General features: G+C 37.8%; 2 protein-coding genes and 2 long non-coding RNA genes across 4 annotated transcripts in view; 2 read left to right on the forward strand and 2 right to left on the reverse strand.

Annotated features, from left to right (window-relative positions):
* LOC143908888 (uncharacterized) overlaps positions 1 to 33 on the reverse strand; it is a 190-nt gene extending 157 nt beyond the window's left edge. Inside the window, exon 1 of the long non-coding RNA XR_013260292.1 lies at positions 1 to 33. This exon is cut by the window's left edge and continues 43 nt beyond it. This is a non-coding gene — a long non-coding RNA (uncharacterized LOC143908888).
* A 23,989-nt stretch (positions 34 to 24,022) lies between these two features.
* On the forward strand, positions 24,023 to 24,761 carry LOC143908877 (uncharacterized). The gene is made up of 3 exons (XM_077426708.1): positions 24,023 to 24,339; positions 24,394 to 24,631; positions 24,756 to 24,761. The coding sequence occupies exons 1-3, from the start codon at positions 24,023 to 24,025 to the stop codon at positions 24,759 to 24,761; spliced, it is 561 nt and encodes a 186-aa protein (XP_077282834.1).
* Positions 24,762 to 44,948: 20,187 nt separating this feature from the next.
* On the forward strand, positions 44,949 to 49,798 carry LOC143908887 (uncharacterized). Its single transcript, XR_013260291.1, has 3 exons — positions 44,949 to 45,409; positions 45,614 to 45,685; positions 49,061 to 49,798. It is a non-coding gene; the product is annotated as an uncharacterized LOC143908887 (long non-coding RNA).
* Positions 49,799 to 52,846: 3,048 nt separating this feature from the next.
* Positions 52,847 to 60,735, reverse strand: LOC143908869 (uncharacterized). The gene is made up of 5 exons (XM_077426697.1): positions 60,549 to 60,735; positions 60,270 to 60,469; positions 59,808 to 60,026; positions 53,902 to 54,061; positions 52,847 to 53,794 (listed from the first exon to the last, which is right to left on the reverse strand). The coding sequence occupies exons 1-4, from the start codon at positions 60,733 to 60,735 to the stop codon at positions 53,921 to 53,923; spliced, it is 747 nt and encodes a 248-aa protein (XP_077282823.1). The 3' UTR covers positions 52,847 to 53,794; positions 53,902 to 53,920.
* Positions 60,736 to 60,948: the final 213 nt, after the last annotated feature.

The raw sequence follows: 60,948 nt of genomic DNA on the forward strand, positions 1-60,948 counted from the left end.
ATCTTGCGCTACCGAGCGCTCTCGAACACTTTGGATACTATTGTGTATAATGCGCTACATGAAAAATAAATGTATATAATATGGTTAAAAATAATTTCCTTTTTATTTACCCTTCCCTTTTGTTAAGCTGTCTTCGTTTATTGTTTACTTAAATGTATAATTATAAATTAAATATTAAGATCTGAACGATTAAATACTGTTGGCGACGAAAAGATACTCAATCGTGAGAGATAACGCGAACGGGAGCGAGAGAGACCGCGCAAACGAGAAGACGCGCGCGACCGGGGACGGGGGAAACATCTACGATGGAGAGACAACGCGAGCGGGAGCGTGTGACGTCACGCGGACTCCGCGGTGCGGCGAAACGCTGACCCCCTCGCCCCGCTTCGCGGCGAAAACGCGGTCGCCCCGCGGCGCCGGAAAACGCGGACCCCTCGCCCCGCGGCGCCGAAAAACGCGGACCCCCTCGCCCCGCGGCGCCGGAAAACACGGCGCCCGAAAAACGCAGTCCCCCCCCCTCTCTTTCCCTGCGGCGCCCGAAAAACGCGGTTCCCCCTTCCCCCTCCCCCGCGGCGCCCAAGAACGCGGTTCCCTCTCCCCCATCCCGCGGCGCATGAAAAAACGCGGTTCCCTCTCTCCCCGCGGTTCCCCCCCGCCCCTCACCCCCCCCCCTCGCCCTCGGTATGTGGTCCAGCTACTCCCGTAGCTTACCTACTGTTACATTTATCAGTGATACAATTTTGACGTAAAATTGTTACAAACTGTTTGAATTTTTCACTTACGCCGTGAACATTTTGACATAGTTGAAAATACACATTCTCGACACAATGTTCTAGTTCGAACAGGAAGAGTACAGTTGACGGTTTCATGTACAAGCTGGTGCCGCACGACGTCAATTTTACAATATCTGCGTCATGTATTTTAACAAGCTCCAGATCTCGAAACGTTAGCGATGATGGTGCCGATGACTGCACGATGCGCTGTATATCTGCACGTTTTTCGATGAATGTCATCCACGTTGCATGTAGCAGAATTATCCGATTGCCTCGGTTATCGCCAATAAGTATATCCACAGAGGACATAGGTCCCGCGTTGATTCCAACATCCAAAAATTATACGCTGTTGATGTCAAGGCAAATCTTCTTCCCAAAATACGCGGCGTGTAGCGGGGTTTATCAAAACTAAAAAAAATACAATTATATGTTTATAAAAGTTTTTTTTTGCACAAGTATATATGAAAATTAGCGGTACTTACTCATTGTGCTGTTTCTCGCACGTTTCGTCCTGAATCGGAACGTAGTAGTTCGCACCGTGAGTGTTCATCGTATCTGGAGGCTGTTTATTGCAAACTTACTCGAACCGTACTGCAAATTTTGCAAAAATAGCGCCAATGTACGGCTGCTGCATGGTGACCACCACCACAATTCACATATACGTTAAATGTGATATCTTTGTCAAGAACATTCGTGATGAGATCACCTCATCGGGCATCAAATATGATTTTTTTTCAAGAGCATACGTGTCTCACGATGATTTCATCGAACACATGCGAAACTGCAAATATTGCAATTTCGGATAAGTTAGTGGAACGTTATTGTTTTGAAGAACATGTCGCGACGTGTCTCGCGATGATGATTTCATCGAACACGTGCAAAACTGCAAATAGCGCCGATGTACGGCCGCTGCATTGATACAGATCAAATCACCAAAAGTCAATGGCGCGTTTTCGTGAACGTACGTGTCTCGCAATGATTTCATCGAACACGTGCAAAACTGCAAATTTTGCAAATAGCGCCGATGTACGGCTGCTGAGATGAAATTAGATATCCTGGCCATCTTAATGCTACTGTAAACAGACTAGCTGTGTGCCAACGAAAACTTTTAACAAAAGTAAGAGATATAATAATTTATTTTATGTTTACACATATTAAAAAATAGTATATTTTATAGAAAATATGAAACCACCGGTAAAAGAACCGGCAGTAGATTCGTTGGAGGCCGACGGGGTTCTTCCTCAGAATTATAACGAAGATTACAGCGCATATATCAAACACTGAATACGTATTATTGCGTCATAGGGATTCGTCCCTTATATATATATATATATATATATATATATATATATATATATATAAGGGACGAATATATATATATATATATATATATATATATATATATATATATATATATATGGCCGGTACACCCTCGACAACGACTGTGCGAGACGTGTTTTCTCGTATCTCCTCATCGAATGCCGGGGTACGGGTACAAGCCGAACTGGCATGCCATTATGAATCAATTGCATGGATTAAACATGAATGTAAAGACTGAATGTAAGAAGTGAATGTAAATGCGTGTTGTGTGTGATTAAACCAGCCAACCGGTGCCGAGCCTGTATCGGCAAGTGGTTGGATACTGACGTAGTTTTACAAAGATTTAACAACATTCCTAGAAATTATGAATTATCGTTATATGTAGATTGAAAATATAAGCATACAATAATTATAATATTAAAATTCATAGATATTCACTATTAAGATATACATATTTTTAAGTTTATATTAAGATAAATAAAAAAATGTAATATGGTTAAATACAATTGAAAATAATACTGTTATATATATATATATATATATATATATATATATATATCATCTCTCTCTTTCTCTCTCTCTCTCTTTCTCTCTCTCTCTCTCTCTCTCTCTCATCATCATCGTCAAAAAATATATAATAAATATAAATATGATACATATACAGGGTGTCAAAAATAAAAGTAACCACCCGAATAGAGGGGGTAGATTGGGTCAAACTGAAAAGAAAAGTCTCGTACCATTTTGCAAAATTCGCAATAGTTAACGAGTTATTAAATAAAACGTCTGAGCGAATGCGCGCACAAGGAGCGATAGAGGCGGGCCTCGGCGGCTGGCTGGGCTGGCACGGTGCCCGGCGCGCGGCGAGCGGTGGGGGTCGAGAGACGAGCGGCGAGCGGGGCGCGGCGCGGCGCGGCGAACGTCGAGCGACTCGATGTTATACACTGCGACGAAAAAGTATTAGAGCCAGCCCATACTAAACTTACGATAATTCCTTTGCGTAAACGGGATTTTCCTTCGCGTAAACGGGATTTTGTAGTAACTTACAATAATTTACTCCGCGTAAACGTACTAACAGTAGGTAGCACACGTATTGGCTATTGCATAGGCATTGCCGTAACGTCTTACGCCTTAGATAATATTAATTAGTTTAGCTTGAATTATGTGTAATAAAAACATTTAATTTTAGTAAATTTAATTATTTTGCATGTCAAAGTTTACGAGGTTTACCACAAGCCTTACTTTAACTTTTGTTTATGTTATAATAACTTTAATGGTGCGTGTCCACCTGCGAGTAAAACTCTCGAGATGAGTAGCTCTCGAGATTGATTCTCGCAAATAGACATATTCCTAAAGAGTACCTAACGGAGAATGAATCGCAGCTCTCGGCGAGCGAACTTTTCAAGACCTACTCGCAAATCGACACGACGTTATTTTACTCTCGGAGATCAGCTCGCCAAGCTCGAACGCTGTTCGTATTTTGAGAGATACATGATGACACAAAGGAACTTATTGAATAATGCGGAAATCATGAACCATTGTAGAATACTACTGTGACAGAAATAAAAGTTTTTTTAATTTTTATGTTTTGCGAATAAAGTGCGAAAAATTCATAATTTAAAGAATTAAATAATAATATTTTTAATACATTCTCTTATTACTTGGTCAATAATTAGTTACACTTAATTTTACATACTTTGCACGTTTTAGTTACAGCGTTAAAATTAAATACATTTTTACATCGCGAATTAAGTACATAAAAAAAAAAAATTTAATATTTACATGTAAAAATCTAACATCAAGGTATTTCGCAAACAGAAAACTAAATAATAATATCGCACTATGTATTCCATTTCACAATTTGTAAGTCTGTAGAAACTTTTAATTGTTGGGAATCTTCAATCTTAAGCTCTCTAATTTAGAGCAGATCCGACACCTGCGATCAATCCATTGCTTGACCCAGAAGGTCTTTTTGTTGTTATTTAACACCCTTTTTCTTTTTAAAATAGTACAATGTCAGAAAAATTACTCTCAAATGGACAGTGTCAGAATAACTCTCGAGAGCTACTCTGGAGAGTTTTACTCGCAGGTGGACACGCGCCTTAAAACTCTCGAGAATATCTCTCGAGAGTTATTCTGACACTGTCCATTTGAGAATAATTTTTCTGACATTGTATTCTCGCGAGCATCTCGCGGGAATCCGGAGAGTATTCTTTCGGAGAGTTCTCTCAAAACCGTATCCACTTACGTATTTTTTTAGTTGATGTCTGAGAGTGGTGACATCATAATGTCGCGTAAACGAAAAAACTTGCGGTTGCTATAGTGGCTAGCATTATTTTAAAAAGGAAAAGGATGTTAAATAACAACAAAAAGACCTTCTGGGTCAAGCGCAATGGATTGATCGCAGGTGCCGGATGTGCTCTAAATTAGAGAGCTTAAGATTGAAGACTCCCAACAATTAAAAGTTTCTACAGACTTACAAGTTGTGAAGTGGAATACATAGTGCGATATTATTATTTAGTTTTTAGTTTGCGAAATACCTTGATATTAGATTTTTATATGTAAATATTTATTATTTTTTTTTTTTTATGTATTTAATTCGCGATGTAAAAATGTATTTAATTTCAACACTGTAACTAAAACGTGCAAACTATGTAAAACTAAAGTGTAACTAATTATTGACCAAGTAATTCAAAAATGTATTAAAAATATTCCTACCTAATTCTTTAAATTATGAATTTTTTTCGCACTTTATTCGCAGCACATAAAAATTTTAAATTTTTTTTATTTCTGCACAGTAGTTATAAAGTATTGTTTTCCACAATAGTTCATGATTTCCGCATTGTTTAATAAATTTCTTTATGTCATCAAAGGAACAAACTTTTGCCATCTCGATTTTTACTCTCAACATGTAGCTCTGAAAATACGAACAGCGTCCGAGCTTGGCGAGCTGATCTCCGAGAGTAAAATAACGTCGTGTCGATTTGCAAGTAGGTCTTGACAAGTTCGCTCGCCGAGAGCTGCGATTCATTCTCCGTTAGGTACTCTCCAGGAATATGACTATTTGCGAGAATCAATCTCGAGAGCTACTCTCGAAAGTTTTACTCGCAGGTGCACGCACCATAAGACGTTCTATTTGTTAAAAAATAATTGTATTAAAAGAACTCAAAATAATATTTAATTTCTACATGACATACGCATAAAATGTTAAGTTATCAATTATCACGTTGACATAAATGTAACATATGAAAATGTTAAGAAAATAATAACATAGTTGTTGTATGTGTATTTTACATTGAAGTAATAATTAAATTTTGGTAACACAAGGAAATTATACACGATTTTTTGCGCGTAACGCAACATTCTCGTACGTAATTTCTGTACGTAAGGCGTAAGATACTACGGTAATGTACGTGCGCTGACTCTTAGCCTCTCGCCTTTTCGATGGCAGGAAAATGATACGCTACCATTTCCACACCACCTTGCGGTAGATAGCTTGGTGCGTTTTTTTTAATAGTGGTTTCCCCGGTAGGCCTAATCCACTCTCATTATTTAATGCAAAAATTGTTCGAAGTGCCGTCCTCTCTCGTATGCAGAGTTCGGCCCTTCGTACAATATTGCGCGTCGCACGGTGCACCATGTCCGGCGTAATAGTATCGAAGGCCGCAACAATAGCTTCACGTACCTCGTTTTCTCCACCATTACGCCGCTGCTCGATTAGACTTTTTATATGACCCCATACAAAAAAGTCTAATACATTTAAATCTGGCGACCGTGCCGGCCAGGCGATTGGGCCACCACGACCCATCCACCTATCCGGAAAACGCGCGTCTAATATTTCGCGCACTTGACGACTAAAATGAGCCGGAGCTCCGTCGTGTTGAAAAATTAGCTGCGCCCGTACGCAAAGGGGCACATCCGCGAGAAGAACTGGCAATTCATTCTCAATAAAATTGGCATAAATATTGCCAGTTAAACGCGGTGGGAGGAAATATGGACCGATCTGGAAATAATGAATAAAAATGTTTCTTCACTTAAACAACAAGAGAAAATTGCTTTCTTTCTACTTTTACTTACCACTTGATTCCCGATTACTCCCGCCCATACGTTTATGGACCAGCGATATTGAAAATTGCCCTCACGGACGACGTGCGGGTTTTCATCAGACCAATAAACGAAATTCCGGGAATTGAATACGCCGTTTGGTGTAAACGTCGCTTCGTCGGTCCACAGAATGTTATCCGGGAAAGATAAATTCCGTCGGCATTGCGCGAGGAACCCTACGTATGTGTTTTTCCACAGTTTCTAATTATTGTACACTTAAATTACCGCGAATATAAAAAATTGATAATGACAATACCTTCACAAAAGTATATCCGTGGTTCAAGATCTCGCGCTAAAAGCTGTTGCACCCGCTGGTAGTGGTACGGATGCAACCCATTCTCTCGTAAAATGCGATGCACCTCGTACCGAGAGAGATGATACTCGCATGCTGCACGACGCACGCTGTTGTTCGGATTTTCATAAAATGCGTCGAGTATTCTTTCTTCGTCTCGAACACGACGACGCACCGGTATGTCTCTTCTATTATGCACAAGACAACCTGTCTCACGCAATTTTTGCACAACACGATAAATAGTACGACGTGTTGGATGCACACGCCCGGGAAATCGTTCCGCATACATCCGAGTCGAGGCACGCATTTTTCTGCGCTAGTTAGCAAGCAACTATCACATTTTTATATTCTTGAGAAGAAAATCTTATTGTCGCTATCAAATACCGCGCGAACACTTATCGACTGATCCCGAGATTCCCGCGTATATGTTTTTATACATTTGTACTCATTATACATAATATATCATTATGTGTATTATGCATAATATATAATAGATATTTATATACATTATGTACATTACATAATATTTATACAATCCTCTTACATTATTTCTACAAAATTAAACAATGTACAAAATTTCTTTAATGTATTTGTATCTTAATAGGACTTGCCACCACATGTACAAGAATTCGCATGAAAGAACGCAAACCAACAGCTCCTTTTCTTGCCAACCTGAAAAACTTTGCTAGAACTCTTCACTTTCATTCACCAGCTGCATACGAAGTAGTTAGACGTAGTTTTCTTAATTGCTTACCTTGTACTCAAACACTTAACAGTTGGATGTGTGCAAAAGAATACAAACCGGGGATTTCTGAAGAAATTATCAATAATGTATCTAATATTGTTAAGCTAGAATCAAAGAAAGGTAAAAAACTTATTTTTAATATAACTTTTGATGAGATGAATATTAAGCAGCATAAAGAATGGGATAAAAATACACATTCGTGGAAGGGTCTTGTAGATTTCGGTGGACTACATGAATCAAACAAAAATGGAGAGCTTAAAGTTGCCAGTAAAGTATTAGTTTTTATGTTAGTTAATATAAATGGCGGATTTAAAACTCCAGTAGCCCATTACTTGATTAATTTTTTGAAAATGGCGTAGAAAAATCGATTCTTTTAAAAGATTTATTAATAAAACTAAATGAAAAAAGTATTAATGTAGTCAGTGTAATTTTGACGGTGATAAAGCCCATAAAACGGCATGCGAACTATTAGGCGCTAATCTAAATTATAAAGATAAAGATTATTTTAAGCCATATTTTGAACATCCAGGAAATTTACAACCTGTTTATATTTTTTATGATTCTTGTCATTGTCTTAAACTTGTTCAAAATTATTTTGCAACAAAAGGTCCAATTATTTATAATAACAACGAATATATACGCTGGGAATTCATTAAAAAATTGCATAACATACAAGAGAGTGAGAAGTTACATTGTGCTTGCAAAATTCGAAATAAGCACGTAAATTTTTACAAAGAAAAGATAAAGGTATTCTTGGCTGCTCAAGTTTTAAGCAATAGTGTTTCAGCTGCTTTCAGATTTCTTGAATTTGATCTAAAAAATCCGAATTTTGTAAACGCTTCTTCAACAGCGACATTTTGCAAAAACTTCAATGATATATTTGACATATTGAATGCTCGAAATAAATTTTGCAAAACACCAGGCCGAATGAGCATAACTAAAGATTCTTTACCAGAACTAAAGAAAAAGTTGAAGAATACGTTAAGTGTATATTGAACAATTAGAAATTAATGTAAAAATTAAAAAATCAAACAAAGAAAATTCTGTCAGTAATATAGATGCAAAGTCTGGTACTATACGTAAAGCAGTCGTTCATAGTGATTCTGTAAAGACAGGTTTTGTGAGTTTTATTATTTGTTTGAAAAACGTCTACAATCTTTCTAATTATTTAATAGAAAATAACATTATTGAATATATGTTAAGTTATAAACTATCACAGGACCACGTCAAAATGTTTTTTTCATTAATAAGAAGAATGAATGAACATAATAATAATCCGACTATAACTCAGTATTTATCTGCGTATAAAAAATTATTGAATAACAAATTGAATATCATGATTTCTTCTTCTGCAAATTGTTCTCTGTTAGATGAAATATTACTGATTTCTGCAGAAAATTTTACAAATATCAATAATGAAAATTCAAAAATTATTTCAGATAATACAGTATTTGATTTTAGAAAAAAAAGAGAAAAAACTCCTTGTAAAATAAAATTTACTTCCACTGAAATTAATGATTTTCTGCAAAATAATAAATATCATATCTTTGAACATAATTATAACATTGAAAGTGAAGGTTGGTATTCTTCTGAATACACAGAAGAAATCATTAAACATACAGCTGGATCAATTGTTCATATTTTAAAACGTAAAATTCACTGTGAAAAATGCTGTGAACTATTAGATGGAACTAATAGTACTTTTAAATCTAAATTAACAATTTTAAAAAATCGTGGAGGCTTAAATTTTGCATCTGATGATGTGAATTTTACTTGCAAATGTACAGAAAAAATCATACGTCAATGTAAAAATTTATTATCTAAAAACATAAATGCAACACTAATTATTAAAACATTGGAAATTTTGCCAAGTACAATTTTAGATGATAATAAACATTATCTCGAGCAAGAGCCTTTTATGGACCACCGTAATCAATTAATTTTACTTAATTATAATACAAAAATATATAGATATTCGTTTAAAACACGAAAGCAATATTTTACAAGATCAAACACAAAGAATACGAATGCAAAACAATAATCTCACGATTTTCAGTGGACAATAGCAAAACTGTATACTTTTATAAATATTTAATAATGTGCATTTGATATTATATTGTTTGTAGTAAAATTTTTATTTTTTTATTTTTTTGTGTTAAATAATAAGACTGATTTAAAAGAATTTAATTTTTGTGTTGAATAATATAGACTGAATAGAATTCTATTCTATTCTATGATTAACATTGTATGAACAACATGTAATAAATTTTGTTTTATTATTATTGTTCGGGCGTCGCTTTCCGACGGTCTGGATTCCGCTCAGAGTTGAGCGAGAAGCGTGTGTAACGCGAGTCGTAAATTCGCGGGAAAAATGAGGATTAAAGCACTCGGAACACAGATTGCACAAAGAAATATATAGTCTTTATTTCAAGAACGGAAAAGACGTGAGGGGGAATAACGGATCGTGCGCCGCGGATTCGGAAATCTTCTGAGTCGTTCGTACTTTTCTGCCAGGTATCGCGAACGGAAATCTTGTCTCGGCTTCTCGTATTGAAGCCCCTCGCGGAGCGGAGATCTTGTACGCGTCGAACGAAAATCTTGAGCGCGCGGCAGAAGAACGATCGCGAGCGGAGCACGACCGGAAGTTTTCGGACCCCTCGCTAAGTAGTACACTTAATGAAGAAATATAAGTAACTTAGATCCGCACTTTGAGACAAAACAAACGAGTAGCGATTCAAGCAGCGATTTAAGAGGGAGAGAGAGCCGTGCTGTCTTTAGACGAGGATTGATACGCGACGACTTTTGGCTATAAGTTCTGGCCCACGACTTGAGGTTAGGAATCCTCAGCAACGACTGAATGTCCGGCGAGCGAATTCGCCGTTTACTCAAGAGGGTTGTTTTTCAGGAACAAACGCGCGATGAGAGCTGAATCGCTATTCGTCCGTATGGTCATATCACGCGTCACAACAGCCGTTTCCGTGTTTCGACAAATAAGGGAGCACTCTCGTAACGCGTGATCGCGATCGATGGGCTTCGAGGGCGCGGGGATCGCGGGGAACGTATGTTTCGCACAAGTTCGACATAGCTCGAACCACATAAACATTGGTATTTCTCGATGTGAAATATAATAATGTTTTCGAGCCGATGTTTCGCGTAGGAAAGTTCGACGGATCTCGAACAATTATATATATATTGAGTATATTTATATACAATTCCATATTCAATTCCATAAAAAAAAGTAATATTTTATGGTAATACTATGTACTTTGCTGTAATAATTTTGTAATTTTGGGAATTATTCTTTAAGTATATATGTATTTTCAAAGGGGTTCAAAGGGTTAGAACATAAATGCGTTATTATAGGTTATATCTCTACATGCGTTATAGACACTGAGCAGCGCAAAGACGCATGCGTGCATAGACAAAGACAGCAGGGGCCCATATGCAGCGTTCTCTTTCTATTCCTATATCGCAGTCCCTTACGTGCACGGTCGTATACACAGGTCGCGAAACTCCCGTGGTGGGGGTATGCCTCTTGATGTAACGACCTGTGCTTCACAGATAGTCCGCTAGCCGCGGAGCGCTGCGATCGTATGGTAAAACACAGTTGACACTGTGACAGTGACAGTGAGTAGGAATCGGCTCTCGGCAGCTCTCAGCTTTCGAGTTGAAAGTTTCGACGAAATGAATTAGTGAACATCGTTTCTGTCTGTGGCTACATTAACGTAAGTAACATTGTATAATCAGTATTAAGTTTATAAAGTGTTTATTGATATCGAGAAGATTAAATTTGAAAGTATGGGTACAATAACAAGTTAAGTGTAATGTTATTCCACCTATACGTTCGTTTGTATATTGAGATGTAGCATTACATACAACTTCTCAATAAAAAAAATTTTCATACAAAAACATACATAAATATATATATATATATAATTATAAATAAAATAGGCCCATACATGTTTTCTTTCTCTTGTACATTCTCTGTTCGTATATACAGGAAAAATAAAAAAAAGAATCTAAAATAATTAAAGAAATTATTTTTGCATTTTATTTTTTATAAGTAGTTAAGTTTGAGGTAATAAGGAAAATTTCCCTATATGTATATAACAACAGTTACATTTATATATGATTATACAGGCCTATATATAGACAAATTTTTCTCGTTTCCTCAAACTTCTCTTTTTTTTTAAATACAATGCGAAAATGATCTTTTAATTATTTTTAGATTTATCTTTTTATTGTCTTGCCTGTATATGCAAATAGAAATTATATAAGAGAAGGAAAACATGTATAGACATATTTTATTTACAATTATACATATATACTTATATATTTTTTTATATGAAAAATTTTTCTTTTATCAACCATTGAAATGTAAGTTTACTTTTAGTAGAAATCATAGCTTCGAATTTTAAATAAATATTTATAAATTACATGATTATATACTGCTTTTACAGGCTATCTATGTAAGCAAATATTAAAAAATGAAATTTACAGAACTTGTAAATTTTGTCAAGAAGGTTTAACAAGGTCCGACATATATACATCAGTTTCGCAATTGGTTAACATGAAAACAAGAGGAGGCTTAATTCATGCAAATTTACATTTTTTTAATTTAATCAAATATGTTGAAGAATGTTTCTCTAAACACGCGACTAATTCAAATGTCTTTAATTTAACGGTAGATGAAGTATTAGATAATTATGAATTCACATTTCCTTGTAAAGATCACGGTTCAGACATCTTGTCTTATGCAATTTTTTATTATATTCGACTAAAAATGCGCCAATTCACTTACCAAAAAAATCAAAAAGTTAAAAAAAATGTATTATTCAAAGAAAAATGTCAAAACTTAACAACGTTTAATATTTAATATTTTTTATTAATATATTATGAAAAAAAACTTGACAGCGAATTAACTATTGGACTTTCAAAATTTGAATAGTATACGTACAATTCAAATCTAATATAGTTATCCAATAGTTACTTCGCTCTCAATAGTTTTTTATTAACACGTTCATTTGCAACATATCTATATAAATGTAAATGTACCTTATACATATATGAATATATTTATAATATTTCATACAGATATATTGTTATTTCAAATCCTTCAAAAAATACTAAGAATTTATCTACATAATTGTTTCACATATATTGCATGCATAATGTTTTAAGTATAATTACATTTTTTTCAACCATTACGAAACTTTCAATCCTTCAAGAATAATTAATGCTTTTAGTGTTATTAATGCTTGGTGTTATTAAATAAAATTTAAATTATACAAATAATTTCTGTAATTTTTACATTATTTATACAATTTGTGTAAATAATAAAACGTCTTCTTGTCATTTAAAACTTTGTAAGAAACAAAACTTTATAAGCAAGTAATTTGAAGCTATATATATATATATATATATATATATATATATATACCTATTGTTTTCACATTTACCATACGATCGCAGCGCTCCGCGGCTAGCGGACGATCTGTGAAGCACAGGTCGTTACATTAAGAGGCATACCCCCACCACGAGAGTTTCCCACCCCTTGTATACGACCGTGCTTACGTGCGAGCATATGACTCGCGCACTCTATTCTTATATCTCTATGGTTACAATAATAGCTGACAATAACATAACCTATATTTAAAGTTCAACAATCACCGGAGTTCGGCTCGAACCGTCGTACGAGTCGGACGTGTTAGTCTCGGTGCCTTGCTTCGTGGTACTTGGCCTCTTGAAATCCATTAGAGACACGTGCGTTGTACTGCGTAGTCCTGTTACACTCAGTTCGGGTGGGCTCTGTTTAATTAAATTCTTTCTTTCTACTCCCCCCTCGGAGGGGGAGGGCTCTTTTTGATTCAAAGAGATTGATTTTCTTATGGAATCGCGCGAATTGGAAGACACGCGGTCGGTATGCGACGAGACCGTTTCGTGCGAGAATAGCCAGTCAAGTGCCGTTAAGAGGCAAAAAACGTGTATAGACGATTTAAGTGCGAACTCTTTCGAAACGTTTGCCTCTTCCGCGACAATTGAAGGGAGCTGGCAAAAGGTGAAATACCGTGGACACGCCTCTGCCAAGAGGTTAAGAGAAGAAGAAATTCGTAAAAGACGCAATATCGACACGGAGACTAAAACTTCCCGAAACGATATGGAGATAGATAGTATTGATGACGAGGATTCCCAGGACTTGTGTCCGGATCCGTATAAGCACAGTGATATTAGTGATAGCGCCCCCCCCGCCCCGCCCGTCCATAAAAGCTGGGATTCGGAAGCCGAGGTTTCACGTGAGCCCGGCGTGGCTACCAACAACGGACCGGATGCTCAAGCTGCCGAGAAACAAGTAAACACGGATGCCAATATTATTAAAGAGGCATATGTTGTTAGCGGAAATATTCTAAAATTCCGTGACCCTTCGGACAATGTAGCAACGGATACACGAAAATTTAATAGATACGAAGACGACTATAAAGGTAAAGCTTTTATTATTTTGCGACTTCCTCCGGACCAAACTACGACCAGAAGAGGTAAAAACCAAATTAAGATATGGATGATTTTGAACGAGTTACGGATCTGTCCGATATCTGTTACTATGATTAGTCATTTTTCTGCTGAGGCCGAATTCAAGGACTTTAGAGATGCCAATTACGCGTTGGATAAGATCGATGCCCTTGGAGCTCCGGTGAAGCTCAGGGCTAATTTAGAACAACGTTTTTGCATTAGTAAGGGAGTCATCTCGGATTGGCCCTCGTCTATACCGGAATTATGGTCGTGTATTCGGGATAAATCTAAGATTCTGAGTATCGAGCGGATGTATCGTAGGAAATGGGATCCGGAGAATAGTAAAACTACGTTGGTTGCCACGGACAGTATTATCGTGACCTTTAAAGATAAGAATATTCGTGACCTGACTGTTTTTGATAATGGCATCGCCCTTAGAGTTCGACGGTATGTCCCTCAAGTACGTCAATGTTTCAATTGCTTTAGATTTGGTCACACCAAATTAAGTTGTAAAAGTGATACTCGATGTATAATTTGCGGTGACAAAGCACATGGTCGTTGTGAAAGGGAACAGCGATGTTACAACTGTGGAGGTCAACACAAATCGACGTTTAGAGGTTGCCCCCAGTATGACAAAAACAAAAATATTAATATAGTTATGGCCCACAGAAATGTCTCATTTTATAGTGCGAGACAGATTGTAGAAGGAGAGACGACGGATTCTTCACAAGAATTTCAAAATAAATTTACTAATCCGACTTCTTGGCCTGGTCTCCCTTTATCGTCAGGGCCGAATTCGTATTCTGAGGTCCTGCGATCGGTGCCGCGTTCTTCACGTACAAGTGAATTGGCCGCTCCAATACGGAGGGACAACGGGAATTCTCTTCCTCCTTTTTCCACGAGGGATAAACGGAGCACGATATATGAAGCTCCGCGTAAAAATTTTTACAAGTCTTTTGATCTTCGCTCCGGCGAAATTACCAGGGAGAAGAGAGGTATTATGTTCTCAGCGAGCCGCCGCGGAGAGGGTGAGGTCCTCTCCAGGGACAACTTTGTGAACGTGGATCATCAGGAGGATCAACGTATTACGGAAACCATCGAGAGCATTTTGCTGCTTCTTCGGAGGGTACCGGGAGCTCGGATTAAATTGATTCGCGCCCTGGCTATGGCGGGGTCACAAGAGGATCAGGAGAGGGATGCCCCCCAGTATTCAGATAATTTACATTCATATGATGAATCGGAAAATAGAGAAATATCAAGGTACGGTAGAAACAAAGATAAATATCGTTATAACTTTATATAATAAATTCAAACTATTACTTTGGAACTGCAGAGGTTATAAATGTCATAAAAACGAATTGTCAAAATTATCAATGGATTACGACATCATTGTACTCACAGAAACACGATGTACTAGCCATAATTCAATTTATCTCTCTGGATTTAGAACAATCCAGAGCAGGAACATTCTTGGTAGTGGTGGTGTTTCCATTTCTGTCCGGTCCTGTATCGCATTTGACGTGTTACCAATTGTCGGGACACCCCCCACAATGTACGATACGGTGGGTATCAAGACTTCGAATCTTGAAAATAATATCAACATCGTTGCGGTTTATCGTCACCCCAGAGCTGGTATGAATGCACGGGATTTTACTGCAGTCTTCAACACCATCAATGGTAATCCATGTGATAGTATTATTCTCGGTGACTTTAATGCTCATAATACAGCATGGAACTGCGAGTCATCTAACAATAACGGCGATATTTTGCATGATGCCATGGCTAATGCAGGTTTTATATGCATTAATGTGGACACTAAATCCCGTATTGGTTGCAGCGGTCAGAGGGATTCCAATATTGATCTTCTGTTTGCTGCTGGCAGTGTTGCTGGCAGCATTGACTACCAACAATTAGATGAATCTCACGACAGCGACCACGTCCCTATTGGATTTTTCGTGGACATCAATACTCGTATATATAGAAAATTATCGAATAGAACATCCACTAAAAGGACGGATTGGTCAAAGTATCGTTTGATAGTTGAGAGGGAGATCGACAAAACATTGGCATCTGCCGGCCCAAGACTCGAGGACAACTTTGAAAAGTATTATCAGGATTTTATCTCAACGTTGAAGTCGGCTGTTTTCCAAGCTTCAGGCAGACGTGCGGATATGAATCATCCTTGTCAGATTGACCCGCGGAAAGTTAAGAGATCGCATAGATGGTGGAATTTGGATTGTGACGTAGCGATTCGGGACAGAAGACGTGCCTTTTCTGAATTTAAAAGGCTTAAAAATATTCATGCTTGGATTGAGTACAAGCGACAATGTGCAGTCACCAGAAAAGTTTTGAATAAAGCGAAAAAGGATAATTTTGATGATTTTTGTAAGGGTATCAATAGATTTACAAGCCTCTCTTATGTTTGGAGTACCATGCGCATTTTAAAAAACACACGTAAAAATATAGAATGGAACAAGTGGCAAACCAAGGATAGAGAAGTGGAAATTAGAAATACTATTGATGGTTTGGCTCCTCCATTTGTGGGCTTCCGCCCGACGGGCGAACTGGAACATTTGAGTGCTGAAGGGGAGTTCGATGCCCCTTTTATACGTCCAGAATTAGATAGAGCGTTTAAAATGATCAGAAGGGACTCAGCCCCTGGTATGGATGGCGTGGAGTACCAAATGCTTAAATTGCTACCTGAATCGGGTAAGGTTCGCCTTTTGGAAATATTCAATGTTGTGTGGCTGACCGGGGTTTTGCCTGCTGACTGGTCATGTTATCAAGTTATTTTTATCGACAAGGTTGGCAAGGAGAAAGTGCGACCCATATCGTTGTCATCATGTGTGGGTAAACTTATGGAGCGGATGATAAATGAGAGGTTGATCTGGTGGTCGGAAAAAGAGGGCAAATTTAGCATATCTCAGAATGGTTTTAGAAGAGGAAGATCCTGCGCTGACAACCTGGCTAGAATCACATCAGATATTCGTGCGGCACTAAGTGCAAGAGAATACACCTTGGCGGCTTTTCTTGATGTATCAGCTGCGTATGACAGTGTGGAGTTTCACATTTTGCTGGATGGGCTTTTGGCGCTTGGCTGTCCTGCCAGCATAGTCAATTTCGTTCGAAATTGGCTATACAGAAGAAAAGTAAGATTTATTGTTAACTCTGTTGAACATATAGATCGCTTCGTATACAGGGGCCTCCCGCAGGGCGCCGTGCTTAGTCCGGCTTTGTATTCGCTCTTCACTCGAATTTTATACGACACTCTCCCGGAAGGTGTTGAGATGGTCGAATTCGCGGACGACATCGGTATGTACGTCTCAGGACGGGATCGTCAGCGCAACCGCCTCCTTCTGGAACAAGCTGTTAACACTGTTGCTTCAACTCTGAGACGAATCGGTTTGGACCTTGAACCCAAGAAGACTGTTCTGGTGGAATTCAACAGGAATGGTTATGTAGATAAAAATATGACCATCAACATTCAGGGATGTAAGGTATGCAACAATAACGGCGCTAAATTTCTCGGTGTCTGGTTGGATAATAGCCTCAAATTTGATCGTCATGTTCAGGAGGTCAGAGGAAAGGTAAATCGGGCTAACTCTGTTATGAGATACCTGTGTAGAGTGTCCAAGGGCATGGAGGTCAACACGGCTCTCATGCTCTATAAAAGTTTGGTGAGATCCATTACGGATTATGGAATTTTTGTTTATTTTCCTAGGGATACTACCACCCAGATCAAATTAGAAAGAACCCAGTATATGGGCATTCGAACTGCACTTGGATACAGGAACAGTACTCCCAATAATGTTCTAATAGCAGAGGCTAAGGTAATGCTTCTCAGAGACAGAGCTTTCATGTTGGGTTGTAATTTTGTGACCCGAGCTATTACATATAATAGGAATGGTTTGTGTGACAAGTTACAGCAGATGTTGGATCGAGAGAGTTATCGTCGGTTTCTCCAGCCAACATACAAATTCTCCATGTTATCAGAAATCTGGAAGAAATTGAGATTTAGAACCGGTATCGGACGAAGTGAACAATTCGAAGTCTTTCAGGGCTCCTTCATGGCCCATACTTTCGAACCATGTGTGGATTTGGAGGTGGGTGAATCGAGGAAAAGGGAATGTTACTCGGATCAGATACTTGTATGTAAGATCGTTGAGAAACATTGCGTGGATGCAGGTATGGAGATAATCTATACAGATGGCTCGTATGATGAATCGAGTCGATCAACAGGGGCTAGTATTGTTATAGAAGACCAGGATATTGCTTTTAAAATGAGCCTTCCGGGAACTTGCTCATCGTACACAGCGGAAGCATTTGCCATTAAATCAGCGCTCCAACTTATGATACAACAACACTCGTATAGAAACAGGAGTATTATCATTATGTCAGATTGTAAGTCGGCTTTGCAGGCCATTCAGAGTAATCTCATTTACGTGCATAGAAATAGATATATTACGGAAGCTAGAAGGTATATATATGACCTTGAAACCAATCTCAATAAGAGAATCTTATTGGTTTGGATCCCGGCTCACGTGGGCATTGCAGGTAACGAGCAGGCGGATGCCTTAGCAAAGGAGGCTGCATTGGAGGAGGCTGATCGGACGATTGAGATACCGGTGGGTGATTTTAGGAAGCAGGACAAGATTGACACTTGGAACGCTACACAGAGGGCCATTGTCCGAGATGCAGAGCACAAAGGTGCTTTTTATTTTGATCACTTTTATGATGATGTCGCCACCAAACCGTGGTTTCATAAAATCAACGCGGATAGATATTTTGTGACTCTATTTAATCGACTGAGAGCGAACCACTTCAACTTGGGATCATCATTGAAGAGAAAGGGTTATATAGATAATGAAAAATGTGAATGTGGGTATGAGAGTGAGGATCTATACCATGTTCTATTAACATGCCACAAATATGATGAATACAGAATTGAAATGGACAAAGAATTGAGAGACGCAAATTTTTTAGAAAATATTGATTTATTTCGTATCATTAAGGCAAAAAATTGGGACATATTGTACATCGTCTTCAAGTTTCTCAAGAAAATTGGCAAAGTTATTTAGCTATACACGGGCGATTATTGATTAGTTATATCACACGTTCAGGACTATAAGATGGCGGAGATACGCGGTGGTGGGGCTGCCGCGAGATACATATATATATGGATATTGTGGAAGTTATGTAAGCGTCATACTGGGTCTACATCGCTTGTGTCAATTACCTTTGGGTACAAGACACTATAATTCCTCAACCGAGGAATGCACGAAAAAACCCCCCCTTCAACAATCACCTGTGCTTTAAAATAATCTATAAATCATTGCAATATGTACAACTCTGAACATTAATGTCATTCTAGAACGAAGGTGCTCTCACTTAATCACTTTCGACATTTAAGGTTGAAATAAACGTGATACAGTAATGTATGCACGATGAATGACATCGGTTGCGTTAAGCTTTTTCATATTCCTGACTCGAATCTCAATGCTGATTAGTGACATCAATTTTGTTTGTAAACGGGAAAGCTTGGAACATTTGCTGAGCAGGTTTTTCGCAAAACATGAAATGTTAATAAAACGCCATAAGCACTCGTCGTGCACACATTACTGTATCACATTTATTTTAACCTTAAATGTCGAAAGTGATTAACGAGAGCATACGAGAGTTTCGTAAGATCCAAAGAACGTGCTACAAGGATTTAAGTGGAGGGGGGAGAGCGCGTTCCCACCTTATCACGAATATCTGTACGTTTAATACTTAGGTATATATATATATATATGTATATATTTCTACGCAACGCCGACGTGAGAAAATCGAGAAACTCGCCACCGTGGTATTCGAGTTACATACTCATCTAGGTCTGGCTGGTTCTCGTCTGGAATTGATAGAGTACGACAGGGCGTGCCAATTAACAGTACCGGTTAAATGCGCTAACACGTAGGAGAAAGCGGACGTTGTACGACTGTACGACACGCGCCGGCCGATTAACTGTACAGGGGAATTTCTCGTAAAATCATCGGTCGTTACGTCGCGCGTCGTTGCATCGCCGCGCCGGCCGCACACGAAACATTCCTGCGATAGGAATTTTTTTCTTCCACGAACGACGTTTAAATGGGTCGCGGAAACAGCTGCTCGCCAAGCTTTCAGGCGGCGCGATCTTGAAGATCTATTCGGAGTATTCGAACGTTAGTACTCGTTGCGTGCCCTGCTCTGGGTCTCTTCGTGCCCTTGATTCTGAAAATCGTCCTACATCTGAAATTGACAAAATTGTCCACAGACTTTTTGCGCTCTTTTTCTAATTAAATAATTAGCTGTCATTCTAAAATAAAGACGAATAAAATGTCATTTATTTGTAGAGAACTTTGGATATATTAATAATCTTGTTAATAATAATAAGATTCTACAGACAAATGACATTTTTATCAATAATATTATTACAATAATGATATTTATTTATTATTAATAATAATATTAATATATAATAATTTTCTTTCTAAGTATCTTTCAACATTAAATTTAATAAAATATTTCAAATTAAATTATATTTAATTTGAAATTATATTATTATATTTTATTTGAAACATTCCATTGTTGAATGATATTTAATGTTTGAAATGATATATAAAACTGTTTTTAACTTTTTCTTCAATTATTGTGGATAAAAGAAGAGCGTCTGGGGTGGTTCTAGATCATCCACTTATATTGGCAACAGGTGTTTATTACCCTCATGATTACTTTATAGCGTAAATATTTCTTGTTATTGCTCGTCGAAATCAGCTCGTAGATAAAACATGTCAACCATCTGTCGTCATGATTTCGTTTGTTATTAATACGTGGTTCGCTTGATCGATCAAGCATGAAATCATCAACGCGATCAACGCGAAATAATAGAGTCGCGATAACGCTAATTGTTAGATATACATATAATTTCAATAGGTTGTGTTCGATACGCGAAAGTACACTGAAGCGGCACGCGACCGATGCGTGTTCGCATGTTTATCGAAGGAGTTCACGATCGTGAGGAGACAAAGCGCGGAGCTCACTCACGTCGCGGACTCCGGAGCGCGAAGTTCTTTCCGTTCGAGATCTCACACATGTAGCGTTTAGATGTAATAAACTGTTGAATATACCACATTCTCGACCCCGAGCCTAAACTTACTAATCCAACAGGTTATGGGCCCAGAATAGTGGTTCAGTTGGTCAAGGTGCAACAGATGAAAAGAAAACCGATAAGTGAAACGTGTGTGCGGGTCTCGTAAATCCAAAAAAACTAAAGACTTAAAACTGAAACGTAAAATCTAAAAATGGCAAAGGCGTTAACGAATGAAGTAAACCAAATTGAAAAATTAAACGGCGTGGAGAACTTCCAACTGTGGAAATTTGGAGTGACAATCCTACTTAAAGCGAGTGATTTTTACAGCACGGTCGATCGAGCCCCTCCGGCGACTGAAGAAGATGCCTGGAAAAAAAAGGACGCGAACGCGCAGAAAGTAATAGCGATGTCTCTCGGCAAGAAGCCTTTAATGCACGTGCTAAATTGTAAAACGGCATATGCGATGTGGAACAAACTGTGCTCGATTTACGAACGTGACAGTGAACATCAAAGATACGGACTCATGCAGGAATTCTTTAGTTGTTCAATGGACAAAAGTTCTGATGTGGCTTCGTATGTGAGCAAGATAGACAATATTGCGTGCAGGCTGAAAGCATTGGGCGCAGAAGTAACGGACTCCATGTTGGTGTCTAAAATCCTGGTCACCGTGCCGGACACGTACAGATCGTTCGCTACCGCGTGGGAATCGACGCCGCGTGCTGAGCAAACAATGGAGAACTTGACGGCGAGACTGCTCTCGGAAGAAGCAAGGAATGTGGAAAAGCAGGAGAGTGAAAATGCAGTTGCATTTAAGACTTCCGAAAGAAAATGCCACAATTGCGGCGCGACGGGTCACTTAGCGAGATTCTGCAAAAAATCAGTCAAAGAAAGCAACAACACAGACAGACGCTGCTTTAAATGTAACAAAACGGGTCACTTCGCGAGGGCATGTCCGAAGAATGATGACTCAAAGAAGCGCACGCAGTGCAAAATCTGCAAGAAGATAACTATCAAGAAAAAAATTGTTACTTTCGCGACAAGGAAAAGAAAAAAACGGACGCTGAAGTTAAAAAAGTGTCGTTTTTGGCGCATAGCCGGTGCGACGTGAGGTGGATTATGGACTCGGGTAAAACGTCTCATATGGTGAACGACAAGAAATTCATAACGGACTTTCAGAAAATAAAATCAACGATTGGAGTAGCCAAGGCGAATGAGACGATGACGTCGGAAAGAATCGGTACAGTGGACTTGGAGATCTGCACCCTGAAGGACGTGATGTACATTCCCGATTTGAGTGCAAATTTACTTTCGGTGAGCGCAATTACTAAAAATGGAGGAAAAGTAATCTTTACCGAAGATAAAGTGGTCGTGGAGAAGGACAATGTAGATATTTTGCGAGGCGAAAAAAAGGAGAACGGACTTTATGAAATAAAACTCTCGAGTGTGAAGGAAGAAACGCATGTTGCTCGCGAAATTAATATAACGGAAAAATGGCATCGTAAACTCGGCCATCTCAGCGTTGACGGAATGAAAAGCCTCGTGAATATTTCGGAAGGCATGAATCTTTCCACAAAGGAACTAAGAAACATTGAAAAACTGTGTGAAACGTGTCTGAAAACCAAACAGACCAGACTGCCGTTTGAAGGACACATAACAAGAGCTAAACGACCGTTGGAATTGATACACACAGACTTGTGCGGCCCCGTGGAAACGCCAACGTGGGACAGGAAGAAATACATACTGACACTGCTGGATGACTATACACACTTCACGATGATCTACCTGCTGAAAAATAAACATGAAGTTCCGGAGATAATAAAAGAGTATACAGAGCTGATTGAAAACAAGTGGAATTCGAAGATAGCAAGATTGAGATGTGACAACGGGCGCGAATATGTGAACGAAAACTTACAAGAATGGTGTAAAAGGAAGGGAATAGACATAGATCGTACTGTTCCGTATACGCCTCAGTTGAACGGGAAGGCCGAACGACTGAATCGTACATTGCTGGAGAAAATCAGAGCTCTGTTAGGAGAATCCACATTGAAGAAAGAAATGTGGGGCGAAGCAGCTTACACAGCAACGTACCTGTTAAATAGGAGCCCGACGAAAACGCTGGCGGTAACGCCGTATGAAGAATGGAACGGAAAAAAACCTGATCTCAAAAACTTGAAACTGTTCGGGTGCGCAGCGTATTCCAAAGTATTAGGTCCTCTTAAAAAGCTAGAGGATCGAAGCAAGAAATTCGTTTTTGTCGGCTATGCTCCAAATGGCTATAGACTGTGGGACGCCGAAAGAAGAATGATAATAATCTCACGAGATGTAAGATTTGAAGATACAACAAAACAAGCTGAAAAAGAAAAAAGGACACAGCAAATCTAAAATTGGAGCAAACAGAAGAAGAAGACTCAAACAGCAAAAGCACCGAAGAAATGGAGATTGAAGAAGATGAAGATGAAGTCTACGTAGTGGACTCGAGTACAGAAGAAGAAAGGGAGGAAGAAAACGAAGAGGAACGATTGCGTAGATCCGCCAGAAAGAAGAAGAAACCGGAAAGATACGGTGAGTGCGTGTACTTGACGTACCAGGAAGCAGTTACAGGATCCGACAAAGAAGAATGGAAAAAGGCCATTCAAGAGGAAAAAGAATCACTGAAGAAAAATAAGGTCTGGAAACTGGTCGATAGATCGGAAGCAGATGGAGCAAAAATGCTGAGTAGCCGATGGGTTTTTAAAATAAAGGACAACGGAAAAGGCAAAGCAAGATTAGTTGTAAGAGGGTGTGAGCAGAGGAATGGCATTGATTGCTCAGAAACGTTTAGCCCTGTGGTAAACAGTAGCTCTCTGAGGATTCTATTCGCATTAGCAGTGAACAAGGAATGCCACATGTTTACATTTGACGTGAAGACGGCATTCCTGTACGGAGAACTGGATGAAAACATATTCATGCTTCCTCCGAAAGGATTCAACTGTGGAGACAGAATATGTAAACTACTGAAATCACTGTATGGATTGAAACAAGCTCCTCGGAAGTGGAACCGAAGATTCTCGGAGTTCTTTAAGAATAAGAAGCTCGAACCGTTGGTGACAGAACAATGCATATACGTAAATTAAGACAGAACGCTAATCCTGGGCTTCTATGTGGCTGACGGAATATTGCTCGGGAAGAATCTTCAAGAAATGAATCAGCTGATCGAAGAATTGAGAGCAGAATTCGAGATCACGGTGGACAGGAATCCAGAGTCGTTCTTAGGGATGGAGATCAGACACTCATCAGGAAAATTGAAGCTGACGCAAGAGAACTACTCTACAAAGGTCCTGGAGAAATATAAAATGAACAAATCGAAGTCAGTAAGCACGCCGCTGGCCAAAGGGGAAGAGTCAGTTCGAGAACCAGTAAAAATCAACTATCCGTATAGAGAGGCGATAGGCAGCTTGCTTTACCTGTCGAGTAAAACGCGTCCAGACTTGGCACAGGCAGTGAGATTCGGGAGCAGGTACGTTAGCGATCCCGGAAATCAAAACTTAATAGATTTAAAACGTATGTTTAGATATCTGAACGGTACACGGGATCAAGGAATAAGTTTTTCAAGCGAGACCAATGGGAATGAAATAATTGCATATTGCGACTCGGACTATGCCGGGGATCCGGATACACGAAAGAGCACGACGGGATGTATTATATTTTATTGCGGAGGTCCTGTCAGCTGGTGCTCTAGAAAACAGTCTATAGTGGCGACATCCAGTACGGAGGCAAAATACATTGCGGCTGCCGAATGCTGCAAGGAAGTATTGTATTTAAAAACCTTGATCGAAGAAATGTTAAAAGAAACAGCGAATTTAAAAATAGATAATCAAAGCGCGATAAAGCTCGTAAAAAACGGAGTAATAAATAGAAGGTCGAAACACATAGACGTGAGATATCATTTTATACATGAAAAAGTAAAAGAGAAAATAATAAGTGTAGAATATTGCCAGAGCGATAAACAAATAGCAGACATGCTTACTAAACCGTTAGAGAAAAATAAATTTGTTAGTTTTAAGAAAGCCTTAGTTTATAAAAAAAAAAGAGAGAGAGAGAGAGAGAGAGAGAGAGAGAGAGAGAGAGAGAGAGACTAAACGACAGATAACGTTGAAATTAGAGATGGATAGATATCGAAACTTGAGTAACTAAATGATAATAGGATAGAACTAAATGATAAATAACGTAAGAATTAGAGTCAGGACAGATGGTCCTAAAATTGAATGAATTAAACAAGAAGTTAAAATGCGATTAAAGGATTACTAATGTTATACCTCATTGTGCGATATAATGTATTGAAATAATTGTGAAATGTACTCTCGCACGCAACCCTATGTTCACACAACTTGTTGAAATTAAGGGAAGGTGTTAGATATACATATAATTTCAATAGGTTGTGTTCGATACGCGAAAGTACACTGAAGCGGCACGCGACCGATGCGTGTTCGCATGTTGATCGAAGGAGTTCACGATCGTGAGGAGACAAAGCGCGGAGCTCACTCACGTCGCGGACTCCGGAGCGCGAAGTTCTTTCTGTTCGAGATCTCACACATGTAGCGTTTAGATGTAATAAACTGTTGAATATACCACATTCTCAACCACGAGCCTAAACTTACTAATCCAACACTAATAACTACGGAACGCCATGAAGAACTACGCAAGTAACATCTAAACGCACGAAACGTGTGAACGCCGGTAATTTCTTAACGCGAGTACAAGTCTAACATAAGTAATCAATCGGCGGGAACAACCTTCGGCCGCTCTTAACAATGCCATCGATATCCCGACGCCAAATTCGAGGTGATCGCGAGCAGGGACGCCATAGGACGTAACGCAAGTAATACCGGACGCAAAGTTCTCATCGCGAGAGCAAACCTTACGCGATCGACCTGTAATAACGAGATCCGAACACGCATCGACACGCTAACCCCGACGCTCAAACCCAAGAATTTCCCGACGCGAAGAAACGGTAACGCACAATTTACGACGTACCGGCCCGTATGCGGCCGCACACCAAGGTCGCGAGAACAACGCAATATGCTCGCATATCGAACTCATTAACGCCTATCGCGACCTCCAGGGATTCGCCATAACGCTTGTACCACGGTTCCGCGGCCACGATACTATCCCGAGGCCCTTCGCTCTCGTTATCGATCGCGAAATTACACTCGATCTTAACATGCGGTATCCCGAGCGAGAGCGTGCACCGGAGGGGGTTGTCGTGGCTTTACATCTCGCGATTTACGGGCAACCTCACCGGTGATACGCCTCCTCCTGGGCTCTTCGCCGTCACCTTCCACCAACGATCCTCGATCCGCCAGATAAAGATCGAAATGCCCGACTCGGGGTGGCTATCGCGTATCTTTGCAAAACGTATTATCTCGCCGATGGACGACCAGAGAGTGAAACGCTAAACCCGCTCGATTGCGGAATCGATACGGTACCCCTTCCTGAGGGGCGCGCGAGCCAATCGGGCGCGAGCTTGCAAGCCCGCGGTGTCCCGGCGCAGTGCTGTCGATACGAGGTCCTTCGGGGGCGGGCAACGGTCCCTCGGCGGCTTACGACTCCTCAAATTTTGTCCTTAGCGGCGGACGGAACTTTGCTCGTGCCGGTGCGCCTCCGGTTTGACCCTGGGGCGGTGGCCAGCCACCCCGTGGGTCGGTGTTTTATGGAGATCATTTGCTGAAGCCGGGTGTTTACCCAAGCGCTTGGGGCCTTGTTGTCGGCGGCCTCGTCCGTCGCTGCCGCCCGTGCCGCCCGCCTGCCGCGTTACTCTCGCCAGCCCGCGATCTCTGCTGCTTCCGTGTTTGCCACCCCTCCTTGGTTATCGATCGTCCTTGATTTTCTTCGCCAAGTACTCTCTCGAAGGTTTGCCGTGGTGTGGGTGAGGTGCCGCGCGTATTACATTGCATAAAAACAAAAGAAGGTAATCAGAATGCGGAAACGCGATTAAATACGACCCCTGGAGATCTCGTCGTTGCTTCCCTGGTCCGTCCCTGGGCGCGAAATTCCGCGCCTTGTGACGGCGGCGGGGCGCCGCAACGTCACAATATATATACATATGTATGTATGTATATATGTGTATATATATATTCGCAGGGTGCCCCACAATTGTTGGTACTTTTTTCATATTTAGATAGAGCGAGCCAAACTGAGTCGAAAAGTCATGTACCATTTTGCAATTTTCGCAATAGTTGACGAGTTATTAATGATTAAAAATCGACGTATTAGCCCGCCCTCCGCCAAATCCAAGCGCGCGGCGAGATGCGGCCGCCCCGCGGTCGGCGCGCGGGCAGTTGTTTACTACAAGCGGCGCGTAACGCCGGGCCCCTGTCCTATAAGCGATGATAGTTTCTCGCCTTTTTTAAATAGAAATAAAATTTTCTAACAACATAGAAAATTTTTTTGTGCGTACGTATGTACATATGTGTGCACATGCATACATCAGGAAAATATCAATTCTACTGCTTAAAAAAGCGATTACTCAATTTACCTTTTTTTTTAGTAAGTAACGGTTGTCTTTAAGCAAGAATATTTTCTTGATAATAGTCTTAAAATGTACAAATTTTAGAAAGAGTCTTTATTATGTACTCGAAAGAAGAATTTATACTCCTTCAAAGAACATAATAAAATTTTATCAAAGAAAAGTCAAAATAATAAATAAAATAATATGAGGACCCTCGAGATTAAAATAGGAGAAGGCTATGAGGGTCAGACGCAGATCACAATGCGTAATATCAGAAATAAGTGATTTATTCGTCGTTTTGATATATTACATCGATCCGTACGTTTCGGCTCAGTTTTGAGCCATCTAGGCTTCAGCGGTATAATAGTTACAGAAATTAAGTTACACGTTCTCCGTACCGTATGCTGAGTTTACTGATTCAAAGTATTAGAAACATAGACCAATTGACCCATATCTGTAAATTTGTTCAATTAATGTTGAGATATTAAAAAGATCCCTTAGGAAACTCACCATTTGGTCTAAAAAACGTGGAATACAGAGCCATGTATACATAATGAATACTCTCTGGCTGAGAAGACTTGACGATCTTTATCGACACGACACATGCACAGCAATGATATGAAAGGTCTTGCAAGAAGAGGCATGTCGTAGGTCAACACACCGGCGAGGATTATAACAAAGCACGATTTGACACCGTCTCAAAATGACACGGTTTTCTTGCATCATGCATATGTCACGGTTTTGAGCAAATTGTAATCCATGCTCATGAAATTTGGTCGTTGGCAAATCGGCGTTTTACTATTGGTACATGCAATATTGTGACAGTGTCAAATCGTGCTTTGTTATAATCCTCGCCGGTGTGTTGACCTACGACATGCCTCTTCTTGCAAGACCTTCCATATTATTGTGTGTCGTGTCGACAAGATCGTCAAGTCTTCTCGCAGAGAGTAGATATTCATTATGTACGCATGGCTCTGTATTCCATGTTTTTCAGACCGAATGGTGAGTTTCCTAAAAGATCTTTTTAATATCTCAATATTAATTAAACAAATTTACAGATATGGATCAATTGGTCTATGTTTCTGATACTTTGAATCAGTAAACTCACCATACGGTACGGAGAACGTGTAACTTAACTTCTGTAACTACTGCTGAAGATGGCTCAAAGCTGAGCCGAAACGTACGGATCGATGTAATGTATCAAAACGACGAATAAATCAGTTATTTCTGATATTACGCACTGTGATCTGCGTCTGACCCTCATAGCCTTGACTTCTCCTATCAAAATAATTAGCAAATTGAATTTTTGTTTTAATTTTGTATTCTTAACTGAAGAACTGAATAATTAGAATGTAGAATATTATTTATTTTAAGTAATATTATCAAGAAAACATTTTTTGTAAAGATCATCGTTACTTAAAAGAAGAGAAAACTGAGTAATTGGTTTTCTTAGCACTAAAATGATATTTTTTTACGTGTGCGTATACGGCACGCCATTTTACTATTTAATATCATTATAAAAATTCTATCAAATTAAATCGATACTTAAAGAAAAGAAATTATTATTATGTCTAGACATACTTATAATTTATCGAATTATTATTAAGCTATAATTGAAAATGCAGAATTACAATTATGTCTAGACAAAATATTAATTCTGAAATTATTTTACGTTATGACATAAAAAATTTTTGGGAATTAAAATTATGTACATAATTGTAATTCCCGAATTTTACTTATGTACGCAATTTTAATACTTGAATTTCTATTATGTACAACACAATCGTAATTCTGGAATTACTTTTTTTCTTTTAGTAAGTAACGGGGTTCTTTAAGAAAGAATATTTTCTTGATAATAATCTTAAAATGTATTCATTACAAATTTTAGAAAAAGTCTTTATTATGTACTGGAAAAAAGAATTTATACTCCTTCAAAAAACATTATACTATTTTATCAAAGAAAAGTCAAAATAATAAGCAAATCAAATTTTTGTTTTAATTTTATATTTTTAATTGAATAGTTAAACAATTAGAATTTAGAATATTATTTGTTTTAAGTAAAGAGAGTGATGAGTGTATTTTAAGATTATTATAAAAATGAAATATTCTTTGCGAAGATGCGACCGTTAAAAGAAGGGAAATGGAGTAATTGGTTTTCTTAGCACTGGAATGATATTTTTTGAGCACTTCGAACAGTTCTTGCATTAAAATATTTTTATAAAGTGGATTAAACCTACTGGGGACACTACTTAAAAAAAAATGCGCCATGCTATCTACCGCAAGGTGGTGTGGAAATGATAGCGCTCTATCATTTTCTTGCCACAGAAAAAAAAATTATTTTTTGGCTCGCGATCTTATATCGCGATTGCTATTCATGCACAATTCACGCGCAAAAAATATCATTCCAGTACTAAGAAAACCAATTACTCCATTTCCCTTCTTTTAACGGTCATCTTCGCAAAGAATATTTTATTTTTATAATAATCTTAAAATACACTCATCACTCTCTTTACTGATACTTTGAATCAGTAAACTCACCATACGGTACGGAGAACGTGTAACTTAATTTTTGTAACTATCGTTGAAGATGGCTCAAAACTGAGCCGAAACGTACGGATCGAGGTAATGTATCAAAACGACGAATAAATCACTTATTTCTGATATTACGCACTGTGATCTGCGTCTGACCCTCATAGCCTTCTCCTATTTTAATCTCGAGGGTCCTCATATTATTTTATTTATTATTTTGACTTTTCTTTGATAAAATTTTATTATGTTCTTTGAAGAAGTATAAATTCTTCTTTCGAGTACATAATAAAGACTCTTTCTAAAATTTGTACATTTTAAGACTAATATCAAGAAAATATTCTTGCTTAAAGACAACCGTTACTTACTAAAAAAAAAAAGGTAAATTGAGTAATCGCTTTTTTAAGCAGTAGAATTGATATTTTCCTGGTGTATGCATGTGCACACATATGTACATACGTACGCACAAAAAAATTTTCTATGTTGTTAGAAAATTTTATTTCTATTTAAAAAAGGTGAGAAACTATATCATCGCTTAGGACAGGGGCCCGGCGTTACGCGCCGTTCGTGCGTAATCATCGCCGCTTGTAGTAAACAACTGCCCGCGCGCCGACCGCGGGGCGGCCGCATCTCGCCGCGCGCTTGGATTTGGCGGTGGGCGGGCTAATACGTCGATTTTTAATCATTAATAACTCGTCAACTATTGCGAAAATTGTAAAATGGTACATGACTTTTCGACTCAGTTTGGCTCGCTCTATCTAAATATGAAAAAAGTACCAACAATTGTGGGGCACCCTGTATATAATTTATAAATATAAAAATTGTAAATAAAACAAAATAAATATTTATTAACAAAAATTAAAATTTTTTAACGTAATACTATTGTTATTAACTAAGGAAGGAAAGGATTTTTAGGAGTCAGAGGAACAGCTACGCGTAAATAAAATATATTACCTATATGTATGTTAATTGTTATTTTATTTCAAAGTAAATTAAAAGAAGTATATACGTATGAGATATAAAAGTTATTTCGGATAATAATAGATATTAATTTCAGAGATTTTTTTCTCTTCTTCAGCTCCGCCTCTGTCTCTTCCTCTACCTCTACCTCTACCTCTACCTCTACCTCTTCCTCTGCCTCTGCCTCTGCTTCTGCCTCTGCCTCTGCCTCGCATCGCATTACATACCGCCCGCACCAACGAGCTTAACGTTTCAGGCTGCAACAAAAAATAAATATTTTAAGTAAAATGACATTTTCGTGTATATATATTGTTACGCTCGTCGAGTAATCTCGCCGCCGTAACACTATCGCGCACTCTACATTCGCGCACGTATTTTGCGAAACTCGCAAAATGAAAGAAAACTCAAAAGAACTTAAGAAATGCGTTTATTCCAAGCTCGTAAAACAGAACGCGTGCGGATTCCAAAAATCCGCCAGACAGAAAATCAATCAATCCATAAACAAACTCCCGTTGTCAAGGAGCGCGCTTCACAGTTTTCCCCGACTTCTCTACTCAGTGTCCAGCACGGGCGTAACATTGTCCCCCTCTTCTTAAGTTGTCGTCCCGACAACTAGAGGAAAGTTACAAGCAGTTTCTTTCTCTTAGATTTCCGGGAAATTGAAACGCTTCCTGCTCTACCTCGAGCTAAGCTGCGAGTTAACAAGCTTCGTTTCTTCCCTCAATCCAAAAACGCTTCTTTCCACGTGTGAACCTCTTCAACGTCGGCTTTCTTTCTGCTACCAGCGCTATCCTCTTGAGAGTCTTCGGACTGGAGGGGGAAGCTTTCGTGGACCCTGCGTCTCGCAAGACTCCCCAGTCCCCGCCTTGGCATTTGCCCTAAGTCCCACGGAAAAACCACGATCAAAAACCGTGGGCAAGGCGGTCTTCTTTCAGCTAATATCTTTGCCTGATGTTGTTCAGCATCATCTTCCCGGAGAAATAGCTGAAAGTAACAACAAACGAAAAATCTCTTTTTCTTAAAAAAAAAAAAAAACTAAAAACTAATTAAATAAATTGAAATTTTTCGGGCTCCGCGTTTCGGATAAAAATCGTGATTCGAAAGGAATTACCTATCATAAAAAGTAGCTAATCTATCTAAATGAACGACTTTGTTTTTATGCCGTTTAGACCTACGAATGCAATAAACTACATCATTTATTCTTTTAACGACTTCAAAAGGACCTTCCCAATTACTTTGTAACTTAGGAGTTATTCCTATTTTTCTTCAAGGATTAAATAACCAGACTTTTTGCCCAGGCTCATAGCATAATTGTCTATCCTTCCGATCATAAAGTGCCTTGGCTTTTTGAGACTTAATTTCCATACGTTGACATACAATGTTATGAATGAGATCCATTTTTCCTTTCAAGTGACGGAAATATTCTCTTTCCGAAGGAATAGTCTCAGAACCAGGAAGATGTCCGCGAAGTAGATCCAAGGGTAATCTTAACTCTCGACCTAAATGCAATTCAGAAGGAGTTTAACCAGTAGTTTCATGTTTAGAAGACCTATACGCCAACAACCCTAATGGAATCCAACAATCCCAATCTCGTTTATTTTCAGCAACAAACTTTGCCAGATAATTCAACAACGTCTGATGTTGACGTTCCACCTGACCATTGGATTGAGGGTGAAATGGAGTAGTTCTTGTTTTTTTAATTCCCAATAACTGAGTTAGTTCCAAGAATAATTGAGATTCAAAATTTCTTCCTTGGTCAGTATGTAATTCCGAAGGAATGCCGTATCTGGAAACCACTTGATTCAAGAAAACTTCCGCAATCGTTTTAGCCCTAATATTTCCAAGCGGAAAAGCTTCTACCCATTTTGTGAAACAGTCCGTAACCACCAACAGATATTTATTTCCCGAAAAAGAAGTTGGAAGGGGACCAAGAACATCCATTTGAATTCTTTCAAAAGGCGCCCTGACATTGTAAATTTGCATAGAAGACTTTCCTTTATCAGATGGCTCTCTTTTTGAAACGCAAATTTTACAAGTCCTACACCAATGTTCGACATCCTGCTTACAGAAAGCCCAATAAAAATGTTTCCGGATCTTCTCTAAGGTCTTATTGACACCAAAATGGCCACCTGTGGAAGAATCATGAGCTTCTTCCAAAATTCGCGAAATCATTCCTCGAGGAACTATAGTTTGAAAAACAACGGAACATAAATTTGGAGACTCCCATTTCCTACACAAAATCTTGTCTTTAATCACCAGGAAATCCCATTGGAGCCAATAGTCCTTAGCAGTCGAATCTCTCTGAGCTATTTCTTGACAAAGAGGTCGCCTATTCTCCTCTTTTCCACGATAAATTCCTACAATTGAAGGGTCCTCCAATTGCATTCTTTTCCAGTCCGCAGATTCAATTTCTTTAAAGATTATTCTTCTAACATGTTCCCTTACAATACTTTCTTCCCCCATCTCCACTTTATCACAATATCTGCAGTTTCCTTCCGCACATGGACGCCTAGACAACGCGTCAGCGTTTGCATGCACCTTTCCTGCTCGGTGCTTGACTACGAAATTAAATTGTTGTAGGCGTTCCATCCAACGTGCTAACTGCTTTTCTAGATTTTTAAAAGACATCAACCAGCGTAACGAAATATGATCCGTTCTAACCGAGAATTCACGTCCATATAAATAGTGATGGAAGATCTTCAAAGCCTCCACCAAAGCTAACAGCTCCCGACAAGTTACGCAATAGTTTCTTTCAGACTTGCTCAAAACCCGACTATAATAAGCTAAGAACCTCTCCCTACTATCCTGAATCTGAGAAAGTACAGCGCCCAAGCCGTGATTTGAAGCGTCAGTATCAAGAATAAATTTCCCTTTTTCTATTGGGAAAGCTAAAATAGGAGGAGAAATTAAGTTTTGTTTAAGCTTCTCAAAAGCTTCCTGACAACGCCCATCCCACACAAATTTTCTAAGATTCTCAGTTAAAGAAAATAATGGCTTAGCAATAAGAGAAAATCCCTTCACAAATTTCTTATAATAAGAGCAGAGTCCCAAGAAGCTTCGCACTTGCTTCTTATTTTGAGAAATAGGCCACTCTTTAACGGTTTTAATTTTCTCCAAATCAGTGGAGATTCCTTTTTCTGAAACGACATGGCCTAAGTATTTCACTTCTCTCCCAAAGAAAGTACATTTTTTTGGATTGAGTTTTAAATTTGCACCCCGTAAACGAAGAAATATTTCCCTTAAATTTGCCAGAATTCCTTCAAAAGTTTTACTACAGATAATGACATCATCCAAATAAACCATACAGATCTTATTCAATATCTCACGAAAAACCTGCTCCATCAATCGCTCAAAAGTAGCAGGAGCATTACATAATCCAAATGGCATTACAGTAAACTGCCATAAGCCATTTCCTATAGAGAAAGCCGTTTTCTCCCTATCCTGAGAACGAAGCTTCACCTGCCAATAGCCGCTTTTTAAATCTAAGGTGGTGAACCAGGAATTTCCGGATAAACGATCAAAAAGATCATCTATTCTGGGAATAGGATAAGAATCTTTTTCAGTAATGGCATTGAGCTTCCTGAAATCGATACAGAATCTAATTGTTCCATCTTTCTTTTTTACTAAAACAGCTGGAGAAACCCAGGCGCTATAAGATTCTTCGATGACACCACGTTGTTTCATTTCGTTTAAAATCTTTTCCACCTCTTCTCGCATATGCAGTGGAATTCGCCTAGGAGCCTGTTTAATCGGAGAAGAATTTTTCACCCTAATAACATGCTCAACGACGGAGCAATTTCCTGCAACCACATCTTCTGAAAAGACATCTTGAAACTCGATCACCAATTCTGCAAATTGCTCCTTTTGAGAAGCGTTGAGAGTTTCGGAATTTTTCTCAAAGAATTCCTTAAGAAAAAAAAAGAATCCTCCTATAAAAACTACAAATTCGGGAACAGAAAAAGTTTTCTTGACTCTCTGACACCGTTTCCTCAAAAACCGAAAAGAAAACGCTTCCTACCCCTATTTTTGAAAGAAAGTCCGCTCCTAGAATACACTCGTCTTTTATGGCCGCTATGATTACCCGAAAATCCAAAGAAAATTTTCCTATTTTGATTCCAACCACCACTTTATGTTTTACAGGAACCGTTTCTCCTGTTGGATAGGTCAAGAAATATCTCTCTACAGGAGTGGGTGATTGCAAAGAACCTAACAAATCTTCCCTAAGTACCGACACATCGGAGCCCGTATCTATTCTAAAGACGCAAGTCCGGCCATTAACTCGGCCGCGAAAACAAAAATCACTTAACCCGCTGCTTATCCTACTTAATTTCGCAGGGCCTTTGCACCCCTGAGCCAAACATGCCCCGCTGAGCTCGGCTATTCCAAGTTTCCCTTCTCTTCGGTAGTTAGAGAAGAGCACTCCGACCGAAAATGCCCTTTGGCACCGCACTGCCAGCAGTCCTCTTCCTCACGCCCGAATCTCGTCCTGAAACTCGAATTCTTCTTAAAATTTGCAGAACTCTTTCCATCTTTCTCATTCCCCGCCGATTTAATGTCGTTCCCAGCTCTGCCTTTTCCGAGATTTCTACTTTCAAATTTCCGCGAAAAACTATTCGCTTGGATGACTTTTATTGCCATGGCCCTCTCTATGGCGGCTCTCAAGGAAGTTAATCCCTCTAACTGAAGAGTTCGTTTTACGAAACCGTCAGAAAGCGCCGCAACGAACTGGGCGCACGCAATCTTATCCCGCACCTCGGCCGAGCATTTCAAATAGGCTAAACGCGCTAAACGTTCTAAATCCGCTCCCAAAACGGGCAGATCTTCTCCGGGTTTTTGTCTCCGATTAGTGAACTGGGTGTAAAACATTTGAGACATATGCGCTTCGCCAAAACGCAACTCTAACCTAGTCTCTAATTCAGAATAGCGAAGGCTCTCAAATTCGGTTATTCCATCCAATACGCGCTTTCCCTCTTAAGCTCGAGGCTAAAGCCACGGTTCTCGAAGATTCCACCCAGCTATTCGCTTGCGCAATTAAATTGAACTGTGCTAAATATTCGCGCAGAGGAACAGTCCCGTCGAACGTGTCGGGCTTTAATTTATAACCGAGCGCCGTCTCAGTCGAACCTCCACACGCGGTGCGCCCCGCACATGAGCCCTCGCCCGTGCCCATCACATGCAGCGGCTCGACCGAATTTCCGCACGCGGCGCGCCCCGCACACGCGCCCTCACCCGCGCCTATCTCACGCGTCGCCTCATTCGAAATTCCGCCGCGAAAAACATTATTGGAGGGACTTAGCTGATCTGCAGCGAGTTGCTCCTGAAGACGTGCCACCGTAGCATCGCGTTCCTTCAAGCGAGCCTCCAACTCGCTGCGGAAAAGCTGTTGCTCCTGCTGCTCCAGCCGCCGTTCCTGGCGCAACTTTTAAAGCTCCAAGTAGACAGCTTCGAAAGCACCCGCCTCTGCTTCCGTCGCCCCCGCATCCTGCGGATAGGTCGCGCCGGCCTCCGTTGTTGCCGACGCCGCGGCCTGCGAACGGGTCCTCGGCAGGGTGTGCGTGGTCGTCATCCTGTTCCCGGACGAGCCCCCAAAATGTTACGCTCGTCGAGTAATCTCGCCGCCGTAACACTATCGCGCACTCTACATTCGCGCACGTATTTTGCGAAACTCGCAAAATGAAAGAGAACTCAAAAGAACTTAAGAAATGCGTTTATTCCAAGCTCGTAAAACAGAACGCGTGCGGATTCCAAAAATCCGCCAGACAGAAAATCAATCAATCCATAAACAAACTCCCGTTGCCAAGGAGCGCGCTTCACAGTTTTCCCCGACTTCTCTACTCAGTGTCCAGCACGGGCGTAACAATATATATATATATACGTAAATAAATTTCATTATTAACACTTTGTCGAACGCTGTCACGTATGCGTCACATGTGATATGTGCGACTGTCATTGCAAAGTGTTAACATTATTAATAATGATGAAGAAATTATTCCATTATTTTAACACTTACGTTTAATACGATCGGCTGAGTCGCCGTCGGAGCCGTTGTTGTCGTCGACATCGTCGCCATGGCCATGGGCGCCGTTATACGACCGCCGGGGTTGTCGTTGACGTCGTGGCTCTAGAGGCACCTCTATTAAGCTGGACCCCCCCACCAGCGCAAATTAAGTTCGCACTAGGTAAAAAATTTAGTGCTATTTAGGTGCTAATTAAGTGTCCTAGTCCGAATTTTCGTGCTCGAACCGTTTAGCAGGAAATCGCGTAAAAAATGGGGGGGTCCAGCTTGCCATAAAGCTGGACCCCCCCATATCAGAAAATGGTCCTACAGAGAAGATAAGTACACTATAATTTAGTGCTAATTAAGTGCTAATTAAGTGCTCTAAAAAAAACGATAAAATATTGACAGATTATAACATTTATTTAAATATACCACTATACATATATTGAAACACAGTATACCGTCGCGGTCGACACAATCACTTAAAAAGATTGCTGCATGAATATATTCGTTACTAAAATGATCGAAAACGTATATTTCCTAAATCTGAGTTCATTGCTAACAGTAAAACAATTACAATAATTAACTTAGTGAGTTTGGGTTGTCAACATCAATCTCAGATAAGATTTCATCACATTCCATAGTATCAATACTATGACAGGAATTATCTAAAGACATAGCACTACTTGATCGATTCAGTGAACGTTTTAATCTACAATCGTTACATATCATAGCATTTTTTGGGAAATCAGGTCTTTCTTGTAAAAATGTTTTTGATATTTTTCTAAGATTTGAACCTATGTGACTTGGTACACCATCTTTTATAAAAGAATTGATGCATCTATCTATACGAACTTTTTTAGACATAGTGATTAAGTATAAGCTTGGATACAAAATAAAAAACAAGTGATGTGAAGACTACAGTAAAATGATAGTTCCTTCTTGTAAGAAGTATTGGTAAGTAGTTCTGCAAAGAACTGATTGATATTTGAAGATACTTTAAAGTGACTAGAAATCGTGAGAGAAACTAAGAAAAATGCCAGCAATAAATCGCCGCCTGAAAAGTAGTCGTGAAAACGACTGTTTGCGAACACCCGAACTCAACTTACTGCAAGCAGTAGTTGTGAAAACAACTGCCAAAAACTGTTTGCAGTAAATCGCCGCCCGAGAAGTAGTCGTGAGAACGACTGTTTAAGTGTTTACGAACAATAGTCGTGAAAATAACTGTTTGCAGAAACTGTTTTAGAACGTTTTCCTCATAGAGGAAGCTTTGTTTTCGTTTAAAATGTCTGTATGTATGTATGTATGTATGTGTGTGTGTATGTGTGTATGTGTGTAAGTGTGTATGTGTATGTGTGTATGTATGTGTGTGTGTGTATGTGCCAAATTTTTAATATCTTAATGAGAGACTAGCGACGAGGAAATACTGCAGCGCTCAATTAAGAAATAAATAACACAAGTTTGTAAGTTTGAAAAAACGATCACTGTTTTAATCTGTTTTTTCAATATCTAGCGGCCATATTTGATCAACCACGTTCAAATTTTGTTACCGCAATAACGAAATCATAGTCAAAAATAAAAAAATAATGAAAATTCTTAAAAATTTGAAAAAGTAAAAAAAAAGCAATTAAAAAATACCGTAACACTCAAATTAATAATAATTAGAACGAGTCTGTATGATTTGAATATCGACGTTATTATTTTTTAACATTTTTCGAATATACAGCCGCCATATTGGGTTTCGTTATATTGAAATACGACGTCCCAATTGTTAATTTATGATCAACATCTTAAAATGTATCATGATATAAATTTTCATGAAAATTGAACGCAGTTTGTACGTTTTAAAGAACGAAATAGTTATTTTTTAGCATTTCACGGATAATTTGGCCGCCATATTGGTTTTGGACAAACTAAAAATTTATTTTTTCCATGGATTCAATGCTAACTACTAAATAAACACATTAACACATTTTTCTATGACAGTCTATGACTTCTAAGTAACGATTTCATCTGTCGTACCTCGTTACCCGCAGACTTCGGCCACCATATTGGGGTCCGCCATGTTGATTTTTCAAAAGGCCGCAGCTCTACTAAAACTACATATGTGTAGCTATAAAATGAGCCCCGAAAGAATTTTTTAGGTGACTCCAATTTTTGGACAGAGGGGGTGTCTGATTTCACGGAGAATGCCCCATATATATATATATATATATATATATATATATATATATATATCTATGTCAGAAGGCAGTTTTGACGACAATGTCTGTACTCTGCATACATCCAACTTTACTCACCTCCAGATTACTATGCATAAACCATTTTATATACGTCTTCGTAGTTTTTAGTTAAAATAATAATAAGCACAAAGTGGTAGTTTCGACGACATCTTTTGTCTATTGGCAGTTTCGACAACAATATATATAAAAAAAATATATAAAGGCAGTTTTGACACCTAGATACATATTAAAAAGCTGTATAAAAGCAGTTTTGACGACTGTTGTCAAAACTTCCTTTACACGTTTTACATTTGTTGTCAAAACTGCCTTTATATCCATTTTATGTACACTGATGTCAAAACTGCCAATTGATAAAAGATATCGTCAAATTGTCATTTATCACACAATTTGAGACATAATTAGTAATGCAAGTTAATCATACAATCAAATGCAAAAACTAAAAAGTAAAAATAGTTAAAAATCTACAATATACATGAATATGTCGAAAGACAGTTTTGGCAAATTTTCTTACTTAAAATACTAATACATATTATGTGAACATTCAGATGTACTGACCTCGAGGCTAATATGTATAAAATTATTTATTCCTTGTAATTTTTAAGTAAAATGGAAATAAGCATAAAATGGCCGTTTCCACGAAATTTCTTAACTATTAGCAGGTTCGACCGCAGTGTATATAAAAAATATATATACAGGCAGTTTGACACAAAGTATAACAACAATTTATAAAGGCAGAAAGTGAGAGAGTTTTGCCGACTACATTTTGCTTTACTTTCTGACTAGATATTAATTTAAAGTATAAAATTTCTCAGAATTCTTGTTGTTTCTTAAGCCTCGTGTCCAGCATGCTAGAAATCATTTCAAGAGAAAGAATTAACAAATCACATTTGAACAATTCCTATTAATTGGTCAATTCTTTCTCCGTTCGGAATATCGGAATTATTGCTAACATCGTAGACACAAGGTTTTAGGGATGTTCTCTTTCACATTTCGAAAGCAACACTCCGCGAGAATTTTTGAGGTGGTCTTCGCTTTCGATTTAAAAGTAAGTACAGTGAGAATCTTACTCTTTTCGCTCATGTTCAGAATGCAACGCCGCCGCGAGAATCTTAAGTCTTGTGTGCAATATGCTAGAAATCGCTTCGAGATCTCGGACGAAAGAATAATTAATACATTTGAACAATTCGACTAATTGACCAATGCGGTTGATCAATTCCTTCTCCGTTCGGGATCTCGAAGCGATTTCTAGTACCATAGTCACAAGGCTTTAAAGATGTTCGCTTTCATTTTAAAAGCAACACGTTGTGAGACTAATCGTGAATCTAAAGCCTTGTGTCCACGACTTGTGTTAAAAATCGTTTCGAGATCTCGTATAGAGAGGGAATTGATCAATCGCATTTGAACAATTTGGCCTATTGATCAATGCAATTGACTACTTCTTTCTCCGTCCGAGAGCTCGGAGCGATTTCTAGTTACGTGGACACAGGGCTTTAGATGTTTTCGCTAAAGACAGTTTTGACGACAGTTTTTGTACCATGTAGTGTCATAATAGCCTCGATGTAAATACATTCGAGTGTACTAGCATCGGGACTATAATACGTAAACTTATTTGTAATTTACAAATGAAACAGAAATAATTAAAAAAATTTATGTTTCAACGACATCTCTTACCTATTGGCAGATTCGACCACAGCGTATATAAAAAATATATATAAAGGTAGTTTTGACGTATCAGTTTATAAAAAATTTATAAAGGCAGAGAGAGAGAGAGAGAGAAATTTGATTACTGTAACGCAAACTTTGTAATGCCCGTTCTAGACCCGAGGATGATCCTACTTGTGGCTCTAGTGTAGACGGGTAAAAATCTATACTTTATGTATAGTTTATGTCACGTACACTATAAAAAGGAGGATGAGCCACAATTAGGATCATCCTTAGATCTAGATCGGGCATTACAAAGTTTGCTTTACATTAGTCAAATCTCTCTCTCTCACTCTCTGCCTTTATAAATTTTTTTATAAACTGATACGTCAAAACTGCCTTTATATATATTTTTTATACACGCTGTATATAAAAATCTGCCAATAGATAAGAGATATTGTTGAAACTGCCATTTTTTTATTATTTATATTTTATTTAAAAATTACAAAGAAGTGAATAAGTTTACACATTATAGCTCGAGGCTAGTACACTCGAATGTATTTATATCGAGGCTACTATGGGAGCTTTCCAGCAAGCGACACAAGTCGGCACAAGTGTCGTTCTGTCTTTCTTCGCATTCAATGAATAACAAAGACGGAACGACACTTGTGTCAACTTGTGTCGCTTGCTGGAAAGCTCCCAATGACACTGCATGGTGCAAAAACTGTCGTCAAAGTTTGAAAAAACATGGCGGAATCAACGCAGTGAGAAATGACAGGTCGGAATAGACGACTATGTCGTCTAATAATTGTCTAAAGCTTCTTGCACAATAAGCGATAGCGATAGCGATAGCGACAGTGACAGCGACAAGGTTGCCGACAAAGCTATACCTTTGTCGGCAACCTTATTGTCGCTATCACTATCGCTATCGCCTATTGTGCAAGGGGCTTAATAGTCGTCTAATAGTCGCTAATAATTGTCTTTCCGACCTGTTATTTCTCACTGAAAATAGAAATTGTTGTGGGAAGCAGAATAATTAGGCTGAGTTTCCACTGAACGCGTCACGCGTCGGGTCGTTTGTCGTTAACCAATCTAAACATCCCGTCACAAAAAATGTAATAAAATAAGATGTTTTGATTGGTTGCGACGAATGACGCGACGCGTGAAGCGCTCAGTGGAAACTCAGTCTAATTATTCTGCTTCCCACAACAATTTCTATTCCTAGTGAGAAATAATGCTGGGTCTACAATGCGAGTCGCAAGAATTGACCAATCACAGTCGAATTTGAGGAAAATAATCTGTGATTGGTCAATTCTTGCGATTCACGACTTTGCGACTCGCATTGTAGACCCAGTATAACAGGTCGGAAAGACGGTTATTAAGGACTATTTGGTATGCGTTCGGTATGCGTATCAAGTATTATATCCATATCAAATCTGTATCAAATCTCGAGTTATACCGGTGTAAACAGAGACTTTATACGGATTTGATACAAATATAGTACTTGATACGCGAACCAAACAGGTCGGTGTAAACTAGGCCATACAAATTAAAGTTAAACATAATTAATAAGACCGCATAGCATAAGACCGCTGGACCAATGAGTATCTTATGTAAATTAATATGGCAACTTTATGAGGGTGCTCATTGGTCCAGCAGACTTATATAAGCTATGCTTATGTTACGTTATGCATTTTGTGTGTTAAGACCATCGCACACAAAATTGCATAGGCTGTATAAGCATAACATAAGACCGCTGGACCAATAAGCATCTTATGTAAATCAATATGGCGACTTTATGCTGGATGCTAATTGGTTTAGCGGTCTTATGCTACGCTTATGCTAAGCTATGCATTTTGTATGCGATGGCCTTAAAGGTCTCCAGACACACTTTTCCGTAACAGTAACAGTAAGGTTTCGACCAATCTTACATAATGCCATAGTTTTTTCAGTTAATTATTGTTTTTGCAAACTTGAACACAAATTTAAGCTGCGGTCCACTTGACGCTACAAATGCTTCGAAGCATTCTTCTTCTCTTTTCTTTCAATGAAGAAAGACGGAGAAGAAGAACGCTCCAAAGCATTTGTAGCGTCAAGTGGACCGCAGGTTTAAATTCTTCGTATTTTGTTTAGATAAAAAGCTATAATTTGCTGTCAATTCGATTACACGTTACGAGACTCTGATAGCGAAGATACTTGAAGATAAAATCTCGCTAAAAGAGGCCCGTTTTATCGATATCTACGAATTGCCGCAACATTAAATTTTACGACGTTTCAGATTCGTAACCTCTCAATAATGAGCACATGAATGTAAAAGCATTTTCCTTTATGCACTCTATTCAACGAGCACAGTATTTACAGAAATATACATACGTTACAACACTTATTAGCGTTTACTGACACAACGTAGCTGTTTTACGTTAAAAGATAACACTGACCGCTGTTACACGGCGCCGTTAATCGGGTTTAATAACATCAATAGTTCTTAGACTAGCCAATCACATTTTTTCTTCAGAAGAAGGAAATAGCTGTGATTTGCCAGCCTAAGAACTATCGATGTTATTAAACCCGACGTGTAACAGCGGTCACTGCTTGTTAAGTTTTACATTTACATATAATTATATTTATATAAAATATTTAAAAAATTTTTCAATGAGTAAAGTAACTTGTTTCATAGTTCGTGGTCAAGATTACAGGTTATGTTAAATGTTTACGAATGCTAGGAAGCAGGTTTCGATCAATCGCGTTGCTTGATTTGATCTGTTATGCTAGGTCTACAATGCGAGTCGTAAAGTCGTGAGTCGTAAGAATTGACTAATCACAGTCGATTATTCTCCTCAAAGTCGTAAGTCGCAAGAATTGAACAATCACAGTTCATTATTCTCCTTGTGGTGGAAGAATAATGAACTGTGATTGGCCAATTCTTAGGACTTACGACTTACAACATCCATTGTAGACCGGGCTTTAGGGTAAAATTTCATGGGCAGTAAAAAGAAGCAGCAGATCGTATTGATTGGCTACAAAATAGAGAAGTTTTCGAATTTCTAGAACTTCTCTATTTTATAGTCAATCAGCACGATCTGCTGTTTTTCACTGCCCATGAAATTTCACCTTTAAGCTCCTTGCACAATAGGCGACAGCGATAGCGATAACGACAGCGACAGCAACAAGGTTGCCGACAAAGCTATACCTTTATCGGCAAGGAAAATTCGTTTCCGAAAAAGAAATTCTCTCATTGGACCATCGGCTACGTTGCGACATCCGACTCCGACATACGACTGATTGTAGACCAAGGCCGGGTCTACAATCAATCGTCTGTCGGAATACTATGTCGTGCGCATGCGCACAGTCATGATTTTTACGTGTCGACTGTCCAAGTTGGCCGGGCGTCGTTGTCGACTCGGAAAAAAAATCAAATCTCATCTTTCGGCCGAATCAAGCAACGCGATTAATCAAAACCTGCTCACCGGCATTCGTAAACATTGGCCGCGTTCAGCAGATACAACTGTTGAGTTCGTCTTATCAACACTCTGCGTTGATTGGTTGGTTCTAAAAGTAAGAGCCAATCACGTTTGACTGCTACTCAGCGGCTTGGTCTGCTGAACGCGCTTATTGGGCGCCAATAAGCGCGTTCAGCAGACCAAGCCGCTGAGTAGCAGTCAAACGTGATTGGCTCTTACTTTTAGAACCAACCAATCAACGCAGAGTGTTGATAAGACGAACTCAATAGTTGTGTCTGCTGAACGCGGCCATTGGCCTAATACAACAGACACAACTGTTGAGTGTCGTCAACACGCTACGTTGATTTGCTCGGTCTAAAAGTAAGAGCCAATCACGTTTGATCGCTACTAAGCGGTTTGTTCTGTTGAACGCACCCATTTAACATAATCTGTAATCTTGACCACGGGCTACAAAACAAAGGTTACTTCACTCCCTAAAAAATTTTTTAAATATTTTATATAAATATAATTATATGTAAATATAAAACCTAACAAGCAGTATTCTTTTAACATGAAACAGCTACGTTGTGTCAGTAAACGTTAATAAGTGTTGTAACGTATGTATATTTCTGTGAATACTGTGCTTGTTGTATGAAGTGCATAAAGAAAAATGCTTTTATATTTATGTGCTCATTATTAAAGGCCATTGCACGTAATAAAGTTTTAGTTTTAATCGTAAAGCCGTAAGAAAATAGATCAATCACACTCGATTATTCTTCAAGCGCGAGGAGAATAATCGACTGTGATTGGTCTATTTTCTTACGGCTTTACGATTATGACTAAAACTTTGTTATGTGCAATGGCCTTAAGTGCTGGTCTACAACCTTCCTTTAAAGGGTATTTAAGCTCTAAGCAGTAAGAAATTGACCAATCACAGTCGAATATTTTCCTCAAATTCCATTGCCATTGGTCAATTTCTTACGGCTTAGAGCTTAAATATCTTTTAAAACAAGGTTGTAGACCAGCACTAAATAGGTTAGGAACGTCGTAAAATTTAATGTTGCGACAATTCGTAGATATCGATGTACATGAAACGGGCCTCTTTTAAGCGAGATTTTTTCTTTAAGTATCATCGCTATCAGAGTCTCGTAACGTGTAATCGAATTGACAGCAAATTATAGCTTTTCTCCAGACAAAATACGAAAAATTTAAATTTGTGTTCAAGATTGCACAAACAATGATTAACTAAAAAAACTATAGCATTATGTAAGGTTAGAAAATCTGTCATCGTATTATGTAAATATTAATTATTTACGCACACCAAGCGAAAATCAAATTTATATAACAATACGTGTCATAAAATCATTTGTTATGACATAATTCCTTATCTCACATTGTCCACATTTCAGTAACTTATTATTTTTTTTTACAGTCTCAAACCGATAATAAAATTTTGAAATATTTATTTTTTTTAGACAAAGTAGTGGTGTTAACTGAGTGTACTTTCGACAAAATAAGAGATATGTTGCTCATCTTAATAATTTGACGTAAATTACTCTTCTTCATATATGTATAATAAAATACATTATGTTGTGTATAAGTGTTGCTTACTGCATTCACGGGATGCAGTATAATGTATTATCTATATCGTGGTATTTAAATAATATATGTGTCGCGCATGTTATCAGCATACTTTACAAACACATAAACTTGTTAATAAAATTTGATAAAATTAAGCTTACACTTTTTTAATGTCTATAGTATACATATAATACATAATATTGCTTTCCGATAAAGACATGTTAAAACATATATTTCACTCCAACTTGTATATACATATTTACTCCGATTCGTATATGTCTGCAATAGAACACAAATGACATTCAACAAATATTCTTTCAGGATAAAGGACTAGTTTTTTAAAACATCTAAAGGCTACACGGATATACGTGGATACTCTCATAACATTCTACAGGATTCTAATACAGGATATAATTACGAATTCTAAATTAAAAATCTTGTGCATTATAAATGCACTCTCTTCTGAGGCGTGGAAACATTTGGTGGCTTGCTTTGCAAATTACTACGGATGTACAGAATGTGTTACTCACAGCTTCTTCAAATATGAAATTGGTATTCAATAATCTCAATTATAAAAGCATTACGTTAGAATTGCTTACACAGATTAATTTTAATATTAATGTCATCAAAACTATAGTATATATACTTTATTAAGATTTACTAAATAGCAAATAATCTTCAGATTAAAAGTTGGCTTGTTACACTATAGATGCATCTCTTTTACAACTGATGCATACTTTTCTATTAATAAGATGTATTTAGATGCAGCAAATAACACATGCTCAAAATAGTAATGTACCTGATTACATATAAATGGAATTTAAAAGGCAAAAATTTATAATTAGCTTTAATATACATATAAATGTATTTGTAAAGACAATTCAGTTGATAGGAATTGTATATTATTATACTTTATAAGTAATTTGTAATACAGGTAATTCAGTATGTAGCTTTTTAGGTATTTATATTAAAAATTCAATTTTTTTATACGTGCATGGACCGAATAGCAACATAAACATACATTCAATCTTCTTTTATGCATATTGACAGTATAGAATCATTGCTTCTTCAATTGACACAGAAATTTTATTAATAAGCATTTATGATTTCATTCTATATAATTCACCATTATTGTTTCCACTATTGGAATTGTGTGATATGTGACAAAATCATCAACGTATATTTTTTAAATTTCTGTGTAAACTAAAGAAGCAATGATTCTGTACTGTCATTGGTAGGTATTTATAGTTAGATCTTATATTTAAGACCGTCTCTTAAGCACAATCTTAAGATGTTATAAACCAATCAAAAGCGTATTAGCATCTTAAGACGTTATTTAAGATGGTCTTAAGATAAGAGAAAACTATAAATACGAACCTATGTATCATAGAAGATTAATTAAATGTTTATGTTGCTATTTAGTTCACATATGTATCAGAAAATACATAGTATTTAATATAAACATCCAAAATGCTACATTATTTGCATCACAAGTAAATTACTTAAAAAGTATGATAATATTTAACTCCTATTTGCTCTATCGTTTTTTCAAATACCTTTACATGTATATTAAAGCTGATAACGGATTTTTGGCCTTTTAAATTCCATGTCTATAAGTGATCAGGTATATTACTATTTTGAGTATGTGTTATTTTCTGCATCTAAATACATCTTATTAATACAAGATTATGCATCAGTTGTAAAAGAGATGCATCTATCAGTGTAAGACATCAATTTTTAATCTAAAGATTATTTTCTGTTTATTAAATCTTAATAAGGTGTATATACTATAACTTTAATAACATTTGTATTAAAATTAATCTCTATAGGCAATTCTAACGTAATGTTTTTATAATTAAGATTATTGAATATCAATTTCATATTTAAAGAAGCTGAGAGCAACATAATATTCTTTATATCCGTAGTAATATTTATAAAGCAAGCCACCAAATGTTTCCAGGTATCCAGAAAAGAATTTACTTATAATGCGAAAACGAGTTTTTTAATCAAGAATTCATGATTGTATCCTGTATTAGAATCCTGTGTAATATGAAAGTATCCACGTATATTAGTGTAGCCTTTTTAGAGGTTTTAAAAAACAAGTTCTTTATCGTAAAAGAATATTTGTTGAATGTTATATTATGTTCTATTGTAGATATATACGAATCGGAGTGAAATATATGTTATAACCTATCTCTGTTAGAAAGCAATGTTATGTATTATATACACAGATATTAAAAAATTGTAAGCTAAATTTTATCAAATTTTACTAATTGATTTATGTATTTGTGAGATTATGCTGATAACATGCGCGACGTGCATTATTTAAATACCACGATGTAGATAATACATTCCACTGCATTCTATGAATAAATCATTAAAGATTATTTTAACGTATACACACATACACACACACACACACACACACACACACACATACACATACATACTTACATACACACACATATACACACACATTTATTTAATATAAATATTTTATACATTCTGCAAACATGTGTGGAGACTAGAAGCACATTCTTTGATAAACACAGCAACTGAATTAGTCACAGATAATTCCATAACATTTCACTAGATTTTAAAAATGGAAACAATAATAATAAACTCTCGCTTAACAGAATATCATGGTTTGTAAATGGACTTTCTCTTGATATCAGTCAGTTAAAGACTGCTTTGTAATTATTGTGAAAAGGATACCTTACTTTTAGCTCTTGTAAAGGTAGAATTGACATTTAGTAATCTAAATTAAACACATTATAAAAATTTTTACAGAATAATTTTAGTGGAAATATTATTAGCAGTAGTACGTACAACTAAAAGCTACTAAACATACCTTATAAGACTTTAGTAAACAACAAATAATTTTCATATTTAAAATTAGTCAATGCATGTCTTTTCCAGTACTGGTGTATATTGCGCAGACATAGAGATATGTTATTTGTCACAATAAAATAATATGTTGTAGCATTGAAAAAAAGCTAATTATTTATTAAAATGTTACTAAGAACGTTGCTGTAAATAAATAAACTACAATCTCAGATTATTAACAAATAGTTAAATGTAGTAAGCAATACCTGTAAAAATATTTAGTTTTAGTATGTAAATATTCTTAATACGACTCACCGTGAAAACAGTTTGTACCCTAATTTATACTGTATAGGTATGTAGTTGATGAAACTAGTACAGATAACAGGAAAATGAGTCAAATTGTCATATTATACATTTCTGTATTTTATTCAAAAACTAAACAAAATTTTGGAAAGAGGAATACGATGTGCTATTCTCTCAAAGCAAATGTACATTAATATATAAAATATTTTCAGGAAAATATACTGCCAAAAACTACCTTTGGACATCCTACATATATGTATGTCAGTTTTTTAAATTTACTTTTTAAGTTTTGTGTTAAATTGCATAATTTTTTTGCACTAACAGTTATACCTTAAAATGAGTGATAAATGACAATTTCGACATCTTCTATCTATTGACAGTTTTGACAACAATGTATATAAAAAATGAATATAAAGGCAGTTTTGACACCTAGCGTGTTGCTTTCAAATCGAGAGCGATTATCACGTTTAACAGCATTTTTGTGAATCTTTTAAACAACAAGTTCTAACATGTTTAAGATTTTGCTGTAATTTAAATTAATTTCTAGTCAGGAAGTGAAGCAATCTTTCTTGAACAATATTTACGTTACCCGATTTGACAACTGTAAAAATGACATGTGAAAAAAGATTTTTTCTAGTTCAATTGAAGTAATATATTGTATAGTTTAATTGAAGTGATAAATTTATTCAAATGACACCTGAAATAGTAGATTTCATAATGTATATTGTATTGTTAGAATATAAAGATTATTATAATGACTCAATGCAAAATGAAATACAGTTGATAATTATTGTTGCCAAAATACACTTTGTATTTAAATAATTTTATATAACTCATCGTTAAAATGATTTGTACTATATTTGTACACATAATTACTTTATTTTACACTCTATAGGCATGTGTAGTTAATGAAGCCAATACAGATAACAGAAAAGTTAGTCAAAACCATATTATACATTTCTGTATTTTATTTGAAAACAAGAAAAAATTTTAGAAAGAAGAATATAATGTGCTATTCTCTAAAAAAGCAAATGTACATTAATATTTTTAGTAAAATATAAAGGCAAAAACTATCTTTAGACATATGTAAGTTTTTTCAGTTTAATTATTTATATTTTTTAAGTTTTGTGTGTTAGAACGGATTAGCTTGTACTAACAGTTATGTTTTAAAATGAGTGATAAATGACAATTTCGACATCTTTTATTTATCAGCAGTTTTGACACCTACAAATATATATATAAAAATATATAAAAGCAGTTTTGACGACAGTAGTTAAAACTGCCTTTTTGTATATAAATATATATACAGTTAAATAACGGTAGGTTTGACAACAGTCGTTCAAATTAATTTTTCTATATACTTATATATATTTAACCGTGTAAAGGTAGTTTTGACGACAGTCGTCAAAACTACCCTTCTATAGCCACGCAAATATATAGCCATGCAAAGGTAGATTTGACAACTGTCGTCAAAACTGCTTTTATACCGCGGTGTTTTTGACGACCGTCGTTAAAACTTCCAAATGTCGTCGAAACTGCCATGTTATATGAAAAATTGTCGTCAAAACTGCCTTCTGACATAGATATATATATATATATATATATATATATATATATTGTTGCGCTCGCCGGGTCTCTCACTTTCTCACAAGCACTCGCGGCGCGCACTCCGTCACTCTCACAGAAATAAAGAAAGACTCGTTGTTAATACCGAAAGGAACTTCTTTAATAAATGGCTCAATAATATAGAGAGCTCGGGATGACACGTCCGAACGTGACGGTATCCCAACTAAATCCGAACATCAGGTCAAAACAACACCTCGTAGAAAATCAATATCTGATTGAACATCGGGAAATCAATATTTTTAAACAGGCGTTATTAAGGGCGATTCGCATCTTGACGGAAGTCGGCCCGTTGCACGCTTCAGCTCGGAGTCAGAGAAGTACACCGGGCGGCGCGCACGCAACAATATATAATTATATAATAAATTTTAAAACACCTTTAAATATTCGGCAGCATCAAATTCTCCTTTTGTCTCCAAATCTTTTACCAAAACTTTTAAATTTTTTTTTTGCGTAAGTTTTTGTTATGTGCAGCTGCCGTTTTTGATTTTTCATAAATTGTGAATTTTAAGAATCGATTCCAAGCTTCATCAAAAACAAAGTTTTCTCGAAATATATATTCTGTTTTAAAATCATTCATAAAACGAACTCTTTTTACAGCTTTGTTCTGCGTAAATACATTTTTCCTAAAATTTTAAGTCTTTTAATTTATAATGAATGTAATTGCATTGAAAATGAAAATATCAAGTATTCGTATTGTAATATTTTTAAATAATATTATCTATATATTACATGTATGGTAATTCATATATACTTCATTATTACTGTAAAAAATAATTAATTACTTTTTTTTAATGTTTGAGTCATTGCTTACAATACTATTATTTGAAATATATCATTAGACTCGTGAAAATGTCAACAAATTAATTAAAAGACGGCGATACGAGTCAAGCGCGGTACGTGGTGCGCAACTAGAGAATTAATAGTTACAGAAGTAACGAATTACAATGTATATACGTATATACATACATTCCAACTTAATAAACTGCGCGCCGATTGTTTGTCGGACTTGAAACACAGTTATCGTTGGAACATTTAATACCCTTCCCTCCCCGGAATTAAATCTATACGATTTAATTATTTAAAAAACTGTAAAGAAATTTGAATCTACGCAGGCTGAAACATGCGCTTGTTAAACTTATCAACACTGTTATTGCGATAAATATTACCACATGCCTCGGTAGTCGAATTGGTACGACGCCCTTCACGGAATGAGGGAGGTTCCAGGTTCGAATCCTGGCTGAGGTAATATTTTTCGCAATAATTTTTTTACAGTTTTTTAAATAATTAAATCGTATAGATTTAATTCCGGGGAGGGAAGGGTATTAAATGTTCCAACGATAACTGTGTTTCAAGTCCGACAAACAATCGGCGCGCAGTTTATTAAATTGGAATGTATGTATATACGTATATACATTGTAATTCGTTACTTCTGTAACTATTAATTCTCTAGTTGCGCACCACGTACCGCGCTTGACTCGTATCGCCGTCTTTTAATTAATTTGTTACTATTATTTGGTTCATATGAACCAACTTGCTCATTTAAAGAACCTTCATCAAAAAAATTTGCAGGCATCTTTTCCCCACATATCTCAGTCTCTTTATCATCTTTAATTTAATTCTAAATTTTTCTTTTTTAATATATTATTTTCAAGTTTATTGATATTGCTAACTAATACTACTCTTTCTGTTACTGGCTCGTTTGCAACATTCTCTGATGACAAATAATATGGATTTAAATTTATTTCAGGAACAGCTTCTGCTCGTAGTCGTTTTCTGCTTCTGAATTCATCAGAATAATGAAATTTGTTATCAAAGTGGTCGCTGCATATATATGTAGTTTTGAAGTTTGGAGTTGTTGGTAAATTTATAGCATCCATCCATTTTTTCTTTAATATCTCATTTTTGGGAAACCTGTTTATATTGAAAATTATAATTTATTATCAAATAGCACAGAGAATTGAAAAAGAATTCTTTTTAAAAACTCGATTTTTAAAATGTATTCTTTTCCCATATATCATTTCTGTTCTAAAAGAATTCTTAAGAGTTCAAAAGGAGTTCTTTCCTACGTCACCAGTTCTGAGTTCTTCTTCAGATACAAAAAAAAATCACTTTTCTACTCCATAAGAATTCGTAATGTATTCCAAATTATGTTTAGACAGTATTCTAATAGAGCTCTATCTAAGCACTATTTCGAATGCATTGCGATTTCTCATAGAATAGAAAAATAATTTCTTTGTATTTGAAGGATAAGAAAAAATCTTTCATAATCTATCCAAAAACAGTTTCTACATTAGAAAGAACATAAAATGTACTAATCCATTTTATGTTCTTTCTGATGCAGAAACTATTTTTGGATAGATTATGAAGGATTCTTTCTTATCCAATGTTACAGACAGAATATTAGGATTATAAATACTGAAATTAGGAATATAAATATAGGAAATATAAAATAAAAATATCCATGATTCAGGTATATCGATTAATGATTATATTACTAAATTGGTATACAGATTTGAAATATTGTAAGTATCATATTGTTATAACAAACGATTCGTATAATATGAGCGACATATTTATCGTACATACAGACATGCGTAAAATAAAATTTTATATGCAAAATAATCATAATGTATAATATAATATTATGAAAATATAAAAGTGTCCCGAAAGAGTGATCGAGTAACGGTTCGAAATTCTACAAATAATATATTGTTACTTCGCAGAAGCAGCGACGATCGTTGTATTTCGGAATTCGGACGCACTTCCGCGCGTCCCGTTAATGCTTCATCGGATGAGAGTCTTTAGCGATTGGAAGGAAAACATAAAAGTAGAATATAATTATACGAATAGCGGTGATCGCAACGCATGAGCTTTTTCGCTGGGACAACAAGGCGAGTTTTGGAAAATCGATCGTGTTTAATTAGATAATTTATGTCCCGAGCGGTATACGCGTCCAGCACATTTACACGCGATTACATATTGTAACGTTTATAACACGAAAGCGGGCTCATTGAGTTCCGTCGAGCGGCCGGCCGATGCAAAATAATTAATGTGTAATAAAACAAAATAAAATTAAGTTTTCTTTCATCTTAAATCAAAATTAAACTCATTTTCATACCGTTACAAATAATACGTACATCATCGCTTGTACAAATCGAGCGAGATAAAAGTTGAAAATAGCGCCAAAAATGTACTTCCTGAATCTACCTATAAATATAATCTAGGTCCTTTTTTTATCCGGTCACTAGCGTGCTGCAGCCACTTCTTAACAAATATCCCAATGTCGTTCTTAGGAACGTTCTTTATTTTCGAGATGGTTTCTACAACATAATGTTTTGTAAGTATAGGTATATAGATATTGTAAAAGTTAAACATTAATATTTGGTAATCTAAAAACTGAAGAAGAAAATGTTGCTTATTAACTCACCGACAATGAGTTGAGAAATTCAAGTAGTTTGAAATTTTAATGTGTTTCTTTGACCGGACCAAGAATACTTTATTGCTAGATGATTCGACATTAAAAAGCGCAATGTGGCTCTGGTGAATTTGCTTGCATCAGATCCTCCGATCATCTTTATCTCATTAATCTGCAAAAATAAAGGAAAATATATCATTACGATTTGAGCATTTGTATTGTTGCGCTCGCCGCAGTTCGAGATCGCGTCACTTCACCCACTCACTCACTCACTCGCGCAACCGGCACTCGCGGGCAATGAAGTGACACAATATAAGATGGTAAAGACTCGTTTTAATAGTACACACAAAGTACAACAGAGATTCGAGCTGTTACGTTCGCACCAAGTCCGCCGCTCGAAAACAAACAACAACCAAACATCACAGGAAAATCAATAATCCATATCAGCTGGTCGTCAGGGACGATTCTTAACTCGCCGCTAGCACGGGCGCATACCGGGCGTCTCGGACAGACTCGCACGGGCGCAACACTGCCCCCCCTTCTTCTCGATTGTCGTCCCGACAATCAGGGAGGGCAGTCTCCAAGCGGTTCCTCTTTTTCCCGCAGGTTCCAGGACTCCAAAACGATTCCCGCCCATTTCCGAGCTGTTGCTACGGGTTTCAGGCTTCGCTTCCTTTGTCCAACCCGCAATTTCCCGTCCTATCTCATAAGACGAACTTGTAGAAACCCGCTTCCATTGCCCCGACGTTGACTTCCTCGTCGCCGTATCCCATTTCGTCGTCGATGTCACTCTTCTAGTTTTCGGACAAGGGGGGAGAAATTTCCTGAGGACCCAACGTCATTTAGACTCCCCAAGTCCCTGCCTCGGCATTTGCCCAAGTCCCTCGGAAAACCTCAATCGAAAACCGAGGGAGAGGCAGTCTTCAGTTAGCTTTCTTCCGAGAAGATGTAGCTAAAACTCAATTCCTTAATGATGGATTTTTCTTCCTCGAAACTCCCCCTTAAACAAAACAAATAACGAATGCAGTAACTTTTAACAAAATAATAAGTTTTTTTTCTATGCATAAATTCCCTTCAATAGATTACAAAGTTTCGATTTTACTAACAACTTCCGACCAACCTCTCCGAAAAAGGAGCTAATCTGTCTGCATGTACTACCTTCTTTTTATGTCGAGGTGTTTTCTGAATACAATATACATCACTTAATCTTTTCACAATTTGAAAAGGACCTTCCCAATTTCTTTGCAATTTTGGAGCTTTCCCTATCTCTCTACGAAGATTATATAACCATACTTTTTGAGACTCCTGAAAAAGATTCTTTCTAGCTCTTTGATCATACCAGTTTTTTACTTTAGAAGACTTAATTTCCAACTTTTCCCTAACTTCGGAATGAATATCCTCTAATTTTTTTCTTAGCCTCCCGATAAAACTTCCTTCTAACTTATGTTTCTCCTCTCCGGGAGGATTTCCTCGCAATAAGTCTAAAGGTAATCTAAGATCTCGGGCAAAATACATTTCTGCAGGAGTAACGCCTGTGACCTCATGTTTCGAAGACCTATACGCTAAAAGAAATAAGGGAATCCACCGATCCCAATCACTCTGATTTTCGGAGACGTATTTGGCTAGATAATTGGTTATCGTTTGATGCTGCTTCTCAACCTGTCCGTTGGATTGTGGATGCAATGCAGTAGTCCTTGTCTTTTTAATTCCAAAGAGTTCCATTACTTTCGCAAAAAGCTTTGACTCAAAATTCCTCCCTTGGTCCGTATGGACTTCCAAGGGAACCCCATGCCTGCAGACAAATTGATTAACAAAGGCTTCAGCCACTATTTTCGTTCTAATACTCCACAAAAGGAAAGCTTCTACCCACTTGGTGAAACAATCCACAATAACCAACAAATATTTATTACTCGATTTTGTCAAAGGGAGAGGACCAAGTATGTCCATTTGAACTCTTTCGAAAGGAACCCCAACATTGTAAATTTGTAGTGGGGATTTTCCTTTTCCCGAAGGGCCCTTTTTAGAAACACAGATTTCGCAAGACTTACACTAATCTTCTACGTCTCGCTTACAGGTGGCCCAATAAAATCGCTTTCGGATTTTCTCAAGGGTTTTATTAACCCCAAAATAACCACCTGACGAAGAATCGTGCGCCTTTTCCAAAACCTGTTTAATTCGTTTCCGGGGGACTACGAGCTGGTAAATCCAAGACTTTAAATTAGGAGCCTCCCATCTTTTGTAGAGGATACCATCTCTCAAAATAAGAGCGTCCCAATAAAAAAGATAAATCCGAGCTGAAATATCCCTCGCAGAAACCTCAGTATGGGATGAGCGTATTCCTGACTCTTTGCCCCGATAAATCGTTGCAATACTTAGATCCTTTAGTTGGTCTTTCCTCCATTCGTCCAAAGTTTCTCCTTTTAGAATTATACGCGCAATTGTTTTCGGCTCCCCAGCATTACTTCTTGCTACCCTCTCACAAAAAGTACAGTTATCTTCTTCACACTGACGCCTGGAAAGACCATCGGCGTTTCCGTGTGAAAAACCTTTACGATAAATTATTTCAAAATCGTACTGTTGGAGCCTTTCCAGCCAACGAGCTAATTGTCCTTCCAAATCTTTGAAGGACATGAGCCATCTAAGAGAGGCATGATCCGAACGAATAATAAACTTGCGTCCCAAAAGATAATACCGAAAAGATTTAACCGAATCTACTATCGCTAGCAATTCACGACGAGTTACACAATAATTTCTTTCCGTTTTGCTCAGCACGCGACTAAAGTACGCAATGACTTTCTCCAATCCTTCCTGCCTTTGAGACAAAACTGCACCGATTCCAATGTTGGAGGCGTCCGTGTCCAGCACGAACTCACCCTCCCCTTTTGGAAATGAAAGTACAGGGGAGGACGTTAACATTTGTTTTAAACTCTCAAACGAATTCTGACATTCTTCTCCCCAAATAAACTTCACTTGATTCCCGGTTAACGTGAAAAGGGGTTTTGCCAAAGAAGAGAATCCCCTAACAAACTTCCGGTAGTAAGAACAAAAACCAAGAAAACTGCGCAAGTGCCTTTTGGTATGAGGGACCGGCCAATCTTTCACAGCAGAAATTTTATCGGGATCTGTCGCAACGCCCTCTGCCGAAACCACATGTCCCAAATATTTTACTTTATTACCAAAAAGTACACATTTTTTAGGATTAATTTTCAGATTAGCTAAACGTAATTCAAAAAATACTTTTCTTAAATTTTCTAACATCTCTTCGAAACTTTTACCAAAAATAATAACGTCATCCAGATAGGTCAAACAAATCTTTGATAACTTCTGTAGAATTTTTTTCATTAATCGTTCAAAGGTGGCAGGAGCGTTACAAAGACCAAACGGCATCACAATAAACTGCCATAATCCACTTCCAATAGAAAAAGCCGTTTTTTCGCGGTCTTCCGGGCGGATCTTAATTTGCCAATACCCGTTTTTAAGATCAAGAGTAGAATTAACTATTGTAGAAACCAACTATTGCCTGACAACTGATCAAGAATATCGTCTATTCTGGACATGAGAAAAGAATCCTTCCTGGTAACTCCATTCACTTTCCAAAAATTAATACAAAAACGAACTGATCCATCTTTTTTCTTAACCAGCACAACTGGCGAAACCCAAGGGCTACGTGATTCCTCTATCACACCCTGCTCTCTCATTTCTTCGATAATCCGATCAACCTCCCCCCTCATTCGAATAGGAATACGACGGGGAGTTTGTTTAATTGGGGTAGAGTCCTTCAGATTAATTTCATGATTAACAATTCCGCAGTTCCCTGCAACAATTTTTTCTGAAAAGACGTCCTGGAATTCATTTAAAAATTCAGCAAAAGCTTTCTTCTGTTCTTTACTCAGATTTTTAGAATTTCTTTCAAAAAGCTCTTCTAAGAAGGAAGGGACTATTTCAGAAAAACCTTCTATCCGAAAACAATTCAAAACCTTTCTGACATCCCGCCTTGATTTTCCAAAAACCGAATCAAAGATTCCGTCTAGGTTAACAATTTTCAAGAAATCTCCACCCAATAGACATTCATCGCTAATTTCCGCTACGTACATAGAAATCTTTTCAGAGAATTCCCCGATTTGAACTCTCACCTTGACCTTAGACTCAACTTGAACTTTCTCTCCCGTAGGATAGCGAAGAAAGCAATTTCCGATCTGAGTCTCCTCATCAAACTCTCCAAGGAACTTTTTATTTACGATAGAGACATCGGAAACCGTATCAATTTTAAAGAAACAATCCCTCCCATTTAATTTGCCCTTATAACAAAAATCACAAGAATTGTAATTATTACTAATAGAACAAATCACAACATTCGGGGCTTTATCTGCGCAAGTTACTCTCCCCCCGCCGAGAGCAACTAATCCGCGTTTCCCTCCGTGTTCCCGGGGCATTCGGCCCGGAAATGCCCGACTTTTCCACAAAGCCAGCACTCTTTGGCAGTGGCACGGTAACGGTTATTGCGGTAACTGCTACCGTTTTCCTCCTTCTTCCCCTCTGCCTTTTTGTCGCTCCCGTTTTGCAGCGCGGGCTTTTTATTCCCTTTTTCAAAATTTTCCTTTCTCTTTTCGAACCCCCCAGAATTCTCTCCGTAAATTATTTTAACGGCTTTCGCCCTCTCAACCGCTAATTTTAAGGAAGTCACGCCCTCTAACTGAAGAGTCCTTTTCACAAATCCGTCCGTAAACGCCGAGATAAATTGCGCACACGCAATTTTATCTCGAATCACAAAGGGACATTTGGGATACGCTAAACGTACAAGCCTTTCTAATTCGGAACCGAGAGACGCATAATCCTCTCCGAATTTCTGTTTCCGGTTTGTAAAAATAGAATAATAATTTTGAAAGAGGTGCCCCTCCCCGAAACGCAACTTTAACTTTGATTTTAATTCTGCGTACTTTAAATTATCGACATCCTCGACCAAATCTAAAACCGAGCGCGCTTTTCCCCTCAGACACGAGGCCAATGCGATGGTCTTTGACTCGTCTTTCCATTGATTTGCACGCGCAATTATGTCAAATTGCGAGAAAAATTCCTGCAACGGAACCGACCCATCGTAGACATCGGGCTTGAGCTTGTAACCAAGCTCCGTGCGCGCGACGCTCTCGCCCGAGTTAGTTCGCGCCTCGCTCACTCCCGGATACACGAGATGGGACGCCGGACCCAAGCGCGAATCATTCGCCCCGGGAAGTTCACAACGCGTCCCCGCATCACCGATATCCCCAGACGCTCTATTAATGGAGGGACTTAGCTGAATTTCTCGTCGAAGTTAGAGCTCCTCATCCCGACGCAGTAGCTCCGCCGCATGAGTCACCTCCCTCTGCGCCTGCTCCTCTCGCATCGCCCGCATCTCCAGGAGAACCGCCTGAAGAGTCTCCGCTTGGGTCACGGGCTGCGGGGCTCCCGCTGAAGGAGTCGCGGCACGAGCCCTCTTCCTCGAAGGAGCCGCCGTCGTGGCTATCCCGCCTGTTTCCTGGCCGCTCATCTCTGCCGAAAACGATCGTCCGATCCCGGACGAGCCCCCAAAAATGTTGCGCTCGCCGCAGTTCGAGATCGCGTCACTACACTCACTCACTCACTCACTCGCGCAACCGGCACTCGCGGGCAATGAAGTGACACAATATAAGATGGTAAAGACTCGTTTTAGTAGTACACACCAAGTACAACAGAGATTCGAGCTGTTACGTTCGCACCAAGTCCGCCGCTCGAAAACAAACAACAACCGAACATCACAGGAAAATCAATAATCCATATCAGCTGGTCGTCAGGAACGATTCTCAACTCGCCGCTAGCACGGGCGCATACCGGGCGTCTCGGACAGACTCGCACGGGCGCAACAGTATTGTAAAAAAAAGTATGACAATTAAATAATCTCTTACGTATAATTTTTGTACTTCCAAGGACTCGACAAGATTTCGTTCAAATTCTTTGAATTCTTCAACAGTTTGCAAAGGAAATTTCGGTAAAAAACTCTGCCCATCTACCATTTCATCTGGCACTTCTGTGCCACCTTTTAGTAAATTAATAATATGATTCAACTTCGTGTTGAGGTATTTGTAATATTCTTCAAATCGTTCTTCGGTCAATGGTTCTACAAATATTAATTTAAATATATATATTATTATTGTGTAAGATTAGTGTTTGTATTCTAAGATTACAAAAGAAAAAATTTTACAATTCTGTTACGTTAAAAGTTACAAGAAACTCATTGTTTTTAATTATGAGTGTCGTGCAATAAAAATATATACTACAAAAAAATTAAAAACAGAAACATCGGAAATTTACTTTACATTACCTTCTTCTTCTTCTTCTTCCTCCTCCTCTTTCTCCTCCTCCTCCTCCTCCTCCTCCTCTTCCTCCTCTTCTTTTACTTCTTCTTCCGACGCCAACGTTTCGTTCCGAAGCCATTCTGGCTTTCTCCTATTTCGTTTCTTTGGTGCCTCAGATGCCTTAATAGCTTTGTCACACATGTCATCAGTATTTTCATTTGTAGATACGTTCATGCAGTGCTCTTCTACTTGATTAGCTAATTGAAAAGACTCTGCCAAAAGTGTTAATTTTCATTTGTGTACAGTAAGTAAATATTTTCTAAATATTTAGCATTCTTGAGAAAAACGCACCAAAAGGTCCCAAACGTTTACGGCATTTGTATATAAGCCAGTCATCTTTTGGATGTAGATAATGCATTTTGTTTTTATTAAATTTCACCTGTTTTGGAGGCCAAAAAACTATGTTTGATTCTAAATCCATCCAATTTTCTGGTACGAGATTACAAAAATCGTCAAAAAATACTACAAAGTACTGCATCTGCAAAGTATGTCAAGTCCACATCACCTCATATCAATCTTGTAAAAGAGGCATGGCGCAAATAATGTTCTCAATTGTAAAACAACCTAGCTTTTAAGGGGTTAGTCGCGGCTGGCCCGGGTTCGGAGTAGGGGGGAGGAAAAAAAAAGCCGGTTTAAAATATAATAAACAAAAAAAAGGGGTTTTTTTTATACGCTTTATAATAGAAAGGGG

This window comes from Temnothorax americanus, unplaced genomic scaffold (genome assembly GCF_048541705.1).
Source record: "Temnothorax americanus isolate GAGA-0224 unplaced genomic scaffold, ASM4854170v1 Scaffold119, whole genome shotgun sequence".
NCBI lineage: Eukaryota > Metazoa > Arthropoda > Insecta > Hymenoptera > Formicidae > Temnothorax > Temnothorax americanus.

Excerpts from the sequence above, each read along its gene's own strand:
- LOC143908877 (XM_077426708.1), top strand. The coding sequence starts at position 24,023 with ATGAATCAGCTGATCGAAGAATTGAGAGCAGAATTCGAGATCACGGTG. Across the intron at positions 24,340-24,393 it reads GCAGTGAGATTCGGGAGCAG|ATATCTGAACGGTACACGGG; the intron begins GTACGTTAGCGA and ends ACGTATGTTTAG.
- LOC143908869 (XM_077426697.1), bottom strand. The coding sequence starts at position 60,735 with ATGCAGTACTTTGTAGTATTTTTTGACGATTTTTGTAATCTCGTACCA. Across the intron at positions 60,470-60,548 it reads TAAACGTTTGGGACCTTTTG|AGTCTTTTCAATTAGCTAAT; the intron begins GTGCGTTTTTCT and ends CACTTTTGGCAG. Across the intron at positions 60,027-60,269 it reads AGGAGGAAGAGGAGGAGGAG|TTTGTAGAACCATTGACCGA; the intron begins GAGGAGGAGGAG and ends TTTAAATTAATA.